Source organism: Bombus impatiens, unplaced genomic scaffold (genome assembly GCF_000188095.3).
Source record: "Bombus impatiens unplaced genomic scaffold, BIMP_2.2 scf_0174, whole genome shotgun sequence".
Lineage (NCBI taxonomy): Eukaryota > Metazoa > Arthropoda > Insecta > Hymenoptera > Apidae > Bombus > Bombus impatiens.
Genome location: NT_176593.1, coordinates 123,965 through 196,053, shown reverse-complemented (window position 1 = coordinate 196,053; position 72,089 = coordinate 123,965). Strand labels below are relative to the sequence as shown.

Sequence of the window (72,089 nt, the reverse complement as noted above, 5' to 3'; positions counted from 1 at the left end):
TTAAAATGAGAATTCTCATAAAAATATTATGTGACGTCTAGACGGCGGATTTTTATGCATTTGAAATGCAACATTTAAAGATGCAAATATACACAGAATCTACACATATCTAAAATGCAAAACTGTATAAAATATCCAAAGTAGAATATTCGTTATAATATTTAGTATATGAAAGGTACATCTGCTTAAATTTTCATTGATATCTACGGTCTAGTGGTACGGTTTTCATAGAAAGAGAAACACGCGGAGGAACGTCAGCCAATCGTGGACGTCCTAACTGGATATCCGTAACGCAACACGTGGTTTTGACGATTCGCCCACGTTCAAAGAAAAGTGGATAATCAGGGCAAAAGTAGGTGAGAAGAGGAAGGTCGAACTCCACCTTCTTCTTCTTTCTTGCTCAGAGTTTCCCGTTACTTCACGGAATCGTGGGAAATTAGGAACCAAGCCAGACTAATTAAACACGTCGACCTTTTGTTTTCAAGGCAGAAACTGACGCATGTTACATCGTGTGTACGCGCGATGCACATACTTATGTGTAACACGCACGTGTCAGTCGCTTTCGATCATTTCACGGGCCCTACCAGTTTTCCGATCTGTTCCTGATTTCTACATCGCTGGTCAGTAGGTCGATACCAAAATGTGAATGTTCGCTTTGCAAAATTTTTGCCTGCCGATCGTAAACCACATCCTTATTATCGATTAACATTTATGATGATAAATATTGCAATATAATTATTGGGCTGCCACTATTTATATAAATGCATATTTTTTTATGTGGAAAATGGATTATAAAGTAAAAATTTGTTCTATTTAGAAGATTCTGAACATATTTATTTTACATATAGAGGACCTATATAATTGAAATGAAAGAATGTTGTAATAAATACTACTACTACGACTGTAAAGGATTTATACAGGGTGCTTGGTAACTGGTTGGCTTTGTTCTTAAAACTCCCGTGAATTTTCCATACTCTTAATTAAAAGAGCAAAAAGATGCTCTCTTTAAGATAGGCAGACAAGGGATTTCTAAATGCTCTTTTGTAAGGAGTTTAAACGTGAACTCTAAAGTAAACCTGTCCTTTGCTACGGCGTTGTATAATGTTACGTATAAACAAGGAACAATATGCTATTACCTTTCCTGATTTTTTTTCTTTAATAGTATTTTACTAATATTAACAAGATAAATAATCACTTTATAACATGCAAAACCACATATTACTAATAATTACTGATTACGGGTCGTTTACATTTCGATAATTTCTAATATTTTCCTAAAAGAATTTACATTATTATCAATTACTTGATCAAAGGTTTTATCGTACCTATCGGAGATACTGATTAAAAGAAGAGGAAAGATTATAAATAGAATTTAATTTTCAAGGTTTCATCTTAATTGTAATAATGTGACAGCAACAGAATTATATCGAATATTATATCAGTATTATACTTCCTATATAATATTTATTTCATCGTTGATTTCTGCAATTAATCTCTTAACTAGGTCATCCTTTATCCAGAAACTTCTATAATCTATGAAACTACAAGTTAACAAAAATAATCAACTTCGATTCTGTCAGAGACGTAGCAGCTACAACAAAAGTTTCCGGAGAGATAGATTTTTCATTTTATATTGCAAAAGCGAAATCTACAACAATTTATATTATTATGTATGAAGACACGACAGATAAAAGAAAACACTGAAATAGATACTGTTATATAGTTATACAACGTTAGTTAAAATTCTTAAAAATATCATTTTTGGAGTGTAAATTAAAAAATCCAGTTGGCCGCTAACTTTTGCACGTCGCTCCAAATAAGATATTATTTATTTTCGACATTTAATATATTTAGAGCTAATTAATTAGAATATCAATTCTACAGGGTGGTTGGTAACTGGTGGTACAAGATTTAAATTTTTCCACCGAGACAACGATCTACAGTGAGACCGTTATACCGCACGCGTATCGAGCGAAAATTCAAAGTCGATTTTCTCGAAAACAAAGCCTCGAACGAAAAATTTTTATTCTATATTTTCGACTTCTTTTTTCGCGTAGAATCACCCCTTTTCCGCTTGTACCACCAGTTACCAACCACCCTGTATATTCAATGTTGATAATAATAATTCCATTAATTTGATATAATAAAACGAATCTTCTATTTTCTGATTATTTCGTTATTGTTACATGCATAAACGTGCAGTGATCGATGTTATAATCAAAATCAGATTCTTGAACTTTTCATTTAATTCAGCTGAAATTTTTCAATAGGTTTTAGATCAAGAAACTAACCAACGTACTGTTATTAATTCATTATGTCTTTGTAATTCTTGCGAATAACTTCAACAATTTTTTATGTTAACGACAAATATTTCGCTCTAGGCATTGATCGCAATTTTATATTAAATAGAAAATTCTAATCCATTAATCGTTTCCTTTACAGTTTAGGTTAATTATTCCTAATGCTTATGAAGATAATGCTTATGAAGAGCAATAGAGCAATGTTTTTTTTTTTTATTTATTAAAATTACAATCAATTCTCGCGTTGAGAATTTTCAGTAATTTTTCTGGCGTGGCGCAGTAACATGGCTAATTATTTATAATAAGTTGATACTTATGAACAGCAATGTGTGTTCCACGTTTTGTATACATGTATCATATTTATTTAAAATCGTAATATAAGTAACGTTTATTTATATTAATAATTACATTAATCGAGCTTACGCAATTATTAAATAACGTCAGAAAAATAAATAACAAAAATCTAGAAGTGTAAAATCAAAATGTGGGAAATAGAATCATAGCGAAATAAAATATCGTTTCGAAACAAACTACGTTACTTTCAAAACTATATTAGAAAAGAAATTTTAAGCAGTTAGAATAATAACTGAAAATTAAACAGCGCTAATGAAACAAATTTACATATAGTCTCATCACATCATATAATGTTTCAAACTATAAATTATAAATTAATTTTAACCGATGAAGATTTTGAATAAACTTGCGTTAGTATAGATTTCTCGACTTTGCAAGCTGTGAAAATAAAATAATTAAAATACGACTGTATATGTATTTTAATTCCTAAAATATCAGTGGATTAAACAAACATATTGAATGATTGTTATTATTTTGATATACGATTCTAATGTATTAATTTAGTATTTGTAGTTAATAAATTAAATAGCTAGATTGTTAGATTTTTACGATTGAAATAGTAGAACTAAATTAGTTATACAATAGGTATATTATATGTACGAAAGTAAGAATATATACATACACAATAGATTTAACGTGACTATTGTTACATCAAAATATTAATTACTTATTAATAAATTCCTAATATACAGAACGTAATATTCAAGATCCGAGAATATTCTAAATTTCTTTTATCGATGATATTATTCATTATCATTTTAAATAAATTTCTATAAATATAGAAATATTTATATAGAAACTTGAAATACCAAACTTCATTTGGATCAAGTCATGTACCATATAAGAAATATCGACGCGATTTCTACTCAAGTTCCCAATAGATAGGTCAGATAAAGAATTTCAAAGATATTTATTATATTATTATTTGATAAATATGCAGTCGATTCCAAAAGTATCCAACTGCTTGAAAAGGTACATATTCATCGATATACAGTAATTTTTTTTTTTTTATTATTTAATTTATACTTTACAATTCGTCCAGCTGGACATTTGGTAAATTTTTCTAACTTAATTGGTAAATAATATGTGGATGGCTACCCTCAGTGAGATACCATGATATACAGTAATGAACGTATAAATAGGGAAGTATTTAGTAATAAATTCAACTAATTATTATATATTAAATTATATTCTATTTATTTTGAAACATTATAAACATAGAAAGACTTTCAAATTTTTACTTCAATTAATAATTATGATCTAAATCTATTGATAAGCATTTTACCTGTTTAAATACTCATAGTTGTTCAAACACTATTACATGAAATAACTATCTTTCTAATAAACCATATTATTTAATTATCAACTGTCCCATTAATTTGTTGTCATAATTGGGTTATTCAGTTACGAAAACTGAAATTGCTACTTTACTATAGTTTTTCTAGATGTCGGTACAATAATGTATGCTTTCACTAAGATTTAATTATACTTCGCGTCAATCGAAGACATAAGACAATAAAAAAGGAGACAAGGAAAGCTATTGTATTCGCGATAAGAATTTAATACCTGTGTGAATCAAACACCGAGGGATAATCGTTCGATCGATCCGATCGTTCGAAAGAAAGCTCGTAAGAATGAAAGATAAAAGATAAAAGAATGAAAGGGCTGGAAAAGAAACGGGGGGAAGATTGACACGACTGAGTAGCGATCCAGGCGGAAGAACGTAATTAGTTGGGAACACAGTATTCAGGAAGTAGTTGAAAACTGCGTAACAGAAAAGTGTGTGGCTCCCGATGAAACGTGGGAAATACGGGCAACCGTCACTTTACTATGAGAAGTGATTGCGATCGTTAAACGTAGAAAAGCCACTTTTATGAATCGCTTTTCACACACAATCTAGGTGGACTAATCGTGAAATCTACGACGACTTTTCTAATAATATGCAATGAACACCTTGCAAAACAGTTTGATCACATAACACGAGTCAACTTGGAAGTATCTGCAGTCTTCCTACGATATATATATGTTGGAGATGAAAGAACACCGGAGCCTTTGGATAATCCCGCAACATTGTAATCTAGAGTCTACTATAGCTGTAATTAAACAATTGTAGTTATTCAATCCGATTGTATTTGTTCGAGATTTGTGATAATGACAGTCAGTCGCCAACGTACCCGCGGTCAAGGGATGAACGCTTTGTCTGGCAGAAGCATGGAGTAATTTATGGAGTAATTCTATAGCTCTCCTTAAAAAGGAAATAGTTGGAACACTCGATAGTAAACATTCCAACGGTCTCTGTCCCGTAGCTCGCCACACGCAGACCCTATTCTTCGAGTAAGATGATTGCCAGATGTCGATGCGTCTCCGCAGTACATATTCAGCTAGCCCGAGGGCCCGTTATAAATCTTAAGATTTAGCTAACCAAAGTCCTTCAAACAGACAAGCAGTCTTTGTCCCAACTACGTGAAAATAGAGGAGACCTATTTTTCAACGGACGACGTCTCCCACTAGCAACTTTCCCTCGAGGGCGGCTAGCATCTTTTTCTAACCACCCATGTGGAGATTGACCAATTAGCAGCAACACCAATTTCCCTTACTTTCCGAACGAAGGCTATCCCCGACGAATCCGATGATCTTGTGCCCCACACCCCATTGTAGTTTTCCTCTGTGGCATCATCGGGACGGGAAAGTCATTTTCTCTCGCGATCCCGTCGACTAAAGAGTAACGTCTTTACGATCAGCAATTATTTCACGTTTTACCAACAAAGTGTCGCGAACGCCTAATCGCCGTGGTTGATTGTCAAATCTGTGTTATCCATACTTGTGTTAATAAACCGTACCTTTGTTATACCGCAACGATGGCTAATTTCAATGAAGATTCATCAAACACCCACAACCCTATCCTCAACGCCACTCCGACATCAGAAGTGGGATCAGAACAGCTTTATAAGCTGGAAGGACAGGTCGCCGTCATGCACGAGCTAATTCTGACGCTAATACAAAGGCCGAGTACGGAATCTACAAAATTAACATTACCACATTTTAACCCCGACATCGCAGATGCCGATCCAGCTGCGTGGTGTTCGGCTGTTAGTTGGCTTGTGAATAAAAAACCTCTACGAGGCAACGCATTATACTCTGCCTTAAGTGAAGCTTTAAAGGGTTCTGCAGCACATTGGCTTACGCAAACGATGGAAGACGAAGAGATTACCTGGTCAATCGTTAAGGAACGATTCCTTGCGCGGTTCGGCAGTGAAGAGACAACGTCCTCGGCGTTAATAAAGGTAGCCGGGGAACCACAGGTGAAGAACGAATCTCTAGGGGCTTATTACTGTCGTCTCTATTCCTTCCTGAAGGCGAGGTGGCGACATTCTACAAAGGACGAAATACTTATCGCCATCATTCTCTTTCTGGCAAGCATGCGCGACCAACGTTTAAAACGATTGGCTCTCACGAGCGACATCAAGACGGAGAACCAATTTTACAACGAAATGAGACCCTTCCGCTACGAGGACGGGCCGACATCTTCGCCAGGAAATTCACCGGCAGAACCCGAAGCCAAACGACGCAAGTTATCGGGCCACCAGAAGAGGTGCAATTACTGTGGTATTTACGGACACAAAATAATACAGTGCCACAAGAGGATGCGTATCGAACAGCAGAGGGATACACGACGCCAGGGAGGAAGCCGACCAGCCACATCGTCCAAGGTGGTTTGCTTGAAGTGTCATGCGGAGGGCCATATCGCACCTGACTGCCCGGTACGACAGGACAGAGACACGTTGCATTAACAATAAAACCCCGGGCAGGAGCAATGCCAGCTCTACGCGGATCTGCCTAGTAACGGCGGCTGGAATTTTGTTGGTATCCCCGGTCGATATGCAATTGACAAATGCGATCGTATTACTCTTTTATTCTTGTGATTACCTTGGAGAGTTTACACGCATCGTCTTGTCAATCAGTCAGAAAGATACCGAGCGTCACAGCTAACGTCACTTTGCGTTTCAAAATATATTCAATTGTACAAAGAGTTTTCCCCGTTGACCGTGGATTCGTTATTGAACCTAAAAACATTGTCTTTAACATCTAGAGTGTCTAATCACCACGTTTAATTGTCAAACTTTGTAAAAATCAATATTTATACCAGTAAATATAATCTCTATCGTACAACAACGATGGCTAGTTCGAATGAAGATCGTTACACGCCCATAAACCCAACGCTAACCCGACATATATATATACTGAAGTTTTAGTACATTCTTTTTATACATAGTTAACACTGAGAATTCGGTAAACTCTTTCCTAATAATTGAGATTAAATTATATATAATTAAATCATATAAAAATAAATTTTAATTAAATTATACTATACTTGTACCAGTGAGAAAATAATTTATACATACAGAATTAAGGCTGACATATAGGAAAGATCATCTAGGAAGGATTACTCGCAAAATGAAGACAAATGGTCATAGTAATCGTGAATTTTAGAAAATTCCAAATACGATTCGCAATTGATCAAACGAAAGCTGCGTCTTCAGATTATTCGCATGGGTCATCCTACTTACTTTCCCTTTAGAAGCGACGCTATCATATTTCTATCGAGCATAATATTAAGGGGTTGAAATGTTAAGACCGTACGCAAGATTACGTAGATCGTAAGGGGTAAACACAGGGTAGGGAAAATAGATACAGATTTTTAAGGGGAGACAAATCTAGAAAACATATAAACAGTTTTTCGTAAAGCGAGTAATTTATTTGTATGGTTCTCCATAAAAACAATGAGTACTTTCCGTGGTTACAAAAGACTTTTATAACACCATCATCTAAATTGCACTAGAAAATTCCCAAGAAATTTACGGAAAAGTATAGAGTTCCTTGGTATGAAGATATCAGACGTGTATAAATGGAGGGGGAAGGAGGAGATATAAAGAAAAGTCATAATTACGAAAAGAATAAATATGCTTGTACTATCTGTCGATTTTAAATTAATGAATATTACTTTTAATTTTAAAAATAATAATTTTCGTTCCAACAGTGTTTATTAAAACATATTTCCCTTTTATTCGTCCACCACTTGTTCTTTAAAATCTGAATTCCCGTTTTATCGCACTATATGTTTTTATACGGTTTACGAAAATGTTCGAACACTCTTTAAAACAGAAGATCTTTTTAAAAGTTGAACTAAACGACTAGAGTCTTTTTTAGAAGTTAGAAGAATTGATTTACTAGACAATGTAATTTTGTTACTTGAGATATATACACGTTGACGTAGATATCTAATTATATTTATATATAATTTAAAAAATATTATTATTTAGTAATTAGCTAACAAATTATATTTTAAGAATATTGATATAGAATAGAAAATGTATGAAGATCACAATGTATTTATTTTACACGAGTATTAACTGATTAGGAGAACTTGTTGGCATTTCACGATGTATTAATATCTCAAAATCACATAACACGAATATCGCAGAGTTATAAAATATGTGTAATTTATTATTGGTTGCCTATATATGTAAATAATGATAATTCATGAAATTTCGCTGGAAGAAACTTTATAGTATCTAATAACATTAATCTACTGATTTATGAATGAAATAGATCAACAAACTGTTCACTTACAACATTTATTTCTTAATTGGATTGTGTTAAAAATTCTTCACTTCTATTATTTAGCTAAAGAAAGCGATGTTATGAATAATCAACATCAATCTATTTTTCACAATTAGGAAAAGAGAAATACTAATAAGCATATAACAAACAGTATACTGAAAATGAAAAAATAAAGAACAGAAATTCTCATTAAAGAAAATCCATATCAAGTGATCAGCTAGCATAATCTACAGAAACTGACCATAAACACTACAATAATTAAAATGAAAAATTTATAAAAATCCATTGTTTATAAGATCTTGAAATAATATTAAAATATGAAAATGTCAAAATGAAATGTTTTACATTTCATCCTATATTCAAACCTATATTTAATAATTTATAGCACGAAATATAATATAACGAAAAATAATAATAAAACTAGAAAGTAAATAATGAAAGCTGGTAAAAAATAATGAAAGGAATGAAATACCAACAAATATGTAGCTATGTCATAAACGATAATCTTTCACAGCACTTCCCATTAAATGCAAAAAGCATAGATAGAAAAGTCAATTTGACACCTGTGCACGTGAAGGCAAGTACATTTGCCGCTTTACACTACAAAAATGGATTTACGCGTTAAGAATAGATGCATCCAATCGAGAAAATGAATTTGCTACTCTCGTAGTCGGTGATCGATGCTGAAGAATTACTCGCACTTCCGAGATAGATGGAAATACACTTTGAAAGGCTTATATCCGGTTTTAACACATCAAGAAGAGTTCTTCGTTAAAAAAATACGACAAATGGAAACTTTTTTATATTTTGATAGATCTACGAATATATTTTTGAATGAGATACTATATATAAATTTCATTGAAATAATAACGTTAGTATAATGCGATGGTAATAAATAATTGACTTCTTCATCTCCTTTATAAGCAGATGGTTGTTTGCCAAGATATTCGAAATTAGGATTTCAACTTTTACATTTAAGCAAGCTTAGAAGAAAAGTGTTAGTTTAATTGAAATTATATTATATAGACAAATGCGCTAAGATTATAAAATAATTATAATAATTATTTATCAAATAGGTAAAATCGAAACGATCGTAATGCAATTTTTCTATTTGCTTTTAATTATTTCAAAGACAGCTAAAAAATTCTACCAAACGTCCAAGCTGGACAAATTGTGAATGTAAAGAATTAAATAAAAAAAAAAATTATTTCACATTACTTTGCTTTGATCAATTATCCGTAAGAACTATCAGACATATCGTTCTTAAACAATAATTACAAGAGGCAGTAAGAATATCATAATTTTCTTATCATGCGTTGTTAAATTTTCGTGTAATTAGGTAACAGTTTAAAAAAATCCGCATTTCGATTTTTAATTGTATTCATCGAAAATACTAATTTCTGAATCTCTATCAGATAATCATATATTACGCATCGTATTTTATCATGATAAAAATTTATATTGTATTCTGCGCAGATTTTTATCTCCTAGAAAGAGTGGCTTTGTTCTTAAAACTCCCGTGAATTTTCCATACTCTTAATTAAAAGAGCAAAAAGATGCTCTCTTTAAGATAGGCAGACAAGGGATTTCTAAATGCTCTTTTGTAAGGAGTTTAAACGTGAACTCTAAAGTAAACCTGTCCTTTGCTACGGCGTTGTATAATGTTACGTATAAACAAGGAACAATATGCTATTACCTTTCCTGATTTTTTTTCTTTAATAGTATTTTACTAATATTAACAAGATAAATAATCACTTTATAACATGCAAAACCACATATTACTAATAATTACTGATTACGGGTCGTTTACATTTCGATAATTTCTAATATTTTCCTAAAAGAATTTACATTATTATCAATTACTTGATCAAAGGTTTTATCGTACCTATCGGAGATACTGATTAAAAGAAGAGGAAAGATTATAAATAGAATTTAATTTTCAAGGTTTCATCTTAATTGTAATAATGTGACAGCAACAGAATTATATCGAATATTATATCAGTATTATACTTCCTATATAATATTTATTTCATCGTTGATTTCTGCAATTAATCTCTTAACTAGGTCATCCTTTATCCAGAAACTTCTATAATCTATGAAACTACAAGTTAACAAAAATAATCAACTTCGGTAGGTGAGAAGAGGAAGGTCGAACTCCACCTTCTTCTTCTTTCTTGCTCAGAGTTTCCCGTTACTTCACGGAATCGTGGGAAATTAGGAACCAAGCCAGACTAATTAAACACGTCGACCTTTTGTTTTCAAGGCAGAAACTGACGCATGTTACATCGTGTGTACGCGCGATGCACATACTTATGTGTAACACGCACGTGTCAGTCGCTTTCGATCATTTCACGGGCCCTACCAGTTTTCCGATCTGTTCCTGATTTCTACATCGCTGGTCAGTAGGTCGATACCAAAATGTGAATGTTCGCTTTGCAAAATTTTTGCCTGCCGATCGTAAACCACATCCTTATTATCGATTAACATTTATGATGATAAATATTGCAATATAATTATTGGGCTGCCACTATTTATATAAATGCATATTTTTTTATGTGGAAAATGGATTATAAAGTAAAAATTTGTTCTATTTAGAAGATTCTGAACATATTTATTTTACATATAGAGGACCTATATAATTGAAATGAAAGAATGTTGTAATAAATACTACTACTACGACTGTAAAGGATTTATACAGGGTGCTTGGTAACTGGTTGTACAAGCGAAAAGGGGGTGATTCTACACGAAAAAAGAAGTCGAAAATATAAAATAAAATTTTTTTTTTAATTAGATCAACTTCAATTCTGTCAGAGACGTAGCAGCTACAACAAAAGTTTCCGGAGAGATAGATTTTTCATTTTATATTGCAAAAGCGAAATCTACAACAATTTATATTATCATGTATGAGGGCACGACAGATAAAAGAAAACACTGAAATAGATACTGTTATATACTTATACAACGTTAGTTAAAATTCTTAAAAATATCATTTTTGGAGTGTAAATTAAAAAATCCAGTTGGCCGCTAACTTTTGCACGTCGCTCCAAATAAGATATTATTTATTTTCGACATTTAATATATTTAGAGCTAATTAATTAGAATATCAATTCTACAGGGTGGTTGATAACTGGTGGTACAAGATTTAAATTTTTCCATCGAGACAACGATCTACAGTGAGACCGTTATACCGCACGCGTACCGAGCGAAAATTCAAAGTCGATTTTCTCGAAAACAAAGCCTCAGACGAAAAATTTTTATTCTATATCTTCGACTTCTTTTTTCGCGTAGAATCACCCCTTTTCCGCTTGTGCCACCAGTTACCAACCACCCTGTATAATAGATCGAATTGTGTACAAATACTTTTGTCGCCACTGCGTGTCTAATACATTAAAAACTCGAATGACGAGTTAACTTTTTTTTAATTAACAGATTGAATAACAATTTCCCAACACAAAACCCACAAAAATTATTGCATAATGTAGCTACTTTAATAAAGTAAATATTTTAAAACGAACCTCGCGTAGCCAAGCCGACGACGATCAGAAGAAACACAGCTGTCCTTTTCATGTTTTTCGTAATCCGCTTCTTCCAGTCAACTCTGACCACGAACGATCAGCTGATAATCGTTTGTTCGCGACAACGATCAGCGAAGAATCTGTTCTAATATCACACGGATTGGTGATCTTGTTGTTAATCCAGCAAAAAAGGTCACTTTCGAATTCGCGAGTTCACCGAACGTACCGCGAGGCTAACGTCATTTCGCGATCGTTTCCGGTTGAACACCGACTGAGAACCGGAACTGTTCCAAGAGTACAACTGTTCCGGACGAGACGCGAGTTCCTTGCTCCTCTTTTTTCTTCTTTTCCTTTTCTCTTTCTTTCGACGAAGATACGTATTCTCTTTGGTGATAGGTAACTTTCTAGGATATCGTGGACTCGAACGACCGACGTGAAACGATCCTTCCTGAAGACTGAGGTGCTTACTCCCTGGCAGGAAGTCGTCCAGGTGTTCTGCTCCCCACTTGTTACTCTTCTCTACCACCTCTCCAACCAGGTAACGACCGATGTGCTGGTTGCCATCGAGAACGAGGCTGACTTGTGCGACTGACTGACTGTTCGTCCTCTGTACTTACGTACTCCTCCGGTATTCAGGCCAACTTTTGATGGGACTTCGCCGAGCTTCGAGATGACAGGACCCTCCTAGCAAACAGCCGTGACGAAAATTCGATTTGAACATGTTGATTCGCTGAATGCATCGCGTGGACACGTTGATACCTTGAATCTGGGACAGGCGAAGCAATGCTTAAGCAAAGTCTGGAATATTGGAAAGTCTAGCAAATTGATAGTACATGAAGCTTCCGCTGCTTCAGAAATGTTTGGACGTTGCATGCAGAATTAGATTCTTCGTTTTGATATCTGATATCATTTGATTTCGAAATTTTAAATAGTATTATACTTCAGATACACAGTGACTCACAGAAGTATCCGAACGTTTATCTGGGAAATTTTTTATGAATATATTATGTTATACGAAAGTTTTTGAAATTTCATTAGCACCGTAATGAGATTACCGTGATTACATTAGTAAAATTTGAAATTAATTTGAAAATGTATATAGACATTATAAGATATTTAATCCAAGCACGTATTTGTTAATATTTATTAGTATACCCCATGAATCATAGTAATTTTGAGCACATAGTAAGATGGTCTCACTGAATATTGAGATATATTAATTTAGTGGATAATCGATTGTTTAAATACTTCCGTGATCTTTGTGAAATATATACTTATACGTAATACTTTGTAATTTCTGTACAGGTTTTTAATTTTGTTTCAAAATTTATCAATATAACGGTGTCAATGAAACTTCACCATGTTTTGCATGACACACATAATACGTAAAAGGTGTCTGCCAGAATTTGAATTCTTTTGGTGAGCCAGCGTTTTGCAATAATAAACTATTGTTGCTCGTATAAACCGTGCTGCGTTCTTTCGGTCTTTTTCCACACAGTCGTCTTTTCCTATTATTGAATATTACAGAATCAATATTAATATGCATGACTCCTTGTTGCAGTTTGTCTAAGTTCCTCTTAAGATGGTACCTTCTGAAACAGAAAAATGAAATTTTCACAATATCAAAATTCAAGAGTAAAGTAACAATCTTCATCTGAATACATATACTTAAGTATCAGTACTTGTTTCGCTATTTTGAATCTTGTTTATGTAAAAGATATCGATATCAGAAATGCAATACTTTTGATCTTTAACGAAAGTTTCAAATTTTTAACGTCAGTATCTTGAGGAATATTATATACTTAACGTAACATATGTTATACGTGTATAAACTTCTTATTTAAAACATTGTATAATTAAAAATAATTACAAAACTATCTGTGAAAAGTATCTAAGATGTTATCTACATGTAATTTAAATTTTGCCTTTCTTGGGACCGCTATAAAAGGAAACAAAGAAAGCTACGTATTAATCAAAATAATTAAACCTATGTGTTCCAAGAAATTGGTAATGTATTCGTGTAAATACTCACATCTATGATATCCGTTTCCATAAGTAGTTGACAACTTATTCACAAATATCGTTCATTTATCATAATTCCATTGGAGGAGAACCGAAACAGTTACCCAAAGAAAGAAAGATAACATTATTAAGGAAAAACATGATTGAAAATGTTAATAAGTCATTGTCTAAGATCTATATAATACTAACTTATTGATATATGATATGATATATGATATTATACGATGATTGATATATTATATGGTAAAAGATCATTTTGTCTAAATCTCATCTTATCGTCAGGAATAAAATATTTGGAAATAATTTTCCTACATCAATAAGATAATAGACTTTGAAATATTTTAAATGGCAATTATATTCTAATTAATGATTCTACGATTAATAATCGTAACTATTAAAATTAACGTTACACAGAATACTCAAACGAAGAGACACGAATTAATTATACATACATGTTTTATATTATTATACATATATACGTTTCACGTTCTACTTTAACTTTAAAAACGTATCAATTTGCATAGAATGTTACTCGAATTTTCCTGTCTGTGATGATAACGGGATGATGTGTACAGTTTAGCTCGCAAATTTATTCGCGTCTAATCATGACATTCACTTTAAAGAAAACTAGCAATTATGCTGTTATTAATGTTATGATGAATGGTCACAATGACAATGTTAATTAAGGCTAATTAGAGATAATTTTATTCTTACGATTTTTACCAAATAATTCACATAATTTATATAATAAAGGGAAACAAGTACCTGGATAAACGAAACTGGCAATGTATAGTTTATTGATACAACCATATGTACGATTGTGTTATGTTGTCATGTTGTCACGAATATATTATCATAGCCAAACACTGTTGCACATTTCCTTAATAAGTACAAATAATCAAGAAGTAAAATAAATCTAAGTAACAATATTTAATAAATAAAATTTAGTTTCCTTCTCTGCAAGGATCACTAGCGATGTATGTTACTAATAAAAGATACAAAAAGGATTCGAAATTAAAAAATTGTTCTTTCTTATACAATCGAAGATTAGAAAAATAAATGTAGAAATTAATTATGCACCTATAACGGTTAATTTAGTAAAGAGAAACTTTAACGTTTCTTTTTCGAACGAGAAAATCAATTCGTGTATATGCATGCATCTGAACCGTAAATTTTTTACCATTCGTTGATACTTTTATTAGTATTATAAAATTCTCCATATGTTTCCTGTATTCCCACTGCACATATAAACCTCCGAAACAGTAAGATGTTTAATAGAAGAGCAGTAAAAGTACTTTTTTTTTCAAAAAAGCAAGATCAATTCTGGACACGATACGTATTTATAAATAAATTTCATACTATATTTTAAACTTTGGAAATATTTTTTTTTATTTATTAATATTTACAATCAATTCTCGCATTGAGAATTTTCAGTAATTTTTTCTGGCGTGGCGCAGTGACACGGCTAATTATTTATAATAAGTTAATACTTATTATAGATAAGTATAATTTATAAATAAGTGTTATAAATAGGTAAATACTACTACTTAAATACTACTACTAAATAATACTTAATACTACTTTGGAAACATACGGATTTTTTTATCGAAATTTACCTTTACTCGTAGTTTTCTAAAATGAAAAATTCCGTCGCTTGTACTAATTCTAAAAAAAAAAAAACATAATTGGAAGAAGTCCTCATTTATTTCATACTTTTGCAATTAAAACGGGGGATCTTGTTAACATCTTACAGTCGTTCCGTTCGATATTTATAGGCATTGCGTTTATTTACTCATTTATTGAACGCTAATATGTTTCCAGATTTCTAATAACTCGATTGATAAATTACCCGATTCGGTTCACAATAAACATTAATTCATGATATTATCGTATTCGCCTACTAAACATGCAACTGTAAAAGAATCGCTAACAGTGGCGTGGCTCGAGCATGCGAAACACTTTCTCGCGGACTATTAAATTTCACGGCTACGTTAATCAACATGTTCGAGGTGAAGGAATGATCGCACCTCATTGTTAGCGCGAAGCAGAAGCAACAATTAACTTGACTAAGGAAGCTTGGCCATCGAGGGTTAGACGATCCGGTTTAGGGTGACGCGGTTCGTTGATCATCCTACTAGTTCTTTCTACTTAGACGCGGTTAAAATTTCTTTTTCATTCTGAATAATTACTAAACGTGGCACCTATAAATGTAAGAATTGATCTTAGGAAACATAATTGTAATATATTAAAAGTTTTCTTTGTTTTGATTATGCAAATGTAATTTTGAAATAAGCGAGCATCTCCGTCAATTTCTTATGCCGTTTCTCTCTTTCAGAATTGATAATAATATTAGAAAATGAAAATTGATAATGATAAACGTGAACAAACAATTTCAGATACTTAGCATCGATAATAGTAAATTTCTATATGAAATATTGATCTTCAGATATGGAAATTGTCACTAAACTTCGAAGGCTTCCCGAAGCTACAAGTTAATTTTTATTTAGATATTTCTCTTTGATAGAAAAATTGGTGCCTTCTTTTAAAGACACATTGCGGTTACTTTTACTTTCATTACGACTGCTTGTACTTTTAAGAGGATATTGAAATGTACGTCTGGCCCAACAAATACTCATTTACTTACGTAGTGGCACTCGACAGTAAACTATCCAACGGATTCTGTCCCGTGGCTCGCTACACAAAGATCCTATTCTTCGGACAAGATTTTTTTTCTTTTTTTTAATTTACAAGTACTATACAATCAATTCTCGCATTGAGAATTTTGAGTAAGTTTCTCTGGCGTGGCGCAGTGATATGACTAATTATTTATAATAAGTTCATTTCTATTATAGCTGAATCTAATGCTTAGGTCTAAGGGATAGCGTTTTTCAAAGCGTTGTCAAATCAATCACTTACTTAACTTATACATACGCAACGGTGTAACTTTTAAGTGTTGAAAATATATAGTTTATAACCCTGTTAATCGCAGCGTTATACCCTCTCAACCACCCCTATTATCCCAACGGAAATCAGAGGATCGATCTATTCGCGGCGTCGATTAGTATAATCGTAACGGGAATTTACGACTCCCGTTGACGTGTTTCCCCGCGATTGGTCGAAAATACACTACGCATAGCGTACACACAGAGTATATGTTAATAAATACACAGGGTGGTTGGTAACTGGTGGTACAAACGGAAAAGGGATGATTCTACGCGAAAAAAGAAATCGAAAATATAGAATAAAATTCTTTTTTTTAATTTTTCTATCGAGACAACGATCTACAGTGAGATCCGTTATAACGTACCGCACGCGTACCGAGCTAAAATTCAAAGTCGATTTTCTCGAAAACAAAGCCTCGAACGAAAAATTTTTATTCTATATTTCCGACTTCTTTTTTCGCCTAGAATCACCCCCTTTCCGCTTGTGCCACCAGTTACCAACCACCCTGTATAAGCGATGTAATGGAATTATATAAGAGATGTAAACCGAAAGTCGTCCAAAGCCAAAAGGTATGGACTAAGTATAATAAATAAATAAAAAATACTGAAAATTGTTGGCACATAAATGATAATTTTATTGCATCATCTAACATATTGTGAATTATTCTCTGGAGATATCAGAACGATCCAGAAATTCGTAGAAATTTGATACGCCTACTTTTATACGCTAAAAATACGAGATTGATGAAGATCATTCTATTAAAAAGAGATTTAAGATGAAAAATTTGGACAAAATAATTACAAATAGGAGCTATCTTATCATGGTTACAAATGTACACGAGGTTATTGAGAATATTTATTCGACTAATAACATTAGATAATTAACAAGACTTCTTTTTTCGAGTAGAATCACTTCCTTTCCGCTTGTACCACCAGTTAAATATATTCAAGTGTTTCTTCAGCACCTATCACGACCTATCCACTTCACTTACTTTTAAAAAGATAATGCATATTTATCACTATATATATTAAAACAAAATGGTTTTTATATATCTCCTTCTTTATTACACATAAGAAAATCAAATATTGTTTCAAGTGGATTAAAATATTTGTATTTAACGCATAAGACGTTCATATTATATGCTACATCTATTCGTGCGCGGGATAAATGCGAGTTATTTAGTTTTTAATGAATACATTTACTATCTGACTCATAAATGTAAAATATAAATCAAGTTATAATGTTTTCATATGTGAATGAAATATAACTATTATATAAACAGTATTATACACCTCACTTCTGTATTTTATCATTAATACAAGATAAACATACATTTTACTGCGTAGTTCTAAATTATAGAGAGCAGCTGTTTCATACGAAATTTCAATAAAATTCACAACTTATGTATCGATGTAACATATAAACGTCAAAAACTTTCTGTGTCGTTTGTTAAAAAGTAGCTCCTAACCGCGTTCCTCGTCCCATCGATGTCTCGTTTTCCTGGTGCATTCCGTGTCAGTTGTTCGCGAAGAGGTCGCGCTTGGATATTCAATTAGAGACGTAATGCACAAGCATACGAGCTACAAGCATACAAGTGAAGTCGTCGAGAACGATTGCAATTTTAAACATTCAAACGGCAAATTACTCAGATTCCTGTTTTACGATTTTGCAAGTCGTAATTATATTCTATTATAAGAATCTGACGATTATAAGTTATTAAATAATATAGAATTATTCTACTTGAAGTAGTTATTACAGCCTTGCTACTACGATATACTTCAAAAAATAATTTTAAAAAATATATCGAATTTTATAAATTACACATGTAAAACATACGAAGATACTGGATTTTAAATATACTAAACACTGTATCAAAAATGACAAAGTCATCCAACCAAACAGAGTCAAAATTGTAGAATAACAACTGTTAAATCGAAATAATTTTTTATTACATACATATTAGGCATTAAGAAATATTCAATACGCGAAGATTCTTAAATATTCGCTTCAAATATTATCACAACCATAAAAATATAATACTCGTCTACTCGTTTCAAGTCATAAGTGATAAAAAGTAAAGAATGTAGAAGAAAGTAAACATTAACAATCGATATAGGAGAAACTATATAATTTTCGCGATATAAATAATATCATGTATTTATAGATACTGTAATTAGTAACTTATGAGAATTTTCTATTGGACATAAAATGTTAATGTTTTGTGCAAACTTATGGCTAATTTAATTTAATAATAACTTGCATTTGGTAAAAGAGTACTGATCTAATGGCCTCAATGGCGAATCTAGAAACCTTTCTTGTGAGGCAGACAGGTGAAATGTGTTTTTACATAATGTATATTATACATATTTTTGTATATAAATACATTTTTAAATCTTCTTTTACAAGAAGGTTGCTTATGATTTATGTCTTAATATCTCGTTTCATGTTATACCCTGGATAATTAAATTCGCATTAATCAGAGACTGGAAAGGTACTCTCGAATCTGGACAGATATAACAAACTGTAAATCTATAATGTCATTATCAAATCCATTTATACATATGAACTGCACATTTGGAACATAATTCCCAAGTTGAGTATTTAAAAAATTGAAAATCTCTGATCTATCGTTACCTTTTTCAGACGTAATGATTTTGTGAGATATAACGATACAAGAAAAGCATTGGAAATTCCCTCGGTTGAAGAGGAAATTATAAATCGTACTAAAGCACATCTAAACAGGATAAATAATCACACGAACGTATTTATTAAAAATTGCTGCTCAGATATGCCCAAAAGATTTAAAAGCAAAGCATCAGTCGGATGGACTGATCTACTCATGTCCAAGCAATAATATACCGCACATAAACATACACAACACTTAATCTAATCAGAATGTGACGTATTTATGTTTTTTATATATTTATATTTATATTTATATTTATATTTTTATAATGTGACGATTTTTATATTTTATCGTTCTTGGGACATTCGCTCCTGGCAACCCAATAATGGTGAATACTTTAAACATTTGGCAAAAGAATTAATTGTTTAATATAAATCGAATGTTTATTCGTTCATTGTAGATACCTTTACCTTAAATTACACAATATGCTCTGTATAAATAAATCAACATATATGTTGCACATATACGAGGTAATGCTATCTTTACAATCCTACAAAAATCAGTTTGAAACTACACAACATTAAGAAGATTTCAAAAATAAGATTTTGTAATTCCAATAACGGAAAAGACATTAATTACTTCTTTAATTTAAAAATGTGATACAATTAGTTCTTAAAGGCTCTAAAAACCAGCGATTAATGAAACGATTTACAATTTCATACTTTTCATCGATTCTGCAAGATACAAAAATTATTAACCAGATAGATTTTTCACTTTATAATTCAAAAGTCATATTTTCAAGAATTTTAACTAATACTATCCAACAATGAACGTAACAGTGTCCATTCGTTACACTTTTACTACTAAAATTCTTCTAGATATCGATTTTGGAATATATAAAATGAAAAATCTATTTGATCAAAAATTTTTACACCAGACTATATGTTTTGCCTGGTGGTCGGTTTAGGATTAGAAGGTCACCATATATATAGTGGAAGTAACGATACGCTTTTATATAGAACACGTGACTAAAATTCGTAAGGGTGCCCGAGCATCCATTCGCGGAACTAGGTGACTCGCTGTCAACGCGTGCTTTAGTAGGGCACTTTCAGCATCACGATAACCGACGAATTGCGTAGGACCAGATTTGGTAGAGGCGGAAATTTGGTGCGACGAAAGCTAGCGGTGTCGAGTCACTTGTTAGTAACATCGCCTTCCTGACCCACATACCACGACCGCCATACAAACGTAATGCCACATACATATGTAGGTATGCATTTACGGGAATATACGGATACAGAGGCGCACGTCGTATACGAGAAGCCACCATCGTTCGAGGATAAGGTCCTCGTTCACGTTCCTGATCATTCTGACATGCGAAGCTATGGCTATCGATGTCGTGCTTTAACCACCACTCACATTCTTTCGCAATTAAACGCGCGATATTTACATTACGGATAGATTTTTTATTTTATAGTTGAACTCTAGTTATGTGAATTCCATTTACTTGAACGAGATTTTAGTTAATGCCCGATTAAATTCTGTTGATTGGTTCTACTTGTCTGTACGTGAGCTCTTATATGAATGAAGAAATATAAGAAGAATTAGTAATCTCTTATAGTGAAAGAAAAATTGTATAAACTGCTTGCTCCTCACGCTGACGAATACAAGTAGACGAAGTTCTACTATATATCCCAAAAACAATATCTAAGAGAATCTTAACTAATAATGTTAAGATGGTTTTTCTGAATTGATATGAAGATTATTAATATTATTTCAAGCAGTGAAATTTAAAATCAGGGCATATACCAACGCGTTAATCAAAAAAGAAATGTGTGGCATATTATTAAGATTAATAGATAATTTACATGTATAGTTTAATAGCTCAATATACTGTTACCACGAGTCTACTGTTACCCGGCTACTTATTGACAGTAGTGTAAATATTTTCTAAGATAAAGATTTTATGATTTCCAGAACCAAAGTAACAGTCTTTCTTTAATTTAAGAATGTTGTAATCAAAATTTTAAAAAATCAAACACTGATAAAACAATCCACAATTTCATAATTTTCATGATTTCAGATATGTTGTTATGCCTGTTATATCGCGAATTTGAATATTGATAAGTTTCAGTACTAGGTGCTGATTAATATAGTACAATAGAATAGAGTGTAAAGGTACAAGCTAATGAAAAGTGTACAAGCTTCCTTCAAATGACAGCATGACTGGTCTAATACTATATCAGTTATATATCACAAGTGTTAGAAGAAGAAGAAGTAGAATTCTCTGGCCTGAGCTCTATATTTATGCGATCTGTCTAAGAATAATTATAAGAAATGGTTACAAAAAGAAAGTTCTTTCTGAAGATCGTTGAATTTTCCTTCAAAGTCGATGATTGTGAGAAAGAAAATCCATATAATGAACATGCAGAGAATATATCGTGGATATGGAAGTTAATTGTATACAAATCGTGACCCATTATGATATAGTGATTGGCAGTAATATTTTTATGAAAAATACATAATTTCATTTGTATTGAAATAAAACTGATACATTGAAGTTTGTCACGATAATAATTTAGGACGAGCACTTGACTTAATCTCCTTTGAGTTAAATCAAAATTAATTTGATAAATAAATAGTTTTACGTTTATAAAAGCTACAAATTTTTACCGTTGAATAATTTAATAAGTCTCGAAATAATAAAATATAGATATACAACGATCTACTTTATATCGATTAAATATTTATAATAATCTTTAAAAAATCATTTATGAAATGCTGACAGTGAGAATCATAATGATGTAAATCAATTCGCTACTATTCTTCGTGAAATAGTGTTCTACGTTTATTACAATAAAAATTTCATTACGTCCTATCAAATCATGAAAACGCATCACCACAGAGAGTAAGATTATTATTTATAGTTAATGATGAAATTTTTATAATACCCAATTGGACGGTGCTTTGAAATACATGATTAAATTCGAACTTTCAAAATCTTGGCTTCCATCGTATATGATTTTCAGTCCACTGCACGAATTATGATCTTTCACCATCTTAGTAGAGTAACATACATCTTATACAATTTACTGTAAAACAAATCATTATAATTGTTAATTACATGAAAATTGATACACTTTTAAAGAGAGACTTTTTACTGATTAAAGAGAGTACTTGAGAAGAGATACATAAAAGATTTAAACGAACCGCACGTATCAAACTTGTCCATTTCAAGGCATAAAAAGAAAGGCATGAATGTTTCACAATTTAGTCATCATTTATAGCTTCCAAAGATCAATGAATAAGCAGCAGAAGGTTCTTTGACTATGTAAAAGTAAGGTCATCGACCGAATAGACGTCTAATCTGACCGAATCAAGTTTCTCCGTTAGTCGTCTTCCGTGACTATATATCGATGACATTGGTTTCTTTCGTGCATACGAATTCGATGACCACATTCTAAAATTTTTGAACTGTCGAATAAGTATCTATCCATTACGCGATCCTTCCTCTCTTCAGTTTTTCTTCTCTGAAAGTCAAAGCGACAAAAACTTGAGAATTTATTTTACATGTCTTCACCAGTTTTGTACTATTTTTCTATTTTACTTATCTTGGTTATTTTACATATAATTAATACTAGAGGATTGTTTACGTGTGTGAATTGTCGTTTTGTCCTATGTTTTTTAAATATACTATTTTCTACTTACGATTAGTCTGCTATCTTAAATAAGAAGAATATTCACGTTCTTCTAATGTAAGCAAGTGACAAACAATTACATTTGTGTTAATGAAACTAGTAACTTTTATCAATTTTTTAACAGGATATCTTAAGGTATTGTAGATGATAATACACACACATACATTCTATAACACAATTTGTAAAGTACTAATAATCTTCCTTATGCCAATAAATATTCTTCTGATTTATATTTTACATGATAAGGACAATCAGTAGTAAAATACAAATAAAAATGAAATATTTTGAAGCTCGATAAATTAAAATATTATCTGCCCCTAATTAAGATATTATTTTTTTTTTTTTATTTAAAATTTCACATTCACAATTTGTCCAAAGATATTATTGAAGCTATTATGGTTAGGTACTTATGACTCAACCATACCAGTTAAAGATTACAGGATACAGCGTGTTCCACGAACTCTGTTCACTTGAATAAATATTCGAATAAATATCGAAGAAATCTTCGTTGTTTCAGACAATAGGCGAAAATATTTCTTAAAAATGTTATAGAATTTAAAGAAATACGTAATATGGAAATAGCGGTTTCTTGACGAGTTGATGCGTACAGGAGATACCAAGATCACTTTTGTTTGTTTAAATGGAATCCTTTTTTTTTTTATAAAAAAAAGACGTTAATAATAATAAAAGGTATTAACTTATCTATATCAGAAAACTATTAGTTTAACGAATATCTTAACTTTAATCTGTCACATTTAACGTATAAAAAACACAAGAATAAAAATCACAAGCCAAAGTAACTCATTGCCAATCCTGTGCTAGAAGAACATCAAAATTGTCAAAGGAGTATTTCAAGGGCTAAGAATGGAAAATTTCAGAAATAAAAATCGAGTTCCTAGATAATATATAATAATCACTGTTACCTTGAGTCTATTCCTTTATTACTGACAAAATTATACATGTATTTGTATATTCTAATCTTTTCGTAAGTTTCCAAACGAATTTTTGCTTTCCCCGAAAAACTAGTTCGAGTTGTGTCGCTTTTAAAATATACTATGTACGACGTAATATTCGATATATAATATATATGTATAATATTAATATATCGATGTAATATTAAATAATATTAAATATTACATATAATAAAATATAATAATAAAATTAAATATTAAATAGTAATTAAAATAATGTAATATTCAAAAACTATATATAAAATAGACTATATATAAAAAGTTTAAAGCTTATCAGATGCCGAATGATTTTCTATTTTCTTCTTTATAGTATTACAGCAAGACGTGTGTATATTGTTTGGATATATACAACGCATTTCCATAGAATAGTCGCATAGTTGTGTTACCCGCAGCAGTAGCGTGACCCCGATTTAAGCACCTGCAAAGATTCCTCGAGGCACTCGATGTTCATGGAAAGTCAAAAGAGTAAGAAGATCCTAGATACGAATATAGTTATACATATTGTTTCCCGTTCACATGTGCAACATGTATGCGTATCATTTTCTCACAATTTCTAGCTTTCCTGGCCCATTATCTGTTGCTCTTGTGCAATTTTGATTAATTAATTGCATGATCAATTAGCATTTAATTATTGCAGCCGGCCAAATTTCGTAAGTGGCTAAAAAGCCTCGTACACATGGCAAATAAAAGAGATCTGTTTTCTGGAAGAAGTTACATCTTTCTGCTCTACTTATCTTGCATTAAAAACTGCTAAGAAATAATTTTACGATTAGATACTGTAAGTTATGAAATTTTCAAGACAAACAATTTCAAGTAGATAAAATGAAAACTGTTGAAATAACTCGAATTCGAATTTTAACACTTTTCATATTTCAACTGGAAAAATCTATAAAAAAGCATTAACATGCTTGTGTTTGTGGAAGTGATTAATTTAAAAGATATTTTAAAGGCAAGGAAGATATAAATATAAAAATACTGCTTCGTATCTTTCAAATTGTATTTCATCATTAAAAGTATGGAACATTTAAATAAGGATTTTAAGTGTATTAGTTATATGCAATGTAATTAAAATAAAACAACGATAAACAATTATAAGACCAACAATGTACAATATCGTACATATTTCTGATCAAACAACAAACACATTAGTCTGATGTAATAATGGGTAAGCTTATAATAAATAATATAACTTGGGAATAATAAAACTTGGTAATACTTTCCAATATAAATTCAGTTTAATGAAGATCTTGATATTTTCCAATCAGTTGCCATGTATGCATTACTATAACGACAACAATAAAAGATTTCATATATCTGTCGTTCACATTTTTACTTTAAAAAACTTATGTCTGTTTTACATACAATACTATTATTCTATCTCACTCGATATTAATAATAGAAAAATCCTCCTAACTTATATTTTCTATTATTTACTAATTCCAATGCAATTTACGTATAAACTCCTTACGTATAAATAAATTTTGCTTATGAGGAATACAATATTTACATAAATATATCTATTGAGAGGACAACTCGACTATCCGAATAGTATTATGATTTCTTTTGCACATTTCACGGCTTATTGGAGTATTATCAGATATTCTATATATATAATTATATAAATATACAATATATATATAAGATATATTTATATACTGTTATATATTATATATTATTAAATCAATCAAATTCGAAGATGGTATCCCACTGGGGGTAGCCATCCACGTGCTATATTCCTATATCACCAAGCTATAATATTTTACCAAATGTCCTACTGGACAAATTGTAAAATGTAAATAAATAAATAATAAAAAAAAATATATTATGACATTACATATATAACTATATACTGATATATATTATATATTATGACGTTACATATATATTTATATTATATATTATGTATTATATATAACATATATACATGTACATTGTGTATATATACTGAAATGTACGCGTGGTGCAATAAATATACTTACTACTATAAATACGTCTATTTATCAAATATATCTATTTCGAAGCTTCTTAGGAATTTACAAATTTATGATACATATCTGTTGATTTATGCGTTTAATGTTTACTACACGAATTTAATTTTTTACCAAAAGTAACATCTCGACTCGGATTTAATTTGACACTGCAACAAGCAAGTAGTTGGAATACCTTCAGCTATTTTAAAAGTAGTACCACAATTAACGTGTTTGCAAGATTAATAGCGCCTCGAGAACGTCCACACATTCTCGCTTTCGACCTGTCACGCGAGAACAAACTGTCCCCCTTATGTTTGCTCGAGATTGTACCATTATTTCCGCCTTCCTTCGTTTCCACAAATCCAACGATCATCCGTCTGTTTTATTTCTTTTTGCAATCGTCAGCCTTTCGAAATTTTCGTCTTGTCCGGCGAGCATCAGTGAATTGCGACATGAAACTCGTGTTACACATCATCACAACAACGCGTACACACAAATTTTGTAACACTTTGTATCACTTAGACTTCTTGTTGACTAATTGAAACTGTTATTTTGCTTTCGCTGCGCGTGAAAGAATAAAATTATGTCGCGTCTACTTCTTTACGTATCTTTCTCTTTGTGTTAATATGCTTGCTACATATATTATTCTTTCAGTAATTACATTATTATCCCAAATAATTCAAAATTCTGAACAATTACGCTCAATAAATGACAACTGGTGACGCGATATTAGCCATGTAAATATTAACTAATTATCACATAATATATACATATATATATTTCACATCTATTTATCAATTTCCCTAACCATATGTTATTTCTGCCCTTTTATTTATCAAATATTCAAAGTTATGGAATTTTCCTACAAACATATGAAAAACCATATTTTGTTAATCCTTGATTAAGAAGAAAAATTAAGTACGTCCAAGTGCAACGGTATTCTTTACTTTAAGAATTTAAGAATTCCGTATACATTGTTTTATTTCGTATTATCTTTAGAAAATATAATCTATATTCCCTTTCATAAATAGTAATGAGAAGTAAAGTACATTTTTTATTTATAATGTTGTATACTGTACGTTTTATTGAGAATTATAAAGGAATCTTAATTAGTCTCAAACGTATGATTCATTAATTATTTCGTTGTATTTATAACTTGTGGTGTCCAATATGGCATTTTTTAATCGATCAAACCACTGTGATATATGATTCCCTAATTAAACATTATTATTATATCAATCACATGATTTGGAAAAATGTAAACATAGATAAGTAATGAAAATATATCGAAATACATATATAACAATAGTATTTAAAAATAACTATTAAAATCGAATTATATTAATATTATATACATTAATATTATACATATATTTAATGTAATACATATTTTATTATGTTATATATAAATCCAATATGCGTGTTCCTTTTTTTCGTGTATAAATTTCAAATCGTGATATATATAAATTTTAAGTGACGTTTAAAAAAAAATAACAAAAGAAAGGCAAATAATACGTTTATCTAAACAATAAGCCAATATTAATTGTAAATACGACTAATTGTAAGAGTAATGTATTTTAAGATGAAGATAAATAACCGAAAGTTTATCTATCTTACTTCCTTTTCGTAAATTTTATAATTGCGAAACTTAAATTAAAATCAAAAAAGGAAGTACATACAGTATATAAATATGTTTAACGCGTGAAAAAAGCAAAGCAGTGAAAAGGTCAAGTTTCTATTATAACATGCTTTCTCTCATAATTAAGGTAGAGAACATGTATTTAGTAGAATCACTGAAAAACCTCATTAAAAGCCAAATTATCATTTCGACCCCATTAAAGAAGAAGCGGACTTTTATTATAATTGAAACAACACTTTGCGATAACTCTCAAGAACTGGTTCTTCATTTTGATGTTTCTCCGTTCCATTAAAAACTTTCGTTTACTATTTTGCTAAATTAACGAGTTACAAACCGCCAAACTAAATCCATTGTCACCGATATTTCCGTATTTTGCGAACTTCGTTTTCTTCACGTAATTTTTACAAATACAGCCTTATCGACATACTTACGCAGCATTTTTTTTATAAACATCTTGCGTTATAAATATTTTGCAATGCCTAAACGACCAATCATTGCAATAAAACTGCACAAACTTGAAAGCATTCTGTAAAATATTATATTTTTTACATTATTCTTTTAATAAGGTCTAATCTTTTAATTACACTATAATGTATAATGCAAAATTGTGTTATTCTAAATAGTGACAGCTCTTTTTCATTTTTCCATGTTGTTTCTTCATGCACACTTCTTCGCCACTCGTTTAAACGTAGACTTTTATGTCTGAACGCATTCCTTAAAACGGAACTTTGAACCATATTTGCATATTTGGACGTAAAAATTAAACGTACATATTTCACTATTTATTACAATGACAAAACTATTGCTATTTATAAAAAATTTTTTCATAAATAGTATTATAATTTAAATAATTTTATATGCCGGAGATGGAAGGACAGCGAGGTTTCCCGTCCGGAATGTTGGGAAGAATCCTAATACCCTAATCCAGACTTTTACTATAGCCACCCTTAAGTAATAAAGATAAGAAATAGTCTTAATGTTCCAATCCGACTTTATGAGAATGGGTTTGGGCTCGAAGTGACATAGCAAGTCACTAGACGTAGCCACGGTCACAGGAGAGACATGTACCTGACAGAGGTACGAAATAATTATATGGCTCTCCTTAAACAGAAAGATTGACCCAAGAAGTGGGGACAAGAGTACATAAGGGCAGCTTCTTTTGCATTAAGGGAGAGTTAGTTTGTTAGTCGTTGGACGAGTTATCGAGATGTTACCCGAATCGAGTAGTGCGTTGATACTTGTCCTCCCGTGGACCGTGGATTCGTTATCGAATCTGAATTCGTTGTCACCATCATCCTATCGCCGTTATTACTCATAGCCTCTTGTAGTGTCTACATTTGTACCAATAAACATTAGCTACATCCGCGACGGTAAAGTAAGTAAAAGTTCATCGAACGCCCCAAAGTGCCAACCTGACTCCGACATATAAATGGTATAATCAAGGAAGAATAATTCTGAACTCTTCTGAAAATGTAAGTTTTAATTTTATATTATTATTATTATTATTGTAATGAAACTGAAAGTGATAATTAATCTGCCAATATTCTTCTTCTGTATTTAAACAAGTACTAATGCACGTTGACTACATCATAACGATATATTATAATATTATATACATATAGCATATATACACTCTTTTATTTCAAGTTAATAATAAAATTGACTCGACATAAACTTATTTTCTAACTTTTCCTACTTTAAATTGAAGATTACTCAGCGAACATCTTATAATCTCTTTTCTCCTCTAAATTCTCCAAGTAATTGCTGCCATCAATTTTGCCATGACATTAAATTTTACTCTTTCTCCTTCTCTAGTCTCCTTCTAATTATAATATGTATCACTTTCTTCTTTTTAAATTACGTAATATAACGTCTACATGCATATGGTTTCTATTACTTCTTAACTTTCTTCGTATCCGCAGTTAATAGTAGCGACGATAAAGTACCGTTCATACCTGTACTTCCTTCCCTATTATTTTCTTCTATTTTCCTTATTGACATCCCGTTTTTTTCCGTTTATTAGTTTCATTAACGTTACATTCTTCCGTCAACCTCAGCCCGTTTCCTTTCTCTGCTCAGAAATTGCAATAGCACGTTCTTTATCCTTAACTCTCGATTATTCTCTTTGTTATAATGCAACATTTCTATTTTTATGCGTTTCTTTAAATGTTTCCGTTCCTTTCTGCACTATCGAATACTTAGATGACAATTCACTGAACCCAATCAATCTACTTCTCTGAGACTTTTTACTTTCTCTCGATCTGTCCATCCCTCGAACTTTCTAACCAGTTCTATAATGTTGTCAATGGTTTCATATCTAGTTGAGTGTATTTTAAATATCTTATTTGCTTATCTAATAATTATTTCAGTAAATCTTTTATTTATTTTTATTTGTTATTTATTTATTCAAGATACTTCTCAGGTATTTATTTAATTACGTAATATATAAAATATTATAGTAATAGTAATAATGATATTTAATGTTCTGTGGAATACATATCTGCTACACGGAGTTTATTTGCCATACGCCACGTTTCCTTGTGATATCATCATGAGGGAGATTGTGCCGCTACTGAGATAACTTTGCTGCAAAATTTTACCTGATCTCAATTTACATATGCATAGTTTTCGCTCTCTTCGAATCACAGATCAAACACGCGAGATCTCTATCGGAGCGTAAAAATTGCATCTTGTCTAAAGGCGCGATAAGCTCGAGAAAATGAGGTCGAACTAGATCACCCAACGAAGGTCTTAGCCACTACTTATTTCGCTTGTTTGCCGGAGAAAGCTACGCAAATTTGCTAAACGTGTGACTCATGTGAAATCGTTCATGCAAAATACTTGATACTGTGTCACAGCTACATCCGGTGCAATGTGGTCAGAAATATGATTTAGTCACCTTCTCCCTAGATTTCACTTTTTACGTATACGTACATCGTTTCCTTAACGATTCGCCAACTATTTCTATTTATTTAATTTTCTGTACAACGATATGATTAATTGATAGTATTACAGCTATGATTATTCAATTTCAATTATGCCTGGCCAGAAGCCTTTATTTTTCTATAGGGACACAATTCAAATAAATTGTATGTAATAAAGGTTAAAATTTTTGATAAATATTCCTTAGAAGTGTAACGAAATGAGAAAAGATTTATATATGTCGGAGATGAAAGGACACCAGAGCCTTCCCTCTGGAACTTCGGGAAAATCCGTAAAATTGTAAGTAAAGCTTACAGTTGTAATATATATGTTTACTACTACAGTTAAATGTCACTCTCCATCTATGAGCTGTTGCTAAAAGTATAATTAGACGAGAACGCAGAGTGGTTTGGTCGTCGTCGAAGGACTCTAAATTTGCCGTCACAATCAGGAGAAGATAATCGTTGAAAGATCGAGCCACGTGTTTTCGTCCGAAAATTTCATGTCCTTGCGAGTTCCAATATATTGCATTATGTCTAACATATATATGGGAGACGAAAGGACGCCGGAGCCGTCCCTCCGGAACTTCGGGAAAATCCGTAAAATTGTAGTTAAAGTTTACAGTCGTAATTAAACAATTTGCCGTCATTCTGCCCAATTGTACTTGTTTGCGATTTGTGGTAATAAACTTGGGCTCAAGGCGACCATCAGCCGCCGAACATAGCCGCGGTCAACGGGACGGGTGCTTCGTCTAACAAAGGTATGGAGCTATGGATAGTATGACCCTCATTAAAAGAAATACCCATAGAAGTATCTGACAGTAAAATATTCCAACGGTTCCTTCGGACAATGAATACCAGATGTTGAGGCACCTACACGGCACAATTGCAGTTAGCCTGAGGATCCGCTATAGAACCTGGGGTTTTTGGTAATTAAGATTGTTCAAACGGACAGGCAGCCTTTGTCCCAAATTGACAGCCTTTCAATTTCCCTTACTTTCGAAACGAGGGCTATACTCGAGGAATCCGATGATCTCGTGTCTTTAGACACATCATAGTTTTCCTCGGTGGCATCATTGGGACGAAAATTCATTCTTTCTTGCGATCTCATTGACGAAGAAAGTAGCGCCTTACGATCTGTGAGTATCGTGTGAGCAAGTATATCTATCTTACTGAAAATTCTCAACGCGAGAATTGATTGTAATTTCAACAAATAAATAAAAAAAAAAAAAAAAATATATCTATCCTCCCGTTGACCGTGGATTCGTTATTGAACCGAAGACCACTAGTATCGCACGTGCCCAACCACCGCGGTTGATCGTCGAATCGGTAGTATCCATACTCGTATTATCAGGCCGTACCTTCGTTATCACCCAGCGATGGCCAATTCCAATGAAAATCTATCAAACGCCCGCAACTCTATTACTGACGCTTCTCCGACATATATAAAGAAGAGTAATTAGTCAATTTTGGGGAATATGTATTTACCGAAAATAGCATCGACCTTCTTTTTGTATGTTACACATTGTTAAAATATTAAGGACATGACCAGTTCCACGTATTATCCACGGAAGTTCAAAGCGAGTTGCACTAACGGTCCTCCACCTGTTATTTCTATGGTATAGTCTATTTCAGTGTCCTGTAACAAATGTTGCGTAAAGGATTTATAGAAAAGTACAGTTGCGTATTATGTAAATTTAAGCGAATAGTAAAACAAATTCATCAAATAAAATAGTATTGTTTAAAATTACTGTTTGAAAACTAAGAAACTTTATTTTTAATATCTCATTTAATAACGTCTTGAAAATTTGCAAAAATATATATCAAAATCGATATTATCTAATTAATGTAAAGATATGTTTCAAGAATTGCTATTATTGATTAAAAATCCATTAAATCTGCAGACTTACTAAAAGATGCATGATTAAATATTTATCAACTAGCCTACTATTTATACACTAGCGTGTAGTCGAAATGCAAGATGTTTACTATCAAATTAGTATAGAGTGAATAGTAATCATAAATATAAAATTAGTGCTAGGAATAGTTCGAGGAAATATTATGGCTTGTTAGGTCATTATGATTTATTATACTAATAGCTAATTGACAGTTTAAATACGCGCCTTGTGATCTTTGCCAAATATACAGGGTGGTTGGTAACTGGTGGTACAAGCGGAAAGGGGGTAATTCTACGCGAAAAAAGAAGTCGAAAATATAGAATACAAATTTTTCGTTCGAGGCTTTGTTTTCGAGAAAATCGACTTTGAATTTTCGCTCGGTACGCGTGCACTTTATCGCGTCTCGTTGTAAAGGATCTCACTGTAAATCATTGTCTCGATGGAAAAATTAAAAAAAAAATTTTTTTTTAATTTTTATTCTATATTTTCATTAGAATCACCCCCTTTCCGCTTGTACCACCAGTTACCAACCACCCTGTATATATACATATATTTACACTAAATATATCTTACATCCTATATGTACACTTTCAGCCTTATTAAAACATAATCATGATAATCTGGTCTCATTATAATGCTAATGCAAAATGTTTCTATAAGTGTTCGAATATTTTCGTAAACTATTCTGTATATGGCCATAAATCTTCACACACCAATAATCGCTACTGATATTATAAAGTGCATGAATAATAATAAATAAATAAGTAAATAGATAGATAAACAAATAAATGAATAAAACTTTTGAGAATGAATCACGACATAAGCGTTTCTTCTCTCGTTGAGCTGCCTTTTCACGGTGAGAATTTAGAAGGCAAAATTTATTCGATCATTCGATGAAATACCTTTGAGTGATGTTTTTCGGAACAAGTAGTTTAATTAATATAATTGCAGAAAAGAAAAGTGTTAGACGACTGGCAAATTTTAATGTTAAAGATCAACTCATATTATTCTTCCTTCTTGATCCACGAATGAAACTTTCACGTTGTACTACATTCTTCGAGACATTATCTCGTTTCGATCAATTTGACCTGCAATTGGTTAATTTAATACGGTGAAACTACTCGATCTATCGACCATCTTGTCACGTAAAATTGATACTTGGATTGTAAGAGAAAAGAAAGCTGAGTCGTAACCCAACTATTAATTTTCCTTTATCGAATTTTATTATAATTTTAACACTTACAATAATAGAATAACACTGAACCGGAGGAAGGGGGTTGTGCAAGAACAGCGACTAGAGCAAGAACTCCCCGAACTGGGTGAAGTCGTCTCGGCTTATATATGTTTTGGTTTGAAGATGTTGAAGGGCTCGGTGCAGGTTATGATGTGGAAAAGTGTCCGAGGTCGGGGGTCGATGCCTTAACTATGATGTGAACGAAGATGTGTCATAGCTTCTGCGTAGGCTATGATGATAAAGTGGTGATGTGTCCAAAGGAGTCAGGGGTCGATGTCTTATCTCTGATGTAGTTTGAGATGTGACTAATGTCACAATCTCGTAGTCGTTGTGTCAATGCCTCACGATTTCAAGCGAGCTATCGAATCTATTAGTAACCTCTATAAGTAGTGTTAAGGATTATATCCCACCATTTTTGGTAATTGTTCGTGCTTAACGTGTCACCATAGTCTATGATATACAATGGCTGAGAAAGATATTTAAACATTTATTATAGAAAATTTGTATAAATATATTATGTACGTACGAAACTTTTTGAAATCTCAATTTTACCAATTATATGAATTTTATTTTCGTAATATAGAATATTTCTAATAAAATGTTTTATAGCTATTATTTAGTATTAAATCTGGGCTTAAACTTCATAAATGACTTTTTTCTACTTAATTCAAGAATTTATACCGCTACAAAATTACATCTCAAAGAGTAGGTCTGCATTTTCACTTTTGTCAACATACAAAATAAAGCATTACACATGCATGATCACCGAATGCAGTATTGCTTTCATTATTAAATACTTATTAGTGTGATATTTAGGTATTATTCGATATTATTTACCTCGACAGTAATTTTCATTCGGTTCCACTCTATAGTCCCAATCGATATCAGTGAGCTGCAGACTATCGGAAAAAGCAGGAATATCATAAAAAATGCTTCCATCGCCAACTTCCAGAAGAAGTATGTTCCAATCTTCTATTTCGGACAAACGATTTGCCATCACGGCTCCTATATTAATCGTAAATTGTTAATTGTAACGTGTAAATTGATAGAATATTGTAAATAGAACATACGTAAGAAAATCTAATCTATTTAAACGTCACAAATATTTTTAAATCAAAAGTTCCTGGTTTAATTTCAAAAAATCGAGGAAGGGAGAAAATTTATCGAAGTCATGAAACAAAACTCTGGGTAAATTCAAAATACGATTACAAAATAAGCCTAAAATTGTTTACATGAAGGAAATAAGGACTTCAAATTTCATCGTTAATATATACAGGGGGGTCTATATCTGGTGGTACAAGCGGAAAGGGGGTGATTCTACGCGAAAAAAGAAATCGAAAATATAGAATAAAATTTTTTTTTTCAATTTTTCCATCGAGACAACGATCTACAGTGAGATCCTTTACAACGAGACGTAATAAAGTGCACGCGTACCGAGTGAAAATTCAAAGTCGATTTTCTCGAAAACAAAGCCTCGAACGAAAAATTTTTATTCTGTATTTTCGACTTCTTTTTCCGCGTAGAATCGCCCCCTTTCCGCTTGCACCACCAGTTACCAACCACCCTGTATAAGTGATGTAATGGAATTATATAAGAGATGTAAACCGAAAGTCGTCCAAAGCCAAAAGGTATGGACAAAGTATAAATAAATAAATAAAAAATACTGAAAATTATTGGCACATAAATGATAATTTTATTGCATCATCTAACATATTGTGAATTATTCTCTGGAGATATCAGAACGATCCAGAAATTCGTAGAAATTTGATACGCCTACTTTTGTACGCTAAAAATATGAGATTGATGAAGATCATTCTATTAAAAAGAGATTTAAGATGAAAAAAATTGGACAAAATAATTACAAATAAGAGCTATCTTGTCATGGTTAAAAATGTACACGAGGTTATTGAGAATATTTATTCGACTAATAATATTAGATAATTAACAAGTTACAACTTTAAGTTACTACATTACAGACTTCTGCTAAATGAACATGTTGCAAATTACAAACTGAGTCGTTAATGTTATTATTATAAAAATTAAATGTTATTTAGAAAAATATTAATTTCTAGATTTTCAATTTTACAAGTCACAATAATTTACTTGTAAAATTTTTACAGAGGAGGTTTTAGAAGAATAATCATTTTTATTACATATTAATTTTAAAATTAATGATTGTCTACTAATCATTGAATTTTTACTGATATCTAACATTTACCTGTAAAACTTGTTTTATCCCAAAACTTGTTACTGTTATACAGGAGAATTGATTAGTATTAGTAACGTATAACTTATAACTTGTAAATTTTCGTTAATAATATTAGCTCGATTGTGCAAGAGAATCTTAATATTAGAAAAAGGTTGACTACGACAAGTCGAAGACAATATAGACGTATACTTACATATACGTATATGCACATGCATATTGGCCATTGTGGCTGTATGTAAAAAACATAGTCAGACATATCGTATATAATGACGTATCTCGTTGCATTTATCGTGGGAATCACGAATGTAATAACGGAGATACCATCAATGAAGCCGGTCAAAACAATTCTAAGAAAGAGAGAGAGACAGACAGGTCGAGGAAAGGATTAGCTGCCAATCGATCAAAATTATTAAACAACGCATATCTAATTATTAAACAACACATATTTGATACAAATAGGAACAGTAGACAAAATTTATTGTAAAATATGCTACATTTCAAATGTTTTTAAAAAATTATTATTAGTACTTGTTAAGTTATGAAACTTATTAAATAATATTCATAAACCGGAATAGTTAAAATTTTGTAAATTTTTTCAAGGAAAGAATTAGATATCAAAATACATATATATATATATCAGTAATAAATAATACACTTTTTAAAGACTTCATTGAATAATTTTAGTTTGAAGAATATGAATTAATTAAATATAAACTATTATTATGGTTAATAATATGTTTAGTAATTATTATATCTATTTAATTATGCCACATATATTTCGATTTTACTTTTCAATTTTATAAATGGATATAGTTGCTTGCGATTATTTCCAAGGAAAATATTAATTTAATTTCAGTGTATGCATTATTGTATTATTATACTAATACACAGTGTATGTATACTAGTGGACTAGTACGTAACGTGGATTACTGATATATGGAACAATTTTTAAGCAAATGAATATTTATAAACGAAATAACTACATATTTTTTATAGTAGCAGTTAAGTTATTCTCTGTAGCAAAAAATATTAGATTATAAAAAAGTTGGATTTCAAAACAAACACGGCGTAAGCAATAGCCATTGTTACTTGACCTCTATCAAACATAGGAGCTCATACAACTCATTGTCGGATGCCAAATTATTTCTCAGTTTCTAAAAAACAGATGGAGATAAAATATATCCTATTCTCTTTCCTGGATAATAAACTATACGATAGAGAAAACGTTATCAAAATCTGTTCAGTTCAGTTTTTACGTGCCAAATTTAGTTCTTTGGATTCCAAAGCTTACGCTGTTTCTGGATGACTATCTTCTTTATTTTATCCAGACACAACCTTTTACTGCTTTATTATGTATATAAATACAGCATTATCATAGTACATAAATAGATATTTCGTTTAATAAATTCAGAGTATTTAAATTTCAGATTTCAAATTTGGAGTATTACAATTTTATATTATTTTTAAATAATTAAATTAATTATAATTACTTAAATTTTAAATAAGTATATCGTTAGAAAATGGATGTACTTATAGCGTAAGTACATATATATAAAAATATAATCTTTGAATATTAAAAATAAAGTCTTAGAATAGAAAATTATCAATGGTTATCATTTTAAATTCAGTCACTTAAAACAAAATTTTTATTTAAATTAATAAGAAAGTTGATAAAATAATTATATCCATGCAAAATATATGCAAACATAAATAAAGAATAATACAAATAAAAGAAGTCTCTGCATTGTTTTCTATCATAATGGAAAATTGTCTAATTTATCTAATTTATCTACTTCTGTCTTTTCAAATATAAGATCTGAATATATTTCTATCACAAATCCTAGTCAATGTCTCTATGTATGCATATGTTTGTATGTTTATACGTTTGTGAGATATGTTTATAAGCGAAATTAGTAAAGTAGAAAATAACTGTTTTTATTATCTGTTGGACATCTAGTATGTTTCTTATTATCTGTTGATAAATCGAAAGAATGTGAGATGTAATAAGAATTATGTGTGCAATTAAAAAAAATATCTTTATTTTAATATCTTAATCGATTTGCTCAATTTAATCATTTTAATGCACTTGCTCGTATGTTTACATAATGCTACAAAAGTCGAAAAATCGTTTTCATTCTTTTTCATTTCACAATATCATATTTAAAATAGATATACATATATCTATAGTTACAATTTAAAATTAAACAAACAAATTAAAAGAATAGAAGAAACAATATATACTGTGTAATCTTTAATATGATTGTAAACTGAAAACTAAGAATACGATATACATAAAAATTAGCGCACTTAACTTAAACATGCAACCGGAAGTAAGAAGCGCTCATTACGAAAAACGATATATTTTAAAACAATGGAAACAATCGATTACATTGACTGATCGCTCAACTAACATTTTATACAAAATTTTGTTTAGTCATAAACCAAATATTGTTGTTTACTACATAATGATATTATTAAAAGAATAGATATTATAACGTTTCAATATTGTACGAATATAAAGTTAAATCATATAGCATAAATTCAGAAAACTGATCTATTTTGAATTATACATACATATATTATACAGACAATCATAATACAGACAAAATCTGTACTCCAAACTTAATATAGAGAAATTTTTAAAACTTAATCTTCACAATAATCTATATTATGAAATATTCTTTTCTTTTAATTATTTTATGAAAATTAAAAAAACATGTACAATGGTTACAAATAGTATTTGCACTTATCTTTATTTTCCAACGAAGCATTTTTCTTACCAGGTTCTGTGCATTTCATTTCAAAATACCATTAAATAGTGCGAAATTTAATATACCTATGGACCTAACTAATTATACAGTATGTAAATGCTATTATAAATACAATGGTGTGCAAATAGATTTTTGTCGACAACTTACAACAAAATAAACGAAATGGATATAGCCGATACAGGTTATAAAATGTCGATAATGTATCAACCGACCCCAAGCTGTTACAGCGCTATCTGTAGACAGAATATAAAATTATAGACTTTTTTTGAATGAAAGCGTTCTTAATATTTTATCTACGAGATTCATACTTACAAAACGTTACATGTTACTTATTGTTAATAACGCGCTTATGCGTGATTTGCGTGTGAGTACATGTTATTGTATGCATATGAATGTATGTACGTACAATACATGTCTGTACACAGTGCACATATACATATATATACATATTTACACACGCACACACACAAAAGGCATATATATACACACACACACACACACACACACACACACAATGTATATATCTTTTCTCTACCCTGTTAAAATATTTATAAATATTTACATGATTTATCATATTATTATCAGAATATTATAGGTCTTTAGATTAGAATTAGCAATTAATTAATTACTAATTAGTAATGTATAATATAATTTTAGGGTACAAACAAAAGTCTATTACGGACTATGAAAAAAATGTTATATGTTAAGAAAATAGACATTTACTAATTGCAATACTGATACATGTAGTGAAATGAGGTACGTTTCGAACACTCATAATTCAATAAAGGATAAGAAATAAGGAAAGCTTTTTTAAAAAGAGATAGCAATACCACACGCCAACTTTAAGGCAGCGAACGCATACGATGTGTCACGTGGGCAGGCGCGACAAGCGCATATTCCAGAGAAACCTGGCGCCCTGGTGGCGGTCTTTGGGGCGGCCATATTTTCTCTCGTGGATTTTAGTCACGAAGGTGGTGGTTCGCTGACAATTTCTGGGATGCGCCGTTTGAAGACATTCTCGCGTGTTTTTTACTCATAAATAAGTGATCAGTGCCCATCATGGCTAAGCGGAGTAACAATTTGAGTGGAAGACGGTCGTCGTCGCATAATACGAAGCCCTACGATGCAAACAATGTGAGTAATATCTCCTTGGCACGAGTCTACCGCGACAGAAACGAATTTGCCTCACATCCAACGGTTCTTCGCGCCTTACCGCTTAAATTAGACCTCCCAACGAATTTGCTTTATGTACCAACCTCTTTTCAGTCTACCTTTTGCATGACTTATGTTTTCCTAAAGTGCTATTTCAACGGACCTGGACGACGTCACGGTTATGTGAATCCACTCGATAACCTCAATCTTTCCCATACTAAGTAGATACTACAATACTTCGCTCATGAGATACCTATCAAGACGCATATAACATATAACCTTGAAACGCGATTCCTTACCAGGAAAATCTTGAGGAATGTATTAAGCGAATCAATTCTCGTAAATTTATCACTCTGTCAGCTTAAAGAAATTTAAATGTTACCATTTGCATCTAGTATGTATGCGAAAAAGACACGCGTGATGTTGAAAAATCACGTTTTGCGCAAATTCATGCAATATCTTGTAATCTTTTCTGAAGATCATTTCTTTTTTTTCTAATGATAATATTCGTTTAATTCAATTGATTTAAGTAAATATGCAACTTAATCTGCTTTCGGTCGAATTATTTTAACCTCAATTTCTAAGAATGACTTTTTATGTATTTTAATTGTTATTATGTTTACGCAACTACACATGTTAGTTTGACGAAATATTTATAGATGAATCTTATATCTTAATAACCAATTTTTCATCTCTAATTCTGTGTACATTTGTTAGAATTATTATCTAACAAGTACATTAAATGAAATATGACTACATATAATACAAACATGTATAATGTAAATAAATAATTTCATTTTATTTAATATAAGTATATATATACATATATCTTCTTTCCTTTATGTAATTTATATTCCATTTATTAATATTTTTTATTATGTTTATCATAATACTACACAATTAATATTATATATATGAATATTATAACATATGTACTACTTAATATTTCTTTTCCTTTTTCCTCGAGGAAGGGAAAATGCTATTACACATACCCAGTGATTGAGTATATAGAATTCAGCGGATGGAATCGCCATATCCACTAAAAACCCCACCTCTATCCGTCCCTCTTATGATACAGGAACCAACCCCAGAACCGCCTTTCGACATTACTTCAGGGTTGGCCTTAGTGTGTATCCCTCACTAGTTTAGCCTTCTTAATTCAGTCTACTAGCTTGTCTTTTCCTCCTCTCCACAATCATCTCTTGCACTTGTCTTTCTTGCATGATCTTCCTAGAAAACGCTTGAAACCTAGTCCAATTGTTCTCTTTCTTGGTTACTGCCTCTATCAAATTTTCCACCATAAGTGACATGCTAACGTAGCTTTCAAATTCAATCCTCTCGTAAATTCACCCAGGGCAGTGGAACGACGCATGCTCGAGTGATCCTCCTTACTAATCGTCTTTCGATACACACTTAAAAGTTAAAGGAGGTTAAAAAAGTACAACCATTAGAAATTAATTTCCTCGTCCAATTGTCACTTCTATAAAAACTCCATTCCTCTCTCTACTTTTCGTCAATGCGTTCTTTCACCGCCCTCATTCTATCCACAAAATTTGAGGTATCTCCTGCTCTGGAATGGGTCTCGTACTGTTCCTGTTGATAACTCCTTTTAAATTCATACATGTATTATTTAATATCTATGCATTTATTTCCTTTATATTTCAGTCTTTTGTAAAAAAAGTAGCAACAAAAGTGACTGATCTTTTACCACAAAGGTTGTGGATTAGTAAGTGGTTTAATACATCTCAAAATGATGAAGATATATTAGAGGACAATGAAAATCCTGAAGAGGTTGAATCAGAAGAAGATATTCAGAAACCTCCACCGATAAAACGACCATGTATTCGTATGGATGTCTCTCATCCACCTGGTACATTTTCAATTCAACCAAGAACTAAATCAACAATTAACAAAGCCAGTCCATCTAAGCAACAATATTTCATTCATGATCAAACGGTAATATATAAAAATGTTATATAAAATTGTTATATAAAAATGTTGTTAATTTGAACATATTTTCTTCAATTAATGGTTTTATAGAATGAAGATCTTTCTAAACCTGCAATGGCTGGACCAAGCGGGATGAGCCATTTAGTATCTTCTACACCTGCAACACAATCAGATATTAGAAACATAGCACCACAGAGGTCGGAATTAAATTCATTAGTTGCTACTACAAATAATGGAACTACAAATGGTATGGATGATAATTCTGAATCCAGTGAGAGCACTAGCTGTTGCAGTTCTCTTATTCCACAAACCAATAGACAAGAAGCTCCATCAAATGTCTCTTACAGCTCTCCATTCTCTAAAAGAAAAAGGTTTAATAATGACAAATTAAATTTCAGTAAGTAAACTTTATCTTCTTTGTGATTTTATATTTAATAAGAAATATTTTTTCATGTTTAAATATGTCAAAAATATATCATTTCCTCTTTTAAAAATATAAATTCTTATTCAAGATATATTTTAATATACAAATTTTTTTTAGCCGGCCATATACAGTCTCCAAGATCTTTATTTTTAGAAAATACCCGAGATTCCTTAAGTAGTCGTAGACCAAGCTTTAATGCATCAATCATGACAAACACGCAGGATCGTGCATCTGCCTTGGCATCTCCTTTTTACAGTGGAAATACCACTTTTGGTGGAGCAAATGCAGCTGGTCTTTATAAACGAGGACGTAATTTGTTTAATAGTTCAAATGAGGTATGTGTTATTAATTTTAATTATTGTTCTTTAACTATTTTCAGTATTATTTATGGTATATTAATTGCTACTAATTTCAGATTCAACTTCAAGTTCCTAAAAGAACAAGTGTTGAAGTAAAACCATCTAATACAGATTCATCTGGTATGAGTCAAACTGCTAAAAAAATATTGGAAGCATTAGAACATTTTTCATCGCCAATAACTGATGCTAAAAAAATTCCATTAAAAATGATGAATAATATATCACCAACAAATAAAAAGAGATCGAGGGAGGAAATGACGTCAACAACTAAAGTTGGATTACGTCATTTAACTCGCGAATTAACTGTACCAACCATACCCGATATATTAAAATTGAGACGGCGGCAAAAATTACAAGATACGACAGCTGCAGCTAGAAAAATTGTTTCGGCACGGAGCGAACCACCGCCTCCTCAAGAATATCATCTCAGGTGAATATATAATTATTATTTATTCAAAATATTGGTATGTATAATTATTTGCCAAATAAACATTGGTAATCATTAAATATACAGTCATAATATATGTAATTTCTTTTGTACAGGACACAAACTGATGAAGATTCAAAACATCATGGAAAAATTAAAACCAAAGCAGCAAATCTTGAGCAAGAAGATACAGTTGAACCAGTTAATTTACCAAACATACCTTTACCTATATCTTCTTTACCTAATTTCAACTTTATGTCATCTACTAATACAAATATAGGAGACAAATCTAATACAGGCGAAGAAGATACCTTCACATTTGCAAGTCCTATAAAAGTAACAAATACCACAAAGAACTTAAAATCTATCAATAATTTCACATTTAGTAGCCCAATTAGTGCTGATAAGGAATCAGTTGATAAATCTAGTAATTCAGATTCTCCTTTAAAAAGAGTTGGTGTCAAGTCCACTTCATCAAATGACTATGTACCCCCTGTAACACAAAATTTTATTTGGTCTGGTTCATCTACAGCTCCTAGACTAAAAGAAAAGATAAAGAATAATGATAAAACTATTCCTATTACTTCAAATGAATTAAAATCAGGAAGTGTGATGGATATTCTTTGCTCTAAATCTAGTACAACAAAAGCTGAAAAATCAGATGAATCAAAGACGCAGTTAGAGTCAAACAAAGAATCTACCAATAATAAAACAAATGCAATTGACAAAGTTATTATTGAATCTGTTAGAAATGTACAATCCAATATACAAGATACTTCAATTATGTGGGAATGTTCTGAATGTTTGTTTAAGAATAACAATTCTGAAACACAATGCTTTGCTTGCAAGATTACTAGACCCAGTTTTAAGGATAAGAAGACTTCTGAATTGTCAATATCAAGCAATGTCAGTGAATCAAAAACTACAGCGAATGATAATTTTGGCTCGCAGTTTAAACTTTCAAGTAATCAGTGGGAATGTACATCATGTTTTGTAAGAAATAAACAAACTGATACTAAGTGTGCTGCGTGTAGTGCACTAAAACCAGATACAAAGCAAGAGACGAAGTCTGGGAACTGTCCTAAATGTAGGTTAAATGATTCTGAAAACCCAACTATGTGTACTTTTTGCAATACATCTAAATCAAGTATATTACAAATGAGTGTACAAGACAGTACGAATCCTACAGATAACACAAATATTTCTGTATGTCAGAATATAATCAATGCATCAATTGATGAAAATGAAGATATGGATAAATTAAACTCAAACAAGGATACATGGGAATGCCCTTGCTGTATGGTTAGAAATCTCATTTCTATTGATTCTTGTCCATGTTGTAATACAGCTAAACCTAGTACTGGGATTGCTACTAAGAATGCCTCTCCTTTATTTTCAAATGGATTTGGAGATAAGTTTAAAAAACCTGAAGGTGCATGGATTTGCAATACTTGCATGCTACAAAATGAAACAAAAGTTACTACATGTGTAGCTTGTGGTGATGCAAAGCCAGGCTCAACAAAACCAGATAATTCTACTTCTACAAATACTAATTCTAATTTACAATTTAATTTTGATATGCCTGCAAATACTAGTGGTTTTAAATTCGGTATTGACAAAGCTGATCAAGAAAAGACTGATACTACAATATCTACAAATGGTTTTAAATTCGGTGAAAAACAACAAAGTAATCAAACAGGTCAATTTACATTTGGTATTCAAAAGGAAGATACGAAAACAAGTGAAGTACAGAAATCTGATAGTAATGTCTCTTTGACCTCAGGAAGTGGTTTTGGAGTTCCAAATAAAGTAAATAATGCTGAAAAGACTGATGTAAAACAAGATTCAGAAAACGTGGGAAAAAGTTCAACACCACTATTTTCGTTTGGTATAGCTAAGAGTGAAAATGGAACAATAGAAAGTGATAAGCAGATTGTAAATGTAACAACTTCTACATCAATTGCACCTACCTTTACATTTAATATGCCTAAGCCTAGAATTGAACAAACAGACATAAAAGAAGAAAAACAAACTCCTTTGCTGGAAAGTACTGTGGCAGGAGCTTCAAAGCCAAACATAGAAGCTATCGAATCTACTACTACTAATACAAATACATTACCTTCAGTAACTCAAAGCAGTATACAAGAACCTAAATCAACTGCTGCATTTTCTTTTGTTGTACCAAGTAGCACAAGTACAATTACTAGTAGTGCTTCTACAACTGTGGTATCAAGTCTTCCATCTTCTACTCAATCTTCCTTTACATTTCTTGAATCAAAATCAACTACGCAAGCACCAGCTGTACCAACATTTGGACAGATATCAACATCAGCTCCTACTTCTAATTTATCTAATACCTTTACATTTGGGAACAGTGAAACAAAGGAAGAATCCTCAATAACTAAAACTTTTAGTACATTGCCAAATGCCTCTCCTGGAAGTTCATTATTCTCAAGTATTTCTAGTGCTCCATCGCTGTTTGGCAATAATGATACAAAAACTGTACCAGCATTTGGACAAACTTCAACTGAAGATAACAAACAACCTGCATTTGGTGCTGCAAATACAAGTAAATCCTCGACTTTTGTAGTACCAGGAAATAAAGTACCAATATTTGGTAATACGGAAAATAAACCTAAAATTTTTGGTTCAACTGACCCAAAATTAAGTGTATTTGGAAACACAGATAATAAACCAACATCTTTATTCAATCCATCACTCCAAGCACAAACTGCAACACCAGTCTCTTTTGGCGCACCGTCAGCTACATCAACACTTTTTGGATCATCTGCTACACCCGTTTTTGGTAATAATACTGCTTCGACGTTTACTACCGAGTCAACACCTAACATATTTGGATCTACCTCAAAGTCAAATGAAACTAGTACACCAAATTCAAACATATTCACGTTTGGCACTACTCCTGCTCAACCAATAGCGAAACCAGCAACTGGATTTAATTTCTCTACAAATACCAATCCTGCAGAATCAACTCAGAAACCATTATTTACGTTTGGTAGCCATTCATCTGCCCAGAAAAACGCTAATTTATTTGGGAATACATTCAATAATCCTGCATCAACTAATTCTTCTGGCTTTCTATTTAATGCACCTAAACCGGAAGCATCAGCATTTGGTCAACCTACAGCAACAAATCCAATTTTTGGTGCATCACAACCTGGTACACAGAATCAAGCGTCGTCGTCGTTCTCGTCTACTCCTTCAAATACAGGATTTAATTTCGGATCTACAGCACCTGTTGTTACGTCAGGCGGTTTTAATTTTGGTACTGTAAGTATACTAAAGTGCAAGATGTCAAGATGTCTTGAACAAGTTGAATTTAATTAGAATTAAATTTTAATAATTAATTTGTTTAGGCATCTGCTTCTACACCATCTGCAGGATTTAATTTTAATGCTCCCGGTACTACACCAACATTTGATCCGAATACTCCACCAACATTTAACTTCACTGGTGGTAATGCACCTGTAGCATTTAAGTATGTATAAATTATACAAAATTATTCATCATGTTAATTACAAGAATTGTTTGTTATATATTATCATATTTTATTTCAGAGCAATACCTACTCAAACTCCACAACGGAAGTTCAAAAAAGCCATTAGAAGAATGCGGTAGAGGGCAAGTAACACACGACCATAGTTACACATACACTCGGACGCATTTTTTTATATATATCTCATGCAACCGCGTGTATGAATATGTTTTTGAATATATGCTTAAGTTACGGTATGATGCAATGAAAATATACCAACCATCAATGGTTACATCAATGTGGTGGTATACCAAGCATTTTATGTAATATATTAATTTGTCAATAGGATATGCTTGCGTACAGCCACTTGTGTTCTACAGGATCTGTAAATTATAAATTATTTAAATTATACAATAATAACGAAAGATACTTTGATGTTGGCATGAAGCCATTTTTGAAACTATGACAGATCATACATAATCTGCCATCGCATTACTAATACCTTGCCCAAACAAGACACTATGTGTGCGTATTGACGTGACAAATTAATTTGCTGAAAGAATACCTCGATAAAGAAACCTAACAAAGCACTAAATACATGCAATTTATTGAGGATAACAAGTGGGAGTGTATCCCTCAGGTAAGTATAAATCATTCACAACTCGTAACAATACTTTTGTAACTGAGAAGCAAGAGGGACTAAATAGTGCCGAAATACATTAATTAAAAATTATTTTTTGTAATGAAAGAAACATTGTAATGACTTGTAATGGCTTTATTCTTATATTTGTATGTAAAAACAATCATCCGTACCTGACTACTTATTTTTAATGTATTCAGTATACACAATTTTACATAGTCAGGTACACAATCTTGAAGGAGCTTAATGAATGAGAAATATATGGTTATCAAAAGAATTCTTTTATTCATTTTCTCTATAAATTTTGACACGTTACGAGTATTGTGAATTGATTGAATATCAATGAAGTCCCACTGCGTATAGACATTAATTATATTTTCATTAGAATTGTGCGGACAGTTCTACAGTCTTTGTAGTACTAGTCCAAGAAAAATGTATCATAAAAGAAAATGGCATTCGGATAGTACAAACTCACGATTACTGAACGATTGCATTGAGTAGTCGAAATTGTATATTTTTTTTATATATTGAATGAAGTAATTCTATAAGAATATACTGAATGCCATTTTAATAGAATTAAATTATAGTAATGTTGCGTGTTTTACCATAGAATGAATGGAAAATGAATCAAGAAGTATGTTGAATGGAAATAAATTATTATGGGGCTTCTAAAGAGTTACTTTTTCTTTTGTTACTAAATTGAATGTATTTTTATAGTAAGTTTCTGAAATTGTTATTAACTTTGTATATTATTGTTGCTTCTACTATGTATATCATGAAAACGTATCACTCTGTATTACAGTAAAACTAAATATATTACAATAAAATTCATAGAGATAATATTACAAAATTACACATAAATTTCAAAAATTGTAGATACTTATTTTTAAGTCAAATAATTTCCTTTTTTTAAGATTCACTTATTTCTTTGACAGCATTTTTACATTTTAATTGCAGTGTTTGTGAAATAACAGATTTTTACAATGAGTGCAGTTTAGCCTAGAGTGATATTAAAGTAAATGTAAGTATAGGAAAGTTGTTTTCAAAATATTAAAAAAGCCATAAAAGTAACTATTACATTTGGAAGTCCCTAAATACAGAAAGTAGTTAGTTGACGTGTTAATGATTAATGAATTAATATGAAATCATGCACGTCCTATTTAAGATTAGGATAGTTATATCTATAATGTTGGCTTAAAATTGACAGTAGCCAAGAATAACTCGGCACAAGACCCACCTTCTGCCATAGTAGATATATAGGTACAAAACAACTCTGTTACATATTGTTACTTTATATGTTGTGTAATATTTACATTGTAGGTTTTAAGGCGTTTTTAATTTCTGCATATATAACAAAGAAGCCTTGATTTCATGTTGATAATTTACAAATTGCATACTCTGCAAATACCCTTCGTAGTTGTTACCTATAATACTAGAATAGTATTGCTAAGTATGTAAAAAAATGTATCAACATAATTAATCAATATTTCTTTGTATAATTGTATAATTAAAATTACAATTAACCTACCGTTTAATCGTAGAACAAAATCTATAACAATTCAGTAATTGAAATAAACTAGTTAATACTTACAGTACCTCTTAATGTTATCCTTTGTATAAAAAAAATCTGATCTACGAAGGGTTCTTCCGCACATAGTTATATTGTTTAACTTAAGGAATTATAGCTTTGTATAATTACCAGCTGAAATACTAACCAATGGTAAAGTGAGGCTGCGCTGAGATATGTCTATGCTGCTGTCTTACACTGTGAACATTCTCTGTCGAGGCTGTGTCGTCCATTTGTCTATCCTTAGACAAATTTCCAAATTAATGAATATATCAAATGCTGCCTGAAAGAGGCAATACCTTTGTAATAAATCTCGTATATGGCCTTAAAAAACATTACGAGCGCGTGACGTATATGTATTAACGATTGTACAGCAAATCATATTGGAATTGTTTTGTAGCAGTTTGTACTCTCCATTGCAATGTGTTTGCATAAATACTTGAAGAGCACTACATTAAAATCATTCAACAATAGATATGTAACATCTCGTGACTCATAGAATTTGTCTTTGTATTTATTCTAAATATTATAAGTTTAAAATTACTTCTATAAAATTATATATTAATCCTTGAATTAATTACATCTTGATTGTAACAATTCAATTATTATTATTATAATTATGTGGAAAGTAAAAAAATATGTAATAATCATATGATAAAGATAAGAAATTTATTTATAAAAAAAATAACTATTCATAAATTGATAATACATTTTTTAACAAAATGTACAAAAATCCTGTGAGTTATGAGATGTAAAGGAATGAGTCAAATGTTCTGAGGCCTTATTATAATCTTAGTCCATGAAAATTATGTATTGTACTGAATTTACATGAATATCTGTAATGATTATATTGAGAATGTATTAATTAATGATCTAATGTTCACAAATGGGAGAGTTTGTTATGAAATAAGTCCAATGACTGTCTGTAATTAAATAAAATGTACATGGGAGAATGTTCACTGTATGCTTCAGGTGCTATGGAGATGTTATAACATTCTCATGACATGTTAGATAATATTGTGAAGGAGTATCGGTGTTTCTCAACCGATAAACCATTTATAATTCAATAATTTTTACTCGCACAAACAAAGCATGGAAATACAGATAAAAACAGAAATACTTATTAAGTGGCAAATATTTTATTTAAAGAGAAACATGAAGGGGCAAAGATGTATTTGATTCATTGAAAAGTACGTAATAAGCACAAGATTATAATTAAAATAGTAATGTACATTACATAGGATGGAAATAGTATCTATTTACGAAACAAATGTATAAATGTAATTATGACGAGTGAAAAACTCGATAGCCTCATATTGTATAATTTATTGAATAAATGTGACGTTGCTTTAACGCGTAACATTTGCGATGACGAGGGCTATTGAGCTCGCGTTGAGAAACACCGTGAATAGGATACATTCGCGTTAACATTACTACCATTATTATTCTTAATACTATCCTCCACTGTATTCATAATAGCTATACTATACAGTACTAGGATATATGAAAAATATCAATTGAAAACAATGTTTAATTTTGGTTTACATTTTTATTTTGTAGCTAGTAAAATAAAGATTTTAGGAGGGCATTTAGATAATGATGCGAACCAAGGAGTTTTTAACTATGTACAATTAACGTATAATGTAATTACACTATAAACTTTAATTTTCTTTTTAGCAAATAATATATGCGAGGACAAAAAAATGCGCGTAGTACTTCGTAAAAACCCTTTGGTTCACATAAAGAAAGTAATCGAAAAACGAATGTTAGAATTCAATCGCAATCTTGAATTCTTAGATCAAATGTATTTGTTTCATGATTACATTTCACGTTGCTTTTTATTTCTATAAGTATCAAGCTCACTCCTTAACAGTTCCTCAAAGAAAATATACAAAATAAGAAATCCATACTATAACTTACTCTAATATTCGTGGTTTTAACATCCTGATATATATATATATATATATATGTCTGTTCTATACGTTTTTTTAGTAAAAAATATCTTATTTTAGTTACGTGGTATATCTCAATTCACAATACAAAAAAAGTAAGCAAAAGTATCTTCTTTGAACAAAATTAGAGTGGGCAAAGTATATAAATATTTTTTTCATAATTCAAAAATTTTACAAAATCAAGTAATTATAAATTAGATTAATTCTACACAATTCTATACAAAGTAGCCCGGTTATTACTAATTAAAGGTTCCAATTCATTATCATGTCACATTGTCTACTATAAAATCTACGTATTCAGTTTTCGCTTACAAGAGCTATACAATTATACAACATTAAGTCATTTTCTTATGTGGTACAGCTGTATGAGGAGTTTATGCAGAAAATAAAAATTATTTAAGATTGAGATACACTGAGTGTTTGACTTATTTAACCTGATTTTGGCACACTCTGCGCAATCTGTGTTTGTAATGCAGTGTTAAGGTGCTTTCAAAAGACTGAAAATAAGTAACATATATTAGATTATTGTAAACCTTTAAAATTATTTACAAATTTTATACAAGTTTCAATTTCGTCCACTAAAAATTTTAGTTGTATATAATTATTTTTCTTTTAATATTAATATATTAAGGACAAATTTTAAATAGGAAAAAAGATTGCTATAATTACAGAGCAAATCTACTTCCTCCTATACATATGGGAATTAGGTAAGATAATGGCGATAAAGAATTGAATTAAAACTTCTGGCACGAATTTTATTCCGAGATTTACAACAAAAATGTTTCAACTAGTTAAAATGCCGCTTAATCTTGGGATATGAAACATTGACACGTATAACATAGGTAATACAAGACGATGTGGACAATTCAATAGTTTGCAATGAACTGATAGAATAGATTCATTTTCTATTTGCTTAGTGTGTTGTGTCTGCGTGTGGATAGGCCTCCTGTGCTTCCTAGAGAGGTGGGTTTCCTAATCAGTTGTAATATGATTCACTACCTGATAAATGGAACAGCCAATCCTCTCTGGGCAGCCCATATTCATTACTATTTTTATCACTTCTATCATGATATTATAATTTAGGTACAATCTTAATTATTCAATATTAATGAGAATATTAATAATTATGTTTTATTTTTGCATGAATCAATTATAGATTGTAATTATAATTACTTTATAAAGTTTCTTACACTAAGAATCGTCAGACATGAAGGAATTTTGGGATTTTAGCTCCTCCAGTGTTTGAATTTGTTGACGAAGAAATAATATCCTAGAATGTTAAAAAAGATCAATTGATTTAATTTAATATAATTATTTTTTTTATATGATTTTAATATAATGAAATATACCTTTGTTCCTGTAACGTTGCTTGAATTTCTGTCAGCCTCACTATCGATCGTGCCGTCTTTAACTCTGCCGACACTCTTGTACACTGCAAACTTCCCATTGTGTGTGCTTCTTCACTAAGCTTCTGTGCCTAAAAACAATTACCCAAATATTGTTCAATATATTGTTCAATGATTCATTATAATATATAATTTTTTAAATATATAATCTACAATTTTCAAAATAATTATATATACCTGTTTTTCAAGAATATCAGCAGGAAAGGCACGCACGTGTTGCGTTAAATCTTCCCGATAGTGATTAGCAAGTGATGGTGTTAAGGAAGGTGTTAAAGGAGGCTGTACTCTAGACAATGCTTGTAAACCTGTATTACTTAAATTTCCAAGGGAACCTAATGTACTAAGATTTTGCAATGAGCTTAAACCTTGTACTCCAGAATTCGTCGCCCCAGGACTTGTTACTATGAAAGGAAAACAAGTAGGCAATTATTAATTATTACGATTACTATGATTTTATTAAATACAAATTAATTTACTGATTATCAACATACATTTTCGAGCATCGATACAATCCTGGGTTTCCGAATGTGTGGGAGTAGGTGGTCCCTCATTTGTAACATTGCCACTTGTATCAACCTTTAGTGGAACCATTACATCATTTCCACTATTATTTCGGTCACCACTAGCTGACTGCTACATAAAAACATAATCGAATAATTTTAACAATTACCGCATTTCTTATGTGCAAAGTTTCTTATTTGAAAGACTAAAACAACTAAAATAAATCAATTAAAATTACATAATATGAAGATACATTATTATCAATTTAATGACACAAATTAGTAAAAAATTAGAGTACTTTTACATATGGGATGTTTTGTTCAACTTGAAACGATAGAATATCTCACGAGGGATTAAAGTTATCAGAAAAATGTTTTAACTAAAATTGTTTGGTTCAAAGAGGGACATCATATGATGGAAATTGTATTTTTGCAGATCGTAACGTATGAAAGACAAAGATAACATAAATAGAAAAATATCACTTCACGTCTTTCCCTGTCTTTCGTATGACAAATTACAGTTAAAATATCTACAAACACTAATAGTTTTTCAATATAAATAGGTTAATATCTTTTCATAGGAAATGCTAAGATGGATCGATTAATGCATTAAGAAATATATAATTCTATTTAAAAAAATGAAGTCATATGATGTCTCCTTTCAAACCAAATAAATTTTGTTAAAACATTTTTTTTTGATAAGTTCAATCTTAATCTCTAAATGTATATCTTACCCTGTATATCTTAAAATTTAAATTATAATAAAAGTTTATAAGAGTTTAAATACCAATCTTGAAAAGCAATTTCGTATAACTTTACAAAAAAGGAAACTAAATATTTAATTATATAGAAAATGTATAATTTTCAAGAAAAAGATACAGAAATATTAATTTATGATTAATAACTAGCATTTGCTAGTATCTTCAGTTAGACCTTCTTCTATTGCTATGCATACATATATACATTTATTTAATTATCATACACACACTCACACACACGCGTGCGCGCGCGCGCGCATGCATGATAATTTTTCATAATACAAAAAATATCATCGATCATTTTAAAATACATAAAAATTTTTTAATTAAGAAAGTCTAGAAGTAGAATCAAATTAAAATACGTAAATAGATTTTTAATACAATATTCATGAATGGAACGTAATATCGTTATGTTAATTAAAACGTTATATCAATTATGTTATATTAATTGAAAAAAATAATTGTCATTAATTTAAAAAAGAATAAGAATTTAAACATGTAAACATAAACTTACTTGTCTAGACAATAGAATAGCAGCTGTTTGAAGTGTTTGCAGTGCTTTCTGTGGTGTAATGTCGGGTTGTTCCTTATTGCCTGTGATTTGTGACAAAAGTCTTGGAAGATTTGCTAATGAAACCGGTGGACCTGGAGCATTACTGTTTCCTTGTTGTGTCGGTGAATTAAGTTTTCCAGGTGTTTGTGGTGTAGATGGTGGATGTGATGTTAACCGAGGTAACGCTGTAATCAATTATCAATCTATTAATATAATCTTCCTATTTCTTTCACTTTTCGTTATTGTACTGTTTGAATAGAACATACCAGTGGCTAACAAAACAGGACCTTGAGGCAGTGGATCGTGGGTGCAAGACGTCAGAGGTTCAGAAGTTGGAGTAGAATCACCTGGAGATATATCCATATCTTGTGCTTGACGCTCCACGCCCGCTTCTTCTCTACCTGGTTCTCGATCTCTTTCGCGTTCTCGTTCTCTTTCCCGTTCTTTTTCCCTTTCCCTTTCCCTAATAGAAACATCTTCTCTACTACTACCACCACCACTTCCACTGCATGAGCTCCAATATTCTCGTTTGTCGGACTGACGCGATGATTTACCATCTCGCACACTGCTACTATTTGACCGCGAGTTGGAATGTTTATCATGACCTACGAGCAAAAAAATGAAATTCTATACTGAACAGTTCCTTTAATGTTAAATATAATAAATGTACTTATAATGAAACAACAAATCATAATCATTAAAATATGAGAAATTGTATTATTATAAAAAAACATGCTAACAGTGAGCAAAGAATTGTGTTCGAATTGAAGAAATTTATTTAGCGATATAATATTATTAGACGTACTTGACCTAGAAGAATAATCATTGGACTGACGTTGTCGGTTTTCTGTTCGACTAATCCATTCCCGTGGTTTTTCCCACTGAGAAACTTCTGTTTTGCAGTTGTAATAATACTTCTTGCCTGAAGAACTCATATGTTCTGACCAATCACCAAACCTGGCCGAACGTTCCATTGCACCTCCTCGCTCATCACCACGTTTGTCCTAAACAGACTGTTCTAAAATTTCCGGAAACGATTGAATCGATGGAAAATATTCATATGAATTCCAAAACTTGTTCGAAAAGTTGAAATTACATTTGTCCATGATGTTGATCCTGTGTACCCCCATTGAACTTCAATACTTGACAATTTTTTAACTTTTAAGATGACACATTATACATAACAATTTAATAATATTCATTTAAATGTTAATAATTTATCATTAAATTTTTGTATTGTTTATCACATCGAATATGTGTAAAATATATATATATAATATATTTAATTCAAATTATTCAATAAACATGTTCTTTTCACCTCTATTATATCCTTTCAAACTATTTCTAACTATCTTTTGATTTATATGTACATCGTTTTAGTAACACTCGTATGAAGTACATTTTATACTGACCTGACAGGAATTATGTGATGGTTTTCTCTGAGATGATGACTCTCTTGATGAATTCGATGATAATTTTATAGGATGTAAAATCTGTAAAAATAAGCAAACAATATTCAGATATTATATATCAGTAATATATTTCTATATAATATTGTATCTCAAAAGTATGCAACTTGTATAAAATATAAGCCATTTAGACAAATTGGAGCTGCAACCATATACAAAATGTTCCACAGTCCAACTACTATGTAAATGTGCAAAAAAATTTTGAATGCAATATTAAGGGAAAATTCAATGTACTCATTATATGTAAATAATTTTATATTTATGAAATCCAAATAAATTATATTTTTAATTACCATATGATAATCAAACATTTAGAAAATATCGAAAATTATATTAAAGAATTAATATTTAATATTACTCAAATCTAAAAATTAATTAGATAATAAATGATAATATTCTTACCTCTCCACTACTCCTATCATGGTTGGTCCTGTGTTCTGAATCTCTGCTCTCACGGCTTCTCTTGTCTTTTGGGGATCGTGCACAATCTACACATATGCAAGTAAGCATGTTACAGCTGAAAATGTTAAGACACAACCCTGTTTTTATACTGAAGAAAGAAGGAATAAAACTTTAATTCTCAAAGAAATTATACAGCCGATTTTGCTATAACACAGATTTCATAATTTTAAAAAATAAAATTTAAAAGGCATTGAAATAAAAGCACTATTCATTTATTATTCTTAATGAATATATGAAATATAGTTAAATATATAACATCTCTTTTACTATTCATTTTTTTACACATTTATTCTTCTTTATACATATATAGTCTTTCTTTATGTGTTTTACATCTCGTAACAATAATAGAACATTATTCTAAAACATTATTTTAAACAACACTATAGAGATAATTAAAGTAAATTCTAACTAAAGATATATCATGTTCGTATCACTTAATCTTGATATTAATCTTTAAAATCCAGATCCATATACATTTGTCGTAACATAAATATTATTAATTACAATTAGTGAGTATGATACATAACATATACATATTTTTATAAATATCAAATCCTATTTTACTGCTCTTAAATATGATGCTCTTTTATTGATAATATTTTTTATTTTATCATATATTTCAAGAACTTACAAAAAATTGTGTTATCTTAAAGCTTACTTGTAACATAATTCTCATGCTTTACGAATGGCATCAACAGGTTATAGCAAAAATGACTGTATTATTATTTAACATAGAATAAAATTACATTTACCAAATTTTTCATAATATAAATATTTGACAAATCTTTATTAAGCTTTTTGAATACATCTTTAATGTATCATATGTTTTGAATACCATTTTAAAGTATAATAATTCTGATATATGTAAAAAATATTTAAATGTTATTTACCCGAGTACTTGTCCCTAGAGGAGGATAACTTGTAGTCTCTGTTTTCTCTCTCCTTCTTGTATAGGGGCTTGGATGTGTAGCTGCGAGGACTGTCTCTATCTGTTCCCATACCCATACCCAAGCCCCCTGCTGGACTATAAGAGTTGCCATTTGGGGAATCTCGCATACGTCCCTCGTAACGACTATCTGATGATGTTGTTGATGATGAGTATCCACCCTTAGAACTGTTATATTTTGCGTTCTGTATGAAAATATTGAATATCAAATATGATTAAATCAAATTTTCAATAAATTACTTTTTTTTGACAGATTAATTTCATAAATGTTAATTTATTTACTTTTACATTATATGTGTACCTCCTGTCTCTTAAAAGTATAAAAAATAAAGTTTAACATTTGATAATGATCATAAAAACTTTCATATACTTCTTATTATATTCTTTATTGTTAGCAATTATGAAAAATATCAAAAATATGTTGTTATGATATAACAACTACCCTACAAAAAACTATTGTATACAAAACTGTTTATCATATTAAATTCCAATTCTACACAGGAAATATTTAACAATACATCGTGTTTTTTATTAAAGAATAGTTCAATACTATTTTTACAGCCTATATGAGGAAAAAATGAATGAATTAAGCATAATTGAAATATCGTGAAATTATTTATTACTTTTACTAAAAAACGATTGTTGCAAATAATATATTGTAGAAAAATCTTTAATTAATATATACATGCAACACTTCCAATGTACTATTAGTAATCTGCATAATGTAGAAGAATGAATTATTGATTTTCTAAAAGTGAGGTTATGTTTACAAGATTAAGTAAAATTTTTATCTTTTATCGAAAGCAACAAAATTACATCAATTTGCGCACTATTTTTGCGATATTGAATATAAATTGCAAAAATATACTGAAACGTGTATAGAATTAGTGCATTTTTAATAATACTAATAATTGAATGAATACTTCAAGGACAATATATAATTGAAGTTTTTGCACAGCACTTGAAGAAAATGTCAGACTTTTTGTTACATCTGCCTTAATGTTTTTGATATATAATCAAAAATATAAAAGAACAAAAATAAATTTATGCACAAAAAGGTTACATATACTCAAAGAGTATGTATAATTTAATAATTCATTCCGTTTTTACATTTATAAAATGAGATTTTAAGATTTTTCGAAAAAAATAAACAATAACCAAGTTCACTTACACAATTTCAAAGTATCGAACTTGTAACGTATAAAACTGACTAAACTCATATAGAGAAGAGAACTGATATTTTTCGCAATATATATGATTTACAATTCGTGTCTGTAGTCTCTTATAAAACTATACGAACGAAATTACTTTGACACTCGATTACGGGAATCTAAAGCAAGAATATATATATATATACACATATATATGCATATATATGTGTAAATATATATATATATATATATATATATAGCATACACATCATCAACACACACAAACTAAGCGATACTTGCACTACATGAAAGGGACAAAATAGGCGGGCAAATTGTACGAGAAATATCAGAAATGCTAGAAGAAAAGAAAATATCGTACATTCGATTATAACACAATCTTTACAACTAATCTTTACTAATTGTAATTTAGTTAACAACGAACTATTAAGGAAAGAAAGATAACGTAAGAAATATGAAAGAGCTACTGACACAGTTGATCACGTAATTATCTAAAGAAAAAAGCGCGAATGAAATGAGTGAATTGTTTTATTTGATACGAGAATGAACAGAATCGCGGTAAAATCGTGCGTACAATCGCACTGTGAACGAATTACCCCACTCCCAAACCCCCGACACCAATTGCTCGAATGATATTTACCTGATAGGGATGGGCCTGGTGCTTTTCGAAGTACCTGAAACCATAGAAAACAAATAGTGAATAAAATCGCTAGACAGTGGGCATTCCAGGATGGAAAATGATATTTCCATCGAGGAATCTCTCCCACGAATAGCGGTAGTAGTAATATCGAGTGGGTCGGATGGACGGACTTTGTAGATGAGAGGTGAGGTGAGTAGAGGTTGGTTGTGTCAGGATTGGGTATTTGACGTCGGTACCCTACCCATCGCTGATCCTTTGTGGTTTCCTCGCATGCATTACCATCAATGCCGGTGTCTGTGGGAAATTCGCGGCCTCGGATGTTCCCTTTTCGGTCGGTCAATGTCATAAAAACAACATTAACGCTTATTTAACAGTCAACTTTCTTTCTACCCGGACGCCATGTCACATACGTGATCGGCCGCTAGCGGTTATTATAGCCGAAAAGTTCGAGTAACGTCTGCGCTTCGATGTGCAACTTCTCTTCTCAGGACCGTATATACTGAACTTTTACGGCCGATTTGAATGAAACTCACGTGACAGCGTGGGTCATTTTACGAAATTCTTTTGTCAATTGGATTGACACTACTTGCGACAGAGTGATACAATTTTATATTTAATAGAAGAGACGTGGTTTCTATGTTTGTAGATGGATTAATTTGTGAAACATGCACGTGGTATTATGATAGGAATATATAAAATTATATAATCATATTACTTTATTTATTGTTTCAATAATACATATAAATAATAATTCATTTTGAAGAAATATATACTCGTTATATATGTAAACATAGAAAAATGTTGAATTTAAGTAACACTAAATTTTACAATGATAATCAGAGACACGATTATGATTTCGAAAAATCGAATCTACTTTAACATTTGGAGAAAAAATAATTTATGAAATTTGGATAAAATACTTTGGTATCTCACTAGCAATGATAAGTAAAAGAAAGGTTATTTTGTACAATATACGAGGGTTCCTTGATGGGTGCGACCGTACCTGTATCTGCAACTTCCGTAGCGACGATCTGAATGTTACGACAACGACGGCGTTGATCTAGCATCGACGCCAGGCACTGCGTTTTACTCGATTTTCAAAGAATTGTAAGTTTCGAGTACACTAACAACAGGCGGCACAAATTGCAATAAATTTACTTTCGTGTACGGCTGTGCTGTTGCAAATGCGAAAAACTGAAACTATGAGTTCGCTTATTTGCGAAGAAATGAAAGTGACGGCTGTGCCCGTTTAGTTTCATTTTGTTGCGTGTATGTGTAGTAAACGATGTAACACAGTGTGACTGATGGAAGTGGGGGTATTGAGTCTCTGCATTTTTGATGTGCTTCTAAAAACAAAATCACGTTAAAAGAAACTTGCAGCCTCTCATTGTTGATTATTGACTGTTATTCTTTTAAATTTTCTGCATGACATGTCTAAACGTCAATACGTAATTGTATTATGAATCGTACCGATGTCTCGACTATATTAAATATTATGTTACAACACGTGTACAATTATTACTGACTGTGAGTAGCTTGATTTTGTTTTCTTTGGTGTCGTTGTTATAGCACACGCTTGTTCTATGTATAGCGCAAAAAGTATGTAATAATTCTTCGACTCATAATTAAGAAATCAATTTCAACTAACAAATAGTTAATAAACATGTCATGTAGAAATCATTGATTTTGTTCATCGAAATATTTCGTCAAAATATTAAATAAGTTATTACGATATATGAAGACTACAGGGAAAAATATGATAAGTTAAATTTCCTATTTCTTTTTGCAGCAAAGGTCTTAAATTCACTACATTGTCAATCAATCCTGTGTTATCAAGATTGTCTTTTTATTCGATTTCGGAATAAAACATTTTCTTACTTTAAAAAATTTTTAAGATACTGCTCATTATAATATTATAATATCAAAGATAAATATTGCTTGTCTTAATAATTATGACTTTGGTTTTCGCACAACTTTGTCAATTTATCAGCTATTTTTCAAATACTAGCAGCTTTCGATCCGACAGATTGTTTCTGTTCTTCATTATATGATGTTAAAACACTCCTATTTAATCATAAAGTAACATCAAAATCAAAAAATTAACAAAAATGTACTTATCACGTTTTTCTTTTGTGACCTTTATATATATATTGTAATACATTATATATACATAATCTTGTTGTTTTTTTTTTAGGTTTAATAAGATTATTTTTAATGAAAATTATGGCTCATTCTACACAGGACACGAATATAAGCAGTTCTTTTACCTTGATTGACAATTTATTAAACGATAATTCATTGACTAATAAATATTATCATTCTAATATATCATGAGAGGTAGGCGAAGAAAGAAGAAATAAACATACCAAACAATAACATTCTGTAATCTAATTGAATGTTATTTAGCGATAAAAACATCATATATTTTCAAAAAGTTGTTATATATTTTTATTTTATTGAATATTTATATAGTTTAGAAAAAGAAATAATAATGGATGAAAAGGATGAGATAGATTTAATATGGATACGCAATAGTCCTATCAATGTTTCAAAGAAATATGAAAATCAAGAACATGAGGATAATAGCCTCGTTGATGTTAAATCACCTGAAAATATATTTCCATGGCTCAGTAAATTTAATAAAATAATGTGTTCATCTGTGGGACATAGAAATTACCAATTGTTAAAACATTTACTTTTCCTTTACACACAGTAAGATTATTGTTTTTTTTCTGAAATTAAAAGAAAGATAATAATAACAAAATTATTTACATTAAAATATATAATTGCATCATAATTCATAGTTTAAAACTAATTGATCAATATTTTGTATTTCAGAAATATTTTAACCAGTATAAATACATATCGTGAAAAGACACCAGATATGATAAAATTAAAAACTCATCTACGTAACACACTAATATTTTTTCATCTTTACTGGAATGATATTAAAGAGGTATTGTTAGAAATTATGAATTTTATGAATTTAATAAAAAATTATATGAATTTAATAAAAGCGACAACATACTAATAATTTACTGATGAATGTTTTTAATAGCATGTTAGTGATTGCAACTTATATTTAAGTGAGATGTCAGTGATATTGGGAATATATATAGATATAGAACTCAAAACTTCTAAACACACTATGGATTCTTCTAAACTTGCTTCAAAACTTCTTTCAGCATTATGGATATATTTAAGTAAGTTAAAAAAGGTATAATATGAAATATATTACACCAGTAGAATTATTATGTTCTTTTATTATAAAGATGGAATATCATTTTTCATACTTATAAGACACAAATAACATTAGAAAGTAATATTTACTTTTGTTTCAGGTAATTCAGAAAAGCATATTTTCAGAGTGCTGCTTAAACTAAAGTTTACTACTAAGAAATATGCAAAAGTTTGTGACCTTATATTTATGTACGTAAATATTTTATATTCTTTGCTTCTTAGTCTAAAAATAAATGTAGTATAAAAATGTCTTTTTATGTAATGTAAACTATTCTTTTTATACCAGGAAAAGTTTTGCTAATATTACAAAGAATGTAGATTCTTTGACAGATGTAGATTATGTCAGGTATTTGCTTTTTTTGAAAGTATGGAAAAGGATAAAAGAAACTGTTGAAGAGAAAAGGCAATTGAATAAGAAGGCTCTAACGATATTAGGTCCATGTATTCCAAAAATGCGTGACGAATTATTAAACATTATACCTAAAGCACCCACAGGGCTTGAAAATGAGACTATTTGGCTATTGCAATCAAATGCATTTGACTTAAAAACTGCATGCAATAATTTTTTAGTATTTGAAGAAACAATGTTTGCTGAATTTAAAGAAACTCCCTTAACAAGAACTTCCGAGCTGAATTTCCAATTATCACAGGTAAATTTTTTTATTAAATAATATTTGCAATGTTTATATAACGTAATTCTTATTTTTTATTTTCTTTTAGAATTTGTCATATGATGTACACAAATTTTTTGCAAGTTATGAATTGAAGAAAAGTCATATAGGTAACTTAGAAAATAATTATTCTTTTGAAGAGAACATGAAAAACAGTAAAATTAGCAGTCAACCACTTTCTTTACCAAGAAAAAGAAACAAATTTGAGAAGTATAAAAAGACATCGAAATTAAAACCTGGAGAGGTAATTTTAATTAATTTAGCTGAGGAAGATGAATTAGGAATTGATAAAAAGAAAAAGAAGAAAAGGTGTCAAAGAAATTTAGAGTGGTTAAAAATGGCAAAGAAAAAATATAAAGTGCAGAAACAAATTGATGAAATAAAATATAGAGATCAAATAGAAATTGCCGATGTTTGTAGTGCAGATGACTTTAAAAATTGTTCTAATAACATTCTTCTAGGAGATTTACCAATTTTAGACAATAAAGTTAGTGAAAGTACAGCAAGTTGTACTTCAACTGAACAAAAATCAGTTCAAAATAATATTGATAATTTGGAAAATATACTTAATCGTATATTCGATAAGAGAAATACTGAATTGAAATGTATGTTTCAACATAGGTGGTGTGATACATGTACTTCATCAATAAAACAAACTGATGTGCAATGCAGTAAAATTCTATATTTACTGAAATTTCTAAGCACTGTGGGACAAAATACTAAAGAACCAAAAGCCATATTAAATCTACTGAGAGAAAGTAGGGATGAAAATATGTCTTCTGAACATAGTTTTTCTTTTAGAAACACAGCTAATGAATCTAATGAAATAGATACTCAGGGTAAAGAATTGTTTTCTCAGCTAAAAAGTTCCATAAAGACAATATTTTTGTCAAGCGAGTGCCAAAATAATATTACAAATGTACAATCTATGAAACAACAATTGCCAATAAATACAGATTGTAATGTGATAGAAGAAAATACTTATTGCCAAACTGAATCTGCTTATGTACAAAATGATGATCATTTACATAATTTACGATCTATGAGTGATCATAATTCGCAAGTGGTAGAGACCATGAAAAAGAACATTGTTCAGGAAATTCATGAATGTACAGGATGCTGTAAGAAGATTGAGGTAAAACCTTTCTCCTATCATAACGATAGTATATTTAATACAATAAAGAATGAAGATGTAACACATAATACAATAGATAATAATACCATCGATAAAACAACAATTTGTGACAAAAATATAATGTGTATGCTAAGTGATCTTGACAAATGTATGGACGTTTTAAATCGTATTGGTGAACATATTATGACCATTTATGCAGAAAAACAGCGCCTAGAATGTTTAAACAAAATAGACATATGTACTGTTTCTACTACAGTTTTGGGAAATCAGTGTGCAGAATCATCCTCATCATCGTCATCGTTGTCGTCATCGTCAGATTGGTTACAAAATATTAATTCATTAACAAATACAGAAAAACTTAGTAAGATTTTGGAACTATATGGAAAAAAGGACTTATTGAATGTATGTGACTGTCAAAATCTTCATTTTTTAAATGAATTTCATAAATCAATCCCTCAATCAAAAGAATATCATTCTTATGGAAAAAATAATATTTTTTCTGGAAGCAAACCATCTTCAAACCTTATCTGTAACCATATAAAATCCGAATTTGAACAACCTATTAAGAAAGAAAATAAAAATCTTGAAATTCTAAAACATAATATACAAGACACAGATCAACATAAAATTAATGTACTAACAAATAATCAAACTTGTGACATATCTTTTACACATAATCTGGAAAATACTAAAGAATCAAATCAAGATATGCATTGGGAATCTACGTTACAAAATTTGTCACAAGAAGCTGATATAGAAGAATCACGTTCCATAGGGGAATTTGAAAATATCACTATCTTTGATAGTATCCTGTATGGCGATGAACAAGAAACTATTGAAGACGAACAAAAAATTTGGGGAGATTTAAAATCACCATTAATCTATGATAATTCGGATAGTGTATTACATTGCATTACAGAATTTTTTTCACAGCCTGAACATTTGCATACCAATGAAATGGAAGAAAAGTACATATTGTCAGATGCAGAAGATTCTCAAACATTATTATCTGAAGGCAGCTTTGGAAGAACTGGAATATTAAATTTTTTATTTGATTTTTATTTAACAAATATGGACTCTCCTTCGAATAATTTTATGTATTCAAACATACAAGCAGTTAATCCTCGGTTGATTGAGAAATCTTTTGAAGAAAAGACAGCTGAAAGAAATGATTTAGAAAATACACTTTCACAAGAGGATAAGGAATTGTGTAGTAATCAAAATCATTCTGTTAATAATAGCGTGGATATGATTGGATTTGAATTGGACACAAGTAGAGAAGAAGTGCTTGAAATTCTTCCAGTAATTAAAAGTACACCTTCATTGTCTGGTCAATCAATTACTTTAGTTAATTCAGATAGCATACTTTCTGAAGAGAAAGAATCGTTTCCTAAATGCAGTCTTTCTAGTCCTACTGATAAGTTTAATGTTGGTAGTCTTAAAGAAACATTTTATATTTTTCAAAAGGAAGATACTATTAATCAAACCCAATCATTCAATGATAAAAAAAATGAAGATTTACCTGAAATTTGTATTTCCAACAACATTCCATCAGATGAATCTATGAATTATATATTAAATCAACAAGAGAATGATATTCATTCATTACAAAAGTATACATGTGTAGAACTTGAAACTAGTCCTTTAGTAATAAAAGAATCTTTAGATTCTTGTGATTTATTGTCTTCCACAGATTTAATATCATGTAATACTGATACAACACTGCAGCGCATTGAACAAACAGATGAAAGTTCTTTAAGACAAAAAAATTCTCAGGAAAACATGCAATACAATTGTGAAGAAAAACAAAATCCTATTATGAAATGTAGAACAGAAATTAGTGGTCATCTACAATCTAGATCACCTAAACAGATATTAAAATGTAAAAAGAAAATTAAAACAAAGAAAAAAGAAAAGCAATTATCTTCATCTATTGTTCAATCTAATCAGAATGAATTGAGTTTAAGATGTTCACAAATTACTATTGTTAATCCTTTGGATTATGAAGATGTGCAAAATACATGTGAATCATCGCTATCAACATTTCACATGTCATATTGTCAAACATCACCTAAAAATGGAAAGAAACAACTAAATTGTGCAAATGTTCAACAATCGAAGCGTATGTCTCAACAGAAGCAACAAATAGTATTAAATTTTCATGAAGATTCCATGGTTAATTCAATCTACAAGGAAGATTCTAAATTACAAAATCTCCAGTGCGTCATGGAAGATAATATCTCGGAAGATTCAAGAATGTTAAATGTACCAGAAAAATCATATGCAACTGAAGATAACACTCATTTCAAAATATCAAAAAGAAATATGAACATCGATACTAATATTACAAAAGCAAATTTTATAACAGATAACGACATAACTGAATTTTCAAATAATATAAAGTCTGCTAAGTGGATATCACAGAATATAAATGTACAGCCATCAAATTCTATTAAAGAACAAGCAATTTTAGATGAAGATATACCTTTGAAGAAAAGAAAATTAACTTCAACATTTTCATCAACTGTAAACACAAATACAAGTGTTAGTTCTGTAAATCAGCAAAAAATGCAAAGAAAGCATTATGTTTCTACTAAGAAAGGTAACTATATGTTTTCCTTGAAATATGAGTCCATTTTCAATATAGTTATAGAATATTATTTTGAATAAATAAATAAAATGTCTTATAGCTAAATACTATCATAAAATGATTGTATTATATAAGAAAATTTATATGTATATTTTACATCTTATATACGTATCCAATAGGAGTACTAAAAACACATAATGATAGTTCTTTCAAATAAAAGTCATCATACTTATTTTAATATTTACATATTAAATTTCGAAACAAAGACAAAATTAATAATTTTCCACATGGAAGATCAACATTGGAAGATATTTTAGTACTTTTAGTGTTTCATAAATTCATCATAATTAAAATTCTTTGCATAAACAAAAATGCAATTATAAGCATAAAGAAGAATAAAGTTTGTGGTAATTTGTAACTCAAGATTCATATTTATAGCTATAAATTTTCTGGTACCTATAACATTTTCCTAAGTGAAAAAAATGGTAATGTGATACACATATTTACATATTTTTCATCTACCTTATTAGAATATAATATTACATAAATGTATTATCTTTAAGAAGTAATATTATTCAGAGGTAAGTTTATTTCATATTTTTAGAGTTATATGTATATTTGCATATGCATATTTGTAAAATTTTAATATGATATTAGTAGTTATTCATTTTTATGAATGTAACGTTATAATATTTTTTATAAATATGCAGTATATTACATTAAATTATGTTTTTGTTTATAGGTGTGATGTATACAAATAAATTGAAGAATATAGTAGGTGAGTCAATGAAATGTAAACAAATTTCGAAAATAAGTTATTCCCAACAAAAACAAATATTAGGTTGTCTCAAAAATTCATTTCATTTTATAAGGGAATGGTAGATGCACAACATTTTTTGTTTTATATTATTTTATTAAAGTATGTATAGTCCATTTTGTAGTAATAGAACAAAATTTATATTAAGCTTTCTAAACTGATTACACAAATTATATATGCTTTTATTAAGAATGATACATATCTTTATTATTCTAACAAAGCAAATTTAGTAACATCATTATGCAATTTTAAGCGATAAAAATTATTTTATTTTATTATGATTGTAAAATTACTTGAAAAGATTATATTATTATCGTAATTATCTTTTATTAATGGCATTTCAATTATGATACGTTAATTACAGTGCAAAATAATGATAAAATAGAAACAAGTTCTACTGAAACAATAGAGAAGGTTGACACCTCTCCCGTTAAAGGAATATTAAATTACGAGGAGAAACAGAAATCATCAGATGCACTACTCGAAATTTCAACAATGCAAAAGAAATTTGAATCGCAAATGGTATCGAAATCATTAAAATGTACAAATATTGCACAAACTGAATTCTGTGCGCTACCAGAATTGGAAATTTGTAATTACGACAAAATAAAAGAGGATGTAAGAGAAAATACATCAAACATCGCTAACATCAAAGAATCTATTTTCGAATCTTTTTCTATGAATGAAAAAGATATTTCTAATGCAATTAAAGGAATGTGATTGAATGAAAATATTGGAAATAATGGAATTTCTTATATTGGTGCAAACTTCAAGAAGCAGGATATAATAGACGATAAGTGCGATAATAATATTCGCAAACATATTAATAAAGATGTGCCCTGTGTATCTAATGAAGTATTTGGTGTGTCATCGCAGATAATATCTGAAAGGATGTAATAATTTACATAAAGTGGCAGATACTCATCAACCACTATACCATTGATCTATAAAAATTGTGTTGGCAATATAGAATTATATGTGTCATATATGTATTGTGCATCAGTATTATGTAGTTTACAAATTAATATACACAACTTTCCTTCATTCGCATGCCAAATTGAGTAGCCCATGTAAAAGGTTGTATTGCTGCTAAATTACATTACTATATTGTCGCACATTGCAAACAGTGTATACGTCTGGCGACGGATATCCATATGTTTTGTACCAAAATAATTCCTATTTTTTCCCAGTGCATTCATCAATAGCAAAACTTTATCAATTATTGTGTAAAATGGAAAAATTCCTTTACAAAATAAAACATTGGAGACACTTGAAGTACAGTATGACTTGAAAAGAATGTTGAAAGAAGATACGAAAAATAGGTTGCCCTTTTAAAAATGACATGCTACAGCTTACGGAAAAATGCCAATGAAAGTTGAAAAAATAGACAGTTATTCAGCTATACCTAAGATAGATTGTAGCTGCTGTAAAAGCGTTAGACAGTACGCGAAAGAAGTCCGACGAAATTGTTAAATCCAAATACGAACTATCTCTTGTGAAAAGAAAAAACCGCATGGTGATTATTACTGCAATTTGCATTTGATAGAAAGAAATTATAATAAAGACGTACACGTTGCCAGTTCGCATCAGAATCTCGCGAAAGAAAGACTAAAGCTCACTGTCCACAAATCACTATATCCGTTTATAGTTGCAACATACGCTTCTCTGCTGACAGTGTTAACGTCAGTCGTCATTACGAAAACGATTCATTTCCTTTTTTTGGACAAATGTACGTTACTTTACAGTGACTGCTGCATGGAGGAGTGTTGTTAACATCAACACACGTATGAAGCTACACTTTGTAGACAGTGGGTGTAAGAATGCCAATTTCGATCGACAAAGTATCAAACTGATAATATCGTATTATCAAGAATCTCCAAAGAACAGTTAAAACATCCACGCGACGGAAAAAAATTAATCGTTTAAACTGACTTAACAGAGAACTGATGGAGTAAGAAGGAACGTACAAAAGAGTAAAGAAGAAATAATCGCCTCTACGGGAAGAAAGAAGGAAGAATGGAACGTTCCTAAAGTAAATTATTCTTACGCCGATGCTGATTCAGAATGGAGTCCGTCCGGTGAGTCAAAACGCAAATGGAGAAAGGTTAGTCGATGATCGATATTATGGAAATTCATTATTGTAAGAAATTTTTCTGATATATAAATAATCAACTGTACATTACTCTATAAGACTGTGGCATCGTAAAAGGGTCCTTTCGTGATCGTGTGTGTGTATGTGCATGCGTGCGTGCGTGCATATTGCCAATATTTCAGACTTCTCAACATTATTGTGCATGTAAAGAGATTCTTAGATAATCAATATACATATAGTAACCCTTTGAGGGGCCGCTTGACGAGCAAGCATCGCTGTGAACGAGAGGTATTGGCGCGCGCAGTTGAGAAAATATACATGTTGAACGTTTGCGTTATTCATTGTATTATTTTCATCAATATTTAGTTTATCATCACTGTCACTATTACTAGAAATATTGAAACGTCTGAGCCGATTCCTTGTTAATTAAACGGAGTTCGTTTCCATTGTCTGAAAGACTGTCGTCACCTTCTATCTTGTCAGGTTGAAAATAATGTTCGTCATTACTACTATCACTATCGAACATGTTTTTTCTGGAACTTTTAGGCATCCTGTATAAGATATTATAAAAAATATATAAATTATATAAAAAGCTTTCTGATTCATCTGGCAATGCCATGGAAAGATTGAAATTCGTTCTGACTCGACCTGCATCGCGAGTTTACGTTAAACGGAAGATAAGATTTCTAAAGATCTATAATTTCCTTTCATCAGAAACATAATACTGTTTAGTTTACTGTACCCATGCGTAAATACGTATGATTATCGTTCGGAAAAATAGACGTACGCCAGCCACTTCAAAATAACTGTACGGAACTGTGAACAGATTCAGGCGGCTACATACTGACACGCGTTCGCAAAGTACAATATACATATAATATCTGAGGATCTCCTTACATGCATAATAATATCGTGTTCAGAAGCCTGAAATATTGATAATATATATATATTGATCATTTGAGGGTCCCTTAAACTTATAAATACTGTATAAATGAGAAGATAAATTATTGTGGGGAGATATTTGCATACTGGAAAAGTGTATAGTACAACAATCGAAGATCAACATTAGTATAATTTTTCGAAGAATTCCAAAGCAACAATATGGAGAATGTTTAGATATCATAGATCGTACCTGTATTCTGTTAGACACAGGCAGTTTCATATTAAAAGAATAAGAACTCTTTTAGTGTTCGTAATTTCCTGTGTGTAAAATTGAGCAGTATTATCCTCCATTTTATCTAATTTCAATGACTACTTAGCTTTGATATAGTTCTAATAATTTTCATTCAATTGAGGATATCTATAATCGTTTAATGAAAAATGTCCTCATTTATGAAAAAATTACTTTTGTGTGTAATTATGTAAATATAATATTGTAATGCAAAATAATTGTAAGCAAAGTTTTATAACTCTTATATAGTATGTGAAATAATTTACTTTAACGAATAATTCTAAATGTATTATATCAAGCAGCATAAAGTATACCATATTGTGGTATAAGACAATTTGATATTTTGATGAGAATTAATTGAAAACGATATTTATTGATATTAAAATTAGCTGAGATGCAGATTTTCTACAAGATTGTGCATGTATGTGTATAAAAATCATAAAGTTTTATGCAACAGAATATCAATTATTGTAGCGCATAAAATTGCCGTTACATAATATTAATTACTATTGACATCACTTTAATCTTTCCGACATTGCAAAATATTAGATTTTGTATTTCTTAATTTATAAAATTATTTAAATTCGAAGAAATAAGAAAACTTACTATACAATTTGTAAATGTACATAAATGTAAATAATACAGCAAAGTATGCTTTCAGATACAAAGTTTATGAAAGAAAGCATTTGAATGATCTCTTCAATAATATTTAAATTATAAATTTTTTTAAGATTTTACTTGCTAGATTTTTTGTTATTATGTTAGTTTTTTCAATGTACAAAATACATACTAAGGCTTCAACAAAGTTTTTAAGGTTACCATTTAACCATTTCTAAAATCTTGAAGAAACTCTTGTTCTTATTTACTTTATATTAAACATAATATTTTACGAAAATTATAACTTTTAGAGAAGATATGTCATGCCAAATACCTTTTTTTAACTAATTTAATTTGCAAAGAATATAGCAAAGTATATTAAATTGCTAAAAGTTCTAAGTATGATTCTAGGCAGTTTATTCTTTTTTAAAATAAATATTATGTATATCAAAAAATATTAATTATATATTCAATTTTGTAAGGTTTGCTTGAAAAGTATTATCTATTGGTTGTATTATTTATGGTTGACAGTAATCTTGAAAGCAATGAATATGAAACAATATTAAAGTAATGTGATATTTTAATTTTAAAGTAGTTCCAATTTGATTTGTTGAATTTTATACATCCTATTATATTAATAAATTTTATAAATTAATTCTTGTCCTTGTAGATACATTGTTAGTACAACTTATATGCTACTTATTTTTAGTGCTGATAGTATCATTATCTTTATATGTTATATGTTTATAATATTTATGACAATTTTAATATTAAATATTGACACTAAACCTACCGACACTTCTTATATACCTACTTTTATTGTGTCCGGTCAAAATGATCGGTTCTTAAAAAAAAGTTATTGAATTTTGTTGCTTTTTGTTATTTTTATATAATTTCAATTATAAACTAGGAAAGAGTATTAAAATTGAACGGTAGTTATATAGTTTCTTTCATTCCTATGCACCTTATATACACGTAAATACACATTTTTTTAAATATATAAATAATATATAATCCTATTCGCCTTTACTGCATTTTTTACAAATTATTCTATTCTCGAATGTACATTTGTCGCACACATATTTTTTGCATCCCGAACAGATTTTTGTAGTTTTGTAAACTCTACAATATTTTACTTGACAAGATTCGAACTTGTATTTGTTGATACATGATACATTGTATCACGGTTTTTCTTCTTCCTGCGATTCTTAAT

General features: G+C 30.4%; 5 protein-coding genes and 1 long non-coding RNA gene across 17 annotated transcripts in view; 3 read left to right on the top strand and 3 right to left on the bottom strand.

Moving 5' to 3' along the window:
- The window catches only part of LOC100742464, an 86,356-nt gene extending 74,103 nt beyond the window's left edge, over window positions 1-12,253 (bottom strand). Inside the window, exon 1 of the mRNA XM_003487621.4 lies at window positions 11,792-12,253. Within this exon, the coding sequence (XP_003487669.1) occupies window positions 11,792-11,843 (52 nt within the window). The 5' untranslated portion in view covers window positions 11,844-12,253. The remainder of the gene's footprint in view (window positions 1-11,791) is intronic.
- A 27,123-nt stretch (window positions 12,254-39,376) lies between these two features.
- On the bottom strand, window positions 39,377-40,333 carry LOC112212432. 2 transcript variants are annotated; one of them, XR_002946263.2, is made up of 2 exons: window positions 39,907-40,333; window positions 39,377-39,811 (listed from the first exon to the last, which is right to left on the bottom strand). It is a non-coding gene; the product is annotated as an uncharacterized LOC112212432 (long non-coding RNA). The 2 variants fall into 2 exon arrangements; XR_004461269.1 differs by having other exon boundaries at window positions 39,950-40,333.
- On the top strand, window positions 39,642-51,068 carry LOC100741936 (nuclear pore complex protein Nup153). Of its 4 annotated transcripts, none has more exons than XM_012382763.2 (9): window positions 39,642-39,827; window positions 41,511-41,801; window positions 41,886-41,992; window positions 42,068-42,192; window positions 42,373-42,554; window positions 42,635-43,008; window positions 43,122-46,296; window positions 46,383-46,504; window positions 46,584-51,068. In XM_012382763.2, the coding sequence occupies exons 1-9, from the start codon at window positions 39,753-39,755 to the stop codon at window positions 46,642-46,644; spliced, it is 4,512 nt and encodes a 1,503-aa protein (XP_012238186.1). In that variant the 5' UTR covers window positions 39,642-39,752; the 3' UTR covers window positions 46,645-51,068. The 4 variants fall into 4 exon arrangements, with proteins under 4 accessions (XP_012238186.1, XP_012238185.1, XP_012238184.1 ...); XM_012382762.2 differs by having other exon boundaries at window positions 42,337-42,554; XM_012382761.2 differs by having other exon boundaries at window positions 41,886-42,192.
- Window positions 51,069-51,389: 321 nt separating this feature from the next.
- Window positions 51,390-59,015, bottom strand: LOC100742256 (WW domain-containing adapter protein with coiled-coil homolog). 4 transcript variants are annotated; one of them, XM_024366029.2, is made up of 12 exons: window positions 58,734-59,015; window positions 58,564-58,597; window positions 56,699-56,939; window positions 55,749-55,834; window positions 55,290-55,370; window positions 54,683-54,881; window positions 54,144-54,482; window positions 53,839-54,062; window positions 52,558-52,696; window positions 52,244-52,467; window positions 52,010-52,137; window positions 51,390-51,930 (listed from the first exon to the last, which is right to left on the bottom strand). In XM_024366029.2, the coding sequence occupies exons 1-12, from the start codon at window positions 58,907-58,909 to the stop codon at window positions 51,852-51,854; spliced, it is 1,950 nt and encodes a 649-aa protein (XP_024221797.1). In that variant the 5' UTR covers window positions 58,910-59,015; the 3' UTR covers window positions 51,390-51,851. The 4 variants fall into 4 exon arrangements, with proteins under 4 accessions (XP_024221797.1, XP_024221796.1, XP_012238189.1 ...); XM_024366028.2 differs by having other exon boundaries at window positions 52,558-52,699; window positions 58,734-59,014; XM_012382766.3 differs by having other exon boundaries at window positions 58,805-59,008.
- On the top strand, window positions 58,610-66,622 carry LOC100742053. 5 transcript variants are annotated; one of them, XM_024366025.2, is made up of 8 exons: window positions 58,610-58,752; window positions 60,758-60,900; window positions 61,036-61,275; window positions 61,402-61,519; window positions 61,622-61,766; window positions 61,905-61,992; window positions 62,090-62,453; window positions 62,524-66,622. In XM_024366025.2, exons 3-8 carry the CDS (start codon window positions 61,055-61,057, stop codon window positions 66,277-66,279), a joined length of 4,692 nt encoding a protein of 1,563 aa, XP_024221793.1. In that variant the 5' UTR covers window positions 58,610-58,752; window positions 60,758-60,900; window positions 61,036-61,054; the 3' UTR covers window positions 66,280-66,622. The 5 variants fall into 5 exon arrangements, with proteins under 5 accessions (XP_024221793.1, XP_024221792.1, XP_024221791.1 ...); XM_024366024.2 differs by lacking the exon at window positions 58,610-58,752 and adding an exon at window positions 59,477-59,670; XM_024366023.2 differs by lacking the exon at window positions 58,610-58,752 and adding an exon at window positions 59,642-59,832.
- A 34-nt stretch (window positions 66,623-66,656) lies between these two features.
- On the top strand, window positions 66,657-70,638 carry LOC117151385. The gene is made up of 3 exons (XM_033319593.1): window positions 66,657-66,780; window positions 66,942-66,977; window positions 67,381-70,638. The coding sequence occupies exons 2-3, from the start codon at window positions 66,947-66,949 to the stop codon at window positions 67,734-67,736; spliced, it is 387 nt and encodes a 128-aa protein (XP_033175484.1). The 5' UTR covers window positions 66,657-66,780; window positions 66,942-66,946; the 3' UTR covers window positions 67,737-70,638.
- The last annotated feature ends 1,451 nt before the right edge of the window (window positions 70,639-72,089 follow it).

Excerpts from the sequence above, each read along its gene's own strand:
- LOC100742053 (XM_024366025.2), top strand. The coding sequence starts at position 61,055 with ATGGATGAAAAGGATGAGATAGATTTAATATGGATACGCAATAGTCCT. Across the intron at positions 61,276-61,401 it reads TTACTTTTCCTTTACACACA|AAATATTTTAACCAGTATAA; the intron begins GTAAGATTATTG and ends TTTGTATTTCAG. Across the intron at positions 61,993-62,089 it reads GTTTGTGACCTTATATTTAT|GAAAAGTTTTGCTAATATTA; the intron begins GTACGTAAATAT and ends TTTTTATACCAG.
- LOC100742256 (XM_024366028.2), bottom strand. The coding sequence starts at position 58,909 with ATGACATTGACCGACCGAAAAGGGAACATCCGAGGCCGCGAATTTCCC. Across the intron at positions 52,468-52,557 it reads TTGTATCGATGCTCGAAAAT|TAACAAGTCCTGGGGCGACG; the intron begins GTATGTTGATAA and ends TTCCTTTCATAG. Across the intron at positions 51,931-52,009 it reads GCAACGTTACAGGAACAAAG|GATATTATTTCTTCGTCAAC; the intron begins GTATATTTCATT and ends TTAACATTCTAG.
- LOC117151385 (XM_033319593.1), top strand. The coding sequence starts at position 66,947 with ATGTATACAAATAAATTGAAGAATATAGTAG. Across the intron at positions 66,978-67,380 it reads TAAATTGAAGAATATAGTAG|TGCAAAATAATGATAAAATA; the intron begins GTGAGTCAATGA and ends CGTTAATTACAG.
- LOC100741936 (XM_003487617.3), top strand. The coding sequence starts at position 39,753 with ATGGCTAAGCGGAGTAACAATTTGAGTGGAAGACGGTCGTCGTCGCAT. Across the intron at positions 41,802-41,885 it reads ATTTCATTCATGATCAAACG|AATGAAGATCTTTCTAAACC; the intron begins GTAATATATAAA and ends ATGGTTTTATAG. Across the intron at positions 42,555-42,634 it reads TGTTTAATAGTTCAAATGAG|ATTCAACTTCAAGTTCCTAA; the intron begins GTATGTGTTATT and ends TACTAATTTCAG.